This window comes from Sarcophilus harrisii, chromosome 5 (genome assembly GCF_902635505.1).
Source record: "Sarcophilus harrisii chromosome 5, mSarHar1.11, whole genome shotgun sequence".
NCBI lineage: Eukaryota > Metazoa > Chordata > Mammalia > Dasyuromorphia > Dasyuridae > Sarcophilus > Sarcophilus harrisii.
The window spans coordinates 225,096,275-225,168,363 of record NC_045430.1 but is presented as its reverse complement, the minus strand read 5'-3'; the positions used below and the strand labels follow the sequence as shown (position 1 = coordinate 225,168,363).

The 72,089-nt window shown below is 38.3% G+C and overlaps 1 long non-coding RNA gene across 2 annotated transcripts; it reads left to right on the top strand.

Annotated features, from left to right (window-relative positions):
* Positions 1–19,550: 19,550 nt before the first annotated feature.
* LOC116419456 lies at positions 19,551–46,238 on the top strand. 2 transcript variants are annotated; one of them, XR_004229770.1, is made up of 4 exons: positions 19,551–19,817; positions 26,927–27,036; positions 27,977–28,033; positions 43,982–46,238. It is a non-coding gene; the product is annotated as an uncharacterized LOC116419456 (long non-coding RNA). The 2 variants fall into 2 exon arrangements; XR_004229771.1 differs by having other exon boundaries at positions 27,977–28,038.
* Positions 46,239–72,089: the final 25,851 nt, after the last annotated feature.

Below are 72,089 nucleotides of genomic sequence, written 5' to 3'. Positions count from 1 at the left end.
TCCAGATATGGTAGTGCCTTGTCTCTTGTGCCTCACTACTTTTGAGTTCCTAACCACTGACCAAGTAGAGCTTTAAGTAAATTATGAGGACAAAACTTTAGAATTTCTGGCTGATTTTCTCTTAGGAAAGAGAAAAGTGTAAATATGTTTTGGAGGCAGACATTCAATTGAATGCTCTTGATTTCTTAGCCCAGTTAAATAGCTGGTGATAACTTTCTTTATGAGATATTTCTTCCTCACCATGTAGGGAAAGTGGGAAAGCTTTGGATTAAGTTGAAATTATTTAATAGAAATCTTTCTGAATCAACCAAAGGAAAAAGCACCCCAGTCAAAGAAGGCAATAAACCCACAGAGCTCTGGAGGAGGGGGAAGGGGATTAAAGATTTATATAGTACAAATAAATTAAAGCCAGTAGAATTAATGGAAGCAAAGGTATCTGTAAATGGAGATCTACAATCAAAGGGTAAAAATTAATGTTTTCATTTTAGAAGAGGTTTTATCAATAAGAAAAGAAGCTTGAGAAAATGTTACCTAACTGATGAAAAAAATCAAGCCTCCATTGCTACTATCTTAACCATTAAGCAATAGATTAAGGCATAAAATGTTCATAAATGATATATCTTTTTTTTCTTGTAAAAAAACACATTTAGTTTCACTAAGTGCAATCATTGCAGTTGCAAAGAACTCTAGATGCTATTGACCCTGATTATGTGCTAAATTTACTAAGGTAACAATAAAAACTACTAAGTCTGTATCAATGTTGGGAATTCTGCAAGTAGGAATACTCTTCATTGATGCAGATCTCAATCAGTTTTTGACTTAGTAAAGAAATCCTAAGAAGTTGCCTGAGGCATACAGAAGTTATGATCTACCTACAGTCACTTAGAGTAGATAACAAGTGTCAGAGGCAAAAACTTTCAGGCTTAAAAGCTAGCACTTTATTTACTATACTATTTTGGGAAAGAAAAAAGGAAAACTGGAAGTCAATATGAATGGAGGGCAAATAGTATTGAGAGAAGGGAAGGAAGGAAGAATGGATACAGTAAGGAGGGAGAAAGGGAGAGGAAAGGGAAGGGTGAGGAGAGGAAGGAAGAAAGGAAGAAACATGAAACGAAGAAAGAATGGAATCGAAAAAAGAAGAGAAAGAAAGAAATAGAAGAAGGAAAGAAAGGAGGGAGGAGGAAAGAAAAGAGTGAGGAAGAAAAAAGAAAAAGAGAGAATGTGGAAAAGAGTAAGAATGAAGATGATACCAAAACTTTGACCAAAGAATGAGGAAATAGATTGATGAAATAGTTGCTTGAATATGCTTTAATGAGTGTAGATTTAGCCAAAGGTAGGGAAAAGACAAGTCTTCTTGGGCTAGTACCCTGCATTATTGTTTCATTGCTATATTGGAGGAAGAGTGGTCTACTTGGCATCCTTGGCATGGACTAGAGGGCTTAGAGCATTGCTTACAACTGGCTTGGGGTAGAAAAGGGCATTTGGGATGTGCTGATTCAATTTACAATTTGGGGCTCATTTCTTGGGCCTAAAATATAAATGAATAAATGAAAAAGGATTTATTAAGTGCTCACCATAAACTGGGCCTAGTCCTAAACACTGGAAATAAAAATCAAACAAGCAAAATAATCTCTTCCTCATGGAATTTATGTTCTAATAAGAGAATGCAACATGCAGAGGAGAGTGGTGTCTCAGGAAAAAGGTTTTGGATGGGGAGAGTAGAGGAAATAGTGATTGAAGACAGGAGATGAATGACTCAAATGGCAAGTCTGAGAATGGTCATGTTGATCTGAGCACTCTTTGGCAGCTAGAATTGGAACATGAAGGAGGGTGAGAAGAGGTTAGTGGTTGTTCAGAATAGAATAGAAATGGTAGCAAAATGAGGTGGAGTTGGTCCGAGACAAAGCAAGATGAGGCAACTCTTGTCCAGTCAGGAGGAACTTGATCTGCTGAGAGGTGGACTTTGTCTGGTGAGTACACAGCATGGCTTCTGTCCTTACTGAACCTCATTTTATGCTTTCTGACCCAAAATATTATTCTTCATAAATGAAAATGGTCCTATTGGCCCATAGTTTGTAGTGCTTGACAAAACTGCCATTTTCTCACAGATGATAGATGAGAGGTATCACTTAGCCTGATTTAGTTTCCTCCAAAAGAGAGAGAGAAGGAGAGGGAGAGGGAGGGAGAGAAGGAGAGAGAAACAGAGGAAAGGAGAAGCAGAGAGAGAGACAGAGACAGAGAGGGGGAGAGGGAGGGAGGGAGACAGGAAGAGAGGGAGAGAATCAGAGACAGAGACAGAGAGAGGGAGATAGAGAGAAAGAGACAGAAAGAGAGAACTGAGCGAGATAGAAAGACAGAGAGACAAAGACAGGGAAATAGAGACATTGATAGAGAGACAGACAGAGACAGAGACACAGAGAAAGAGAAAGAAAAATTCAGAGACAGAGAAAGAAAAGATACACACACATGTGTGTGTATGTAATGATTGTGAAATGGCTGACTGGGGAGGGGGGTAGTTTGTGGTCATAAACAGTATTTTTCGTCTTGTGGGAACTAAGTTCATTCAATTTCTCCCCAAATCTGCTCCTCCCTCTGACTCAGTGTTTCTGTCAGTAATGTCCCCCTTTATCCAGTCTCCGGGAATTGAGACCTTGGTGTTATCTATGACTCTGCTTTCTCCCTCACCTCTTATATTTAATCAGTTACAAATTCCTGTTGACACCATGTCATCTTTCTCTTCCACATCCATTCTTTCTCCAATTCTTGCTGCTTCTCCTATAGTATAAGGTCTCTGACCTGACACCTGGACTACTTCACTTCTACCTAATGGATCTTCCCACTCATATTCTTCCTTCCTCAGTCACAGAATGGCAAAATCTCAATGTTTAAGCCCAGAACCATTCAGTGCGACCCACATCTGGTGAAGAATCCCTCTAAAATTTTCCCAATCAGGCAGCCTTTGCTTGAAGACTTCCATGGAAGGGAAACTGCCCACTCCCCAAGGTGATCCCTTTTATTGTTCAGACTTCATTTTCCACTTTTCACCCCCTACTCATTGATCTTAGTTCTGTCCTCAGGGGTCAAATAGAACAAACCTAAATCGTTTGAATGTCACAGCCCATCATTTACTTGAAGATGGATATTCCCAGCTGTTTCCCTTCCCCCAAGTCTTCTCTTCTCCAAGCCAAACACCACCAGTTCTTTCACCTGATACTCCTATGGCACAGATCTTAGGGTCTCTGCCATCTTGATGCCCTCCTCTAGAGAGTCTGAATTATTAAGAACCTTCCTAAAATGTGACATCCTATTACTGAACACAACTTCCCAGATGACATAACCAGAGTGGAGGAGAGCAAACCTTTGAACTATTGCTTATTAACTATTCAATTAACTATTGCTTATCATATCATTCCTCTCTTCAAAATCTTTTAGTGCATTTTATTTCCCACTGAGTAAATTTTCAATTCCTTTCTTTGGTCTTCCTGATCCTCCCCAGTGTGGTATATTGAACAGAATATAGGATGGGAAGATCTGATTTCGAATCTTGCCTCTGTCATTTATTACATGTATCCCATTTTCCATGCCATTCTTCTTGGCTTGGAAGCCATAGAAAAGCCTTAACCTCTCCCCCACCCCTCTTAAGATGATCACCTGAAGAATGATTCAGGTTTTGATACCCTGGACTTTCTCAATTCACCCTACATTGCTGCTCACTGATTGGAGGGCTGGAAGGCAGAGAACTAAATTCTCTTCTAAGCCTTCCTTTATCTTCCTGGTAACACCATTTCCCATCAGTCTCTCCTGGCTTGGCTCTTTTTTCAGTTTTCTTTTATGTGTTATTTTCCCCTGTTAGATTGTAAGCTCTCTGAGGACAGGAATTGTCTTTTTCCTATTTGTATCCCTAACATTTAGCATAGTGCATGACCCATATAGAGGACCCCAAATCTTCCTGGTAATGCTATTTCCCATCAGCTTCTCTGCTTAATGCTTTTTTCAATTTTCTTTAATATGTTATCTTTCCTTTTAAATTGTAAGCTCACTGAGGAAGGGTCTGTCTCTTTTCCTATTTGTATCACTAGCACACAGCACAATAGTCAATAAATTATATGTTTGAACTTGGGCAAATAACTTAATCTCTCCAAGTCCCAGGTTCCTCATCTATAAAGCGAGGGAGTTGTACTAGTTAGCTTCTAAAGTCCGTTACTCTAAATGTCTGATTCTACCAGCCTAAGACTTTATGATCCCATGGACTTTGTGATCCTTTGTTAATTCTTTTTTCTCACTTGGGAAGTCTTACCTTCTGCTCCTGACTATTGGATTTCTATCTATTCTTTAATATACAACCAAAATGCCACCTCAATCTGGGAAGTTTTCCTTGATTGTTCTATCCAATAATGACCTCTTCTCCCTTGGCTACTAAAATACACTACGTTTTTTGGCCTAGATTTCAATTTCATCAGGGAAGGGAACTCCTAGTGTGAAAACTCTTATTATCCTTTCATCAAGATGGAGATTGTCTACTTATCTGTAATTTATAGTCTTAAAGTCACTAGGGGCAGTGAAAGATTATTGCTTTGTCCATAGTAACTTGGCTAGTATGGGTCAGAAGTAGGATTTGAATTGAGGTTCTCCTAAGCCAAAGCCATACTTCTCAGCTCTGTGATACATTGGCCCTGTTTGTACAATGTATCATTTTCTATTACAATTACTCAAATATAAATAATATCTCTAAGCCTAGTAAGGGCAGCAGTCATGTGTTAACTAAACTTTGTTATTCCCTGATGTGTCACAGAGCCCTTTTTATACGATAAAGCTTAATAAGTGGTGTTTAATTGAATTAAATCCATGAGCTAGCTGAACCACATAGAGATTGGCCTTATAACTTTTATTGGTACCATGCTGATTACTTTCTCATTTTACCAAGGTTATTTCGAATTTTTAATCTTATACATCACAGAGATTTTCCTTTATCCCTCTGGACTTATCTGAAAATTCAATCAGCATCCTTCCTATTTTTGTTGTCCAGGTCACTGAGAAAGATGTTGAATAACCACAGGGGCAAAGACAGACCTCTAGAAGGTTCAATACTCCTTGGGGCACCTCACTTTAAATTTTACGTATAAGGAGATAGGTTCCCAAATTATATGCTACTCTAAGGAAATCAAGTTTGCCCTCCACCCGCGAGTTAATAAATTGTTCAGGATACCTTTCCATAGTCCCACTGCTACTCTGAGGCAGGATCATTGCAAATTCACTTAGATAATCAATCTCTCACCAAGCATTTATGGAACATCTTATATGAACCAAGCACTGTGTTAGGTGCTATGAATACAAACCCCAAGAATAAACTAATCCCTACTCAAATGGAGAGGGGAGTCAATGAGGATGGACATCAATTAATCCAATAAACATGTATTTAGTAAGTGGTTACTATATTCTAAGGGCTTACATTATAATGAAAAAACAGGCTCTTTAAGCTAAGGATTAGGGAGAGGGGGCAAAGCCAAGATAGTGGAGTGGCCACACACTTCATTCTGAGCTCCCTTCCACCCTCACTACTGAGTACCTAATTCAGCCTCAGAAATAGTGCTAGAATCCATGAATATTGAGAATACGACAAATTACCAGCAGAAGACAATCTGGAAGATCACTAGAAAAGTCAGTCTTGATCAGGCAGGAGGAGGCCAGTGCAGGTGGGAGGAGGCTTAGTGGACAGGGGGTGAGGTGTGATCTCCAAGGGTGGAGAATTTGCAGGAGGACTCTACCACAGGTTGGCTGCTCTGCTTTGGTTGCAAAGCAGTAGATCATCAGAGAAATCATACAAATGCCAAAGGTAGAGTGTACCCCCAAACCCCAGAGCTTAACAAGACCTGGCCACACCCACCCAGCACTGGGAATGACTCAGCACGGACCACAGCACAGCTGTGCAGCTGCAGTCTGCAGTGCGAGGCTCTGCCCAGGCCCATTGTGAAATGGGAAAAAAAATCCATAGAGCAAAGCAACTCATTTAAAAACTCAATTGGACATATACAAAAAGAAGTAAAAAAAAAAGTTAATGAAGAAAATAACTCATTAAAAATCAAAACTGAACAAATGAAAATGAATGATTCATTGAGACATCAAGAATCAGTCAAGCAAAACCAAAAAAATGAAAAAAAATAGAAAAACATGTTAAATATCTACTTGGAAAAACAACAGACCTGGAAAATAGATCTAGGAGAGATAATCTAAGGATTATCTAAGGCTCCCTGAAAACCATGATAAAAAAGTGCCTAGACACTATTTTTCAGGAAATCATCAAAGAGAACTGCCCAGATGTAATAAAATCAGAAGATAAAATAGGCATTGAAAGAATTCATTGAACACCTTCTGAAAGAGACCTTAAAATAGAAACGCCAAGGAATATTGTGGCTAAATTTCAGAACTATCAGACTAAGGAAAAAAATATTACAAGCAGCCAGAAAAAAAATTCATATACTGAGGAGCCACAATAAGGATCACTCAGGATCTAGCAGCTTCCACATTAAAGGATCTAAGGGCCTGGAATATGATGTTCTGTAAGGCAAAAGAACTTGGAATGCAGCCAAGAATAAAGAAGAAACAATTACACCCATAGACCCCTACACATACCCACATATACCCCCCACGACTATACAGAAAGAATAAATACAAATATCTACAATGACCATTCATGTTCCAAAAGTCTTAATGTAGTTCTAAAGTTTTGGGACTCTCTGTGAAAAAAATATAGGGAGGTAAATACAAGATATTTAGGGGTAGAGGCTATGAGCAATTTGGGTGTGATCAGGAAAGGTTTCTAATAGAAGATGGTACTTGAGTTGTCTTTTTAAAATATTTTTTAAATAAATAAATTTTAAATAGTTTTTTATTTTCAAAATACATGCAAAGATAGTTTTTAATATTCACCTTTACAAAACCTTGTGCTCCAAATTTTTCTCCCTCTCATCACCTCCACTAGACAGCAAGTAATGCAATATGTGTCAAACATGTACAATTCTTCTATACATATTTCCAGTTATTATGCTGCACAAGAAAAATCATGAAAAAATGAGAAAGAAAAAAAAGCAAGCAAACAACAACAAAGAGAGTGAAAATACTATGTTGTGATCTACACTCAGTTCCCACAGTCCTCTCTCTGGGTGAAGATGGCTCTCTCCATCACAAGATCAGTGGAACTAGCCTGAATCACCTCATTGTTGGAAAGAGCCATATCCATCACAGTTGATCATCATATAATCTTCTTGTTGCCGGGTACAATGTTCTCTTGGTTCTACTCACTTAACATCAGTTCATGTAAATCTCTCCAGGCCTCTCTGAAATCCTGCTGATCATTTCTTATAGAACAGTAATATTCCATCTAATAATATTCCAATAACATTCTTATGCCATAATTTATTTAACCATTCCCCACTTGATGGGAATGTTGGGTTCTTTGCCATCTCTTAAAAGAAGAGAGGGATTTCATTGGGGGGAAATGAAGAGGGAATGCATCATAACTTGGAATATGGACATTTACTTTAAAAAAAATCTTGACAATGATATGCCAATTTCAGTTCCATTGTACTCCTTTGTATTTTACTTTGGACACTTAGAAATATTATTTCCAGAAGGAATCCATAGCCTTTGCTAGACTGCCAAAAGGATCCATTACACAAAAGGGTTAAGGATCCCTGCTAAGTGTTTGTGATAAGAGTAGAGTACTAACCTGAAGTCAGGAGGACTTGTGTTCAAATGTGATCTCAGACACTTAACACTTCCTGGCTGTATAACTCTGGGCAAATCATTTAACCCCAATTGCCTCAGCAAAAAAACAAATAAATAAATAAATAAAAATGTGACTTTATACACTTACTAGCTGTGTGACCCTGGGCAACCACTTAATCTCTATTGCCTCCCCATCTCCCACCTCTCCCTAAAAGTATTTGTGGCATAATAGTCTAGAATGTAGACTTAAGAGTCATAAAGAACTTAAATCACATCCTACCTCTGACACTAATTGTGTGGCCCTGGTCATTGAGTGACTCTGTTTTTCAAAATGAGGACAATAGAATCCTATTGGGTTGCTGTGACAATCAGAGGAGACATGGGAATGCTTTGCAGAGTTTGCCCATCACTCTCTAAATGTCAGTTTTGTTCATATAACCAGAGATGTCAGCCCTGCTTAGGTGAGGCTCCTTTCACAGCTTAAAAAGGAATAGATGCTCCTGATATTATCCTTGCTGCATTGCAGATGGGATTTCTCACTAGTAAACTCTTGCTGGAGGACAATTCCACTTATAAGAATCATTATCAAGCTCTCTTTTCTGTGGCTATTTTGTATCTATTATCAGAAATTACAGGCATTTCTTTGAGCAGATAAGTCCCAAAACAGCTATAACTTCTGATAGTAAGCCAGCATTCACGACCTTATCAACTCCCACAGTGGATAACTTCCTCCTAAGAGTGGGAATTACTGAGTCAGGGAAATACAGGAAAGTTTATGGAGTAACTGGCTATTTTTAAGGGTGCCAAACTCCTACGAATTGAACAGCACAACCAAACTCAACTGAACTCCATGCCTGGTAAGCAGGCCTGCTTCAGAATTCTTTTTCAGTCAAGGATCAATTCACATCATTTTCCACTAGTGATTACTATTCTGTGCCTTCTCAATTTTCCTTGTATTATTCTTAATTGTGGAGGCAGTTAGTGCAGTAGATAGAATAATGAACCTGGAATCAGGCAGCCTCATCTCTCTAACTTCAAATCTGACTTCAGATACCTCCTCTCTGTATGATTCTGGCCAAGTCACTTCATCCTGTTATCTTAGTTTCTTCATCTGTAAAATGAGCTGGAGAAGGAAATGGCAAAGTATTCTAGTGAATTTGCTAAGAAAACCCCAGATGGGGATATGAAAAGTGGACACGAGAAATGACTCGACAACAACAAAATTCTAAATTATGACTATTTCACCCTCAATCTGTCCCCCCCCCACTCCCCAGTAGAACATATACTCCCTTAAGGCAGACACAGCTTCTCTTTTTGAATTATCATCTCTAGGAGTTACCACAGTGTCTGACATATTTACTTAAGAAACATTTGTGGAAATGAATTAAATCATCTCCACTTTATGTCATCAGATGATAGAATTTTTCCTCTTTGAGTCATTTCATTTGTGTTTGCTCTTCATGACCCCATTTGGGGTTTTCTTGGCAAAAATACTTTAATATTTTGCCATTTCCTTCTCTAGATCATGACTATGCTATTACCACACCACAGCATCAAAGATGAAATGTGGTGATGTATAAATGATCTACATGTAAGCTCATGGGCTAGCTCATAGATAAAGCCTCAGCAGGAAGTAGCATGGCGTGGATGTGTGTGTGTGTATGTGTGTGTGAACTGATTCTGACAGCAGATACTTGACATCCATATCCTCCCTCCACTACTTACTATCCTTATGACCTTGGGCAAAAGATCCCTGACTCTTGGTTTCTTCTTATGTGGAGTGAGCTTTCTGGACTATTTGACCTCCCTTTCTGGGTTTAATATTCTATAATTCACGATAAGCATCCCCAATGAGTCACTATAGCTAGAAAATCTTTGGTTTTAAGCTTCTTGTAGTTTTAATAAGTAAGGGCCATTTTATCCAGATTGTCCTCCATAAGAGTCCTTCTCTAATCTCATCATCTTGTGGAGGTCCTCAGTGGTTCTGCAGAGTCCTTTTGACTATATTTGAGGACCCCACTGAACTAATATTAGAAAGCCCTATCACCAATTGGTTGACTAACAGATGATATCATTGTAGTGGGAAAGATCCAATGAGAAGCCAATTCTTAGGAACATGAGCAATGTTCCATTCCCCCAAATGGATGTTTGATGAATCTTCTTTCAAAAATGCATAATAGAGGGTTCTAGGTTATACTTTGAAGCAAGTCCAGATCTACTATGATAATTTCCTGTCTATTTACCATATAACAAAGAAGGGCCTTCTGAGTGGCTGCTGAGTCAAACATACAAAAGATCCCAGTGACTCTACCTTGCTCTTGTTTGCTTGGTAAGGACTGTTTGGAGCATCTAGATGCAAAATGCCAGAGCCAGTATCAAGGGTTTACTTTGCTTGTTTAGGTTTACATCATGATACCTTTGTTCTTTCCCTCTTTGAATTTGTTCTTTCCTGCTCTTGGATAAAGGGATATTGGAGATGGTCATATTTTATGAACTCTGGAAGTTCAGAAGAGTTCAGAAGAGAACTCTAGAAGACTAGAGTTTCATGAACTGGGATCCCTATTAGAGTTTTCCAGCAGCTGAACTCAATGAGATGATGGTACAGTTATGAAGAGCCAGTAACCCAAGGGGACTGTCAATGCCATGTCCTGTGGCAAAGCAGGGGCTTGGCCAGCAGCTATGCTGCATTTACAAGTGACTTGGTGCAGAGAAGGCCCAATAACAACCACTTAAAAATGAGACTACTGTTCCTGAGACTCTAGTGATTTTGGAGAGAGTATATCCTTTCATTAATGAGAAATATTTTGGAACTTCTGATCTTGATATATCTTTTGTTTTTCCCTTTGTAAAAGCCACTTGATATTAAATGGTTAAATTAAAAGTGAGGTACTAAAAGCTAGATCAATTGATAATATAAAAAAGATAATAATTGCAATTGGCAACTGATACAGTAAACACACCAGAAGGGAGACTCCAGCCAATAGTACATGAAGAAGCTCCCTGTTCCTAAGGGATATCCCTAATTCTCTGAGAACAGAATGCCTTCTGGGTTTCTAACTTGCTAAGGTAAGTGAGAGTTAAGATGAGGATCCAACAATCTATAAAAGGCTATAATGATAACTCAAAAAATAAATAAAAGAGATAATAAAAGACACAGCCTCCTTCTTGTGGATATGTTGGCAGAATGGTATTGTTGTTGTTTATTCTTCATTGTCGAAGAGGACCAAATGATATCACAAGAGTGATGTCTTAATTTGCACATGAATTAGATTTAAGTGAGGCAGAATGGTAGGAAAGCAGGGCAAACAATCTACAGATATTAATTCACTTATTATTGTGATAGTTCTGAGATCTGTCCAACAACCAGCAAGTTGATTGACATACTCAGAGGAAAATTGCCATCATATTGGGTAGATCCTTTATGAAAGATGTATAAAAGGATGTGTGGCCCAAGATGACAAGGAATAATAGGTGACTGCCATCCACCTCACTAGGGAGTATTCATCCTGATGAAATCACATACTCATCTAAAAATCAAATTATATACAAGACCCACAATCCCAGTCATCCTTTGATTGGTTCCAGGGAAGCAAATAACATTTTCTGTATTTCAGGAGAGAGGCAAACTATGCTAAAGGCAAATAAGAAAGGATTTTGTCATTGCTGCATAACTTTTCCGTGTTCAGTAAGACTTTCTGAGTCGTTCCCTGGTGTCGAGATAGGCTGATGTCTTGGAGCATCAAAAACAGAGCTGACAATCTGTCACCATATGCTTAATTAAGCATGTCTACAAGACCAACTACAAATGTCAGTGTAATAATAAGACCTTGAATTCAATATTATCCTAATGTTTAGGGTGAAGGTGGAGAAAAGAAGCCCAGAACAGACACAGTGGAGAGCTTGGTATGATGGGAAAAGAATTGAATTTCAATTTGTGAGACCTGAGTTCAAATCTCAGCTCTGCCACTTCCTAACTGTGTGACTCTGAGTCTCTTTTCCTCCTCCATAAAATGAGGAGTGAGAGTGGACGACCATTAAGGATCTTCCAGCCTTTGAGAGTTGAGGGGAAAGTGAGGAAACTCAAGAGCAGCTGTCTCAGGGCAGAGCTTTTATTTGGGAGCAAAAGACTACTAGTGAAGTGAAGTTGGTCAATCAATTGTAAAGCTTTGGCCTTGTCCTTGGATGAGAGCATCTGGCAACAACCAGTCTGGTTACATGGGGAGAAACTTCAGGAATAGAATTGGAAGTGATTAATGTTCTAGGTGGAACTGGTCTGAGGAGAGTAGCCACAGGTCAGGACAATCATCAAAGAGAAGAAAGGCCTCTGAAGAGTTTTAATGGAGATACACATCTCCATTAAAGTATAAGTATAATTTATATATATATATATATACACACATATAAATTACATATTCTATTAATATTGTGTTAACATGTTATATACAACAGTATTATTATATTATATTATTATTTATACATATGTTCCATGTGCTTCTCTCCCTCTCCTATGGCCTCCCTATTCCCTGAAACACAACAATATTGAAATTAGTACAATTAATAACACTGCAATGGCCTCTAAATATTCAAGTGAAAGGAAGAGTCAATAGATCAGCAAACTTCATTGTTATCTTATCTTAAGAGATTGCCACAGCCCTCCTAACCTTCAGTGACTGCCATGGTCAACAGCCATCAACATGAAGACCAGATCCTCCACCAGCAAATGGATTATGGTTCCCTGAAGGTGCTAATTAGCATTTTTTAGCAATAAGGTATTTTTAAATTAAGGCATGTACATGTTTAAAAAGGTAAAATACTATTGCACATTTAATAGACCATAGTATAGTATAGTATAACTTGTATACGCATCGAAAAACCAAAAAATTAGTGTCTCATTTTATTATGATCTTTGCTTTATTGTGGTAGTTTGGAACTGAACCTGCAAAATCACTGATGTGGGCTTATATCTCAAATCATATATATATATCTATATATGTGTGTGTGTGTACATATATATGTGTATATAGCTTTTAATATACATATATATGTGTGTCTGTATATCTATCTATAGATTTATTTCATGTAGATTTGTGTTCTTATTTATTATATCATAGTTATAGTAATTTATTAAGCTATTTTAATATAGAATAAATATATTGATATATTTGTGTGATATGCACATTTATTATGTAATATATTACATTTCCATATGTTATATTTATTTATATATTTACATCTCTATATAGATTTTGATGCCTGTATATGTGTGGTATGTATATGTGTATTGTGTGTGTGTAATATGTATATATGTGCATATGTAGTTCTATATATGCATATGTATATATGTGTGTCAATGTATATCTAAATATCTATAGATTTATTTCATATAGATTTGTGTTATTTATTATATTATAGATATATTAATATGTCAATATATAATTGATATATTGATATAATCAATAAATATTTGTTATATATTTTTATAAATTACATTTATATATAGATTTTGATCACTTAACTCAATTGCCTCACAAAAGGAAAATATATATATATACATACACATATATTATAGTTCATGTTTTTTTTTTTAGCTAACCTAGTGTTATATACATTTACTAGCATGCCCCTGCTTATATGCATATATTTGTGTATAGATATTCTGGAGGCATTTTATAATGAGCACTAAAGTATACATGCATACACACATGACTTTAGGATTATTTTCTGTGTGGAATAATTTATGCCATTTAAAAAAAAAGTCATTGAGAGTTGACCATGTAACTAGGCCAAATGATTTCACTAATTACTTCCAAAGACCCATGGTTTCAGCCCTCTCTGATGGCCAGAATCCTAACCCATATAAAAAATGGCATTAATGATGACAAACACGAGGGAGAAATTTCTGGGATGCAAGGATAATGTGGGCTCTCTCGGCATTAGAGACACCATTGAGACAGGGTGATTTTTATTGATGGCGGGGAGGGAAGGGGAAGGCAAGTCTGGAGCACGTCATTCATCTGGGGGAAATTCCCAGGATGAGAAGTCCCTTTCCTGGCACAGTTATAGTCTCATAGAGCTGCCTGGGGTCACTGAGAGTTTGTCATTTATGCATGGCCACTCAGATGGGATGTGACAAAGAGGGGACGTCCACTCAAGTTGTCTTGACACCGAGGCTGCCTTCTTTCTTTTATAACAGGCTGCGTTTCATGTCTCCCCCTTATCAATGCAAACCTATATTTTTGACCGAATCTCCTTTGATTCCACTGAGAAGGATCAGCAGAGATGTGAAAGTCATGTCGGCTTCTGGTTTGTCTGAAGATCAGCTCCTAATTTATGCTTTAAATGAACAAAGTGGGGAGGGGATAAAAATGAAACAAAACAAAATTTCACAACTTGAATTCTTGGTTAGTTATGAACAGAAGGCTTCCCTGGAAGAGCTCGGATGAGCGTGTGTGTATGTGTGTGTGTGTGTGTGTGTGTGTGTGTGTGTACATGGGTAGGAACACACGTGTCTCTGTGTGAGCACAATCCTGTGTATGTAAGTATGAGCACACCTGTGTGGGTTTGTCCCCCAGTTCTTGCCACTGTCAGCTACAGGGCCTTCGGGCGGCGAGCAGGAGGAAGTCCAAGGTTTCTGACTGCCTTTCTCTTGTGGGTTTGCACACAGAATGGTAATCACAAGTGACAACAGAGGGGCTCTGGTGTAAGCACCATCACCACTAAATGTCCAAGCCTTCATAGCCTTTAAATGTGGCTTAAACAAATCCTGGAGTCTTCCAGGAGTCCCCTGCAATGTTCCTGACAGCCTGCAGTGCCAGAGGGGAAGAGCTGTTTCCTGACATCTACTCTCCAATCCTCATGGGAGCCCAATGAGGAGGAGGGAGTCCCATGTAAGATTCCCTGCGCACTTTCTTTTTCCATTTACCTCATACCGCCCCTTTCCCCCCAAGGAATTGAAAGTGCTACGTCGACATGATCTAGAAGCCCTGTGAAGTGCTCTGGAAGGGATTATTATTCATTTATTGCTACATGGAGAAGCTGAGAAAAATGGGGAGGGGATAGGGCTACATGGTCCCTCCATTGTTGCCCTGGGTAATTTTTGAGTCGTGCAGAAACTAAAGGACATCTAGTTAGTCTGACAGTATTGCTAATCTGGCTCGGGTCTGGAGTCCTGAGAGAGGCTTGCCAGATATTGCAGAATTTTCTTCTGTCAGCACTGCACTGTGGTGGATGGAATGTTGATCTGGGAACCCCAAGAGCTGGATTCAGATCTCACTCTCGATTCATAGTTGTATGACTTCAGGCAAATCACTTAATTTCTCTAAATCTCAGTTTCCTCATCTTTAAAAAAAAAAAAAAAAAAAAGGCTGAATTTGGTCTCTGACTTCCCTTCCAGGTCTAAATGAATGTATGATGATATGACACATTGATCTTGAACTTGGATTCTGGCCCAGTGTGAGTTTCAACACTGAGCCCCTGGCAAATGGCCTGTGGTGACAGTAGGGTACCAAATGCCAAAAGATGCTATTTGTTGGACAGGATTAGGAATTCCTAAGTGAGCTCTTAGTGGATAAATAGGGAGTTCTTTGTGAAATATGGCTGGTTCTTGAAAAGGATCAAAATGCTGTTGCTATGTCAGAGTCAAGGTATAACTGTGGCTGATCGGATCAATAGGAACTCAAGGCTCTACCCCAGGGTGCTACTGCAGGCTGGGCGCAAATTGTCCAGATGAACATTTGGACATATCCAGGGTCATTCAGCTTCTAAGTGTGAGAGGCAGAATTTGAAGCCAGGTTTTCATCACTGTGTCCTGGTGCTCTCCCCCCCCCCCACCCTTTGAGTATGAATACTCTCTGCCATTATTTGCAGCCAGCCTGGAATATCATTTAACTTGTATATACAGGAAATCTGAGTCTCTAATATTTAGCATATGATGAGTACTCACTGGGGATGGGGAACCTGGGATTATAGGCTTAGAGCAGCATTGAACTCAGATGAAATGAAGCTATTACATCTCACAGAAGGCTCACATCAGAGGTGGGGTCAGCAAACCGCTCAGGGTTACCTGACCTGGGGTCAGCCTATTTTTGTAGGCTCTGTGAGCAAAGGATGGTTTTCATGTTTTTAAACAAAGTCTTAACATAATAAAAATGGGGGAAAAATCCAAACTTAAAGGCCTTACAACAACACAGGCTGGATCTGGCCCTCAGGTCACGGTTTGCTATATTCTGCTGCCACTGTTTCAGAAGGAAGAGAGAGCCAATGAGCCCATGCCATAAACAATCCCTGGATCTTGGGGTTCTCTGTGGCTGCCTCTGGCCTGTTATCCTTTTTCTCTACTAATCTCAGTTTGTACTTGACAAGAGTCTTAACTCTCTGAGATATAGCTTACTGTGCTCCAATGAACTCATATCAAGTGGGATCACCCCTTTTGTCTTTCCAATGTCAACCAAAGCCTTTCAACAACAGACATTTATTTCTTTTCCGTAGGTCAACTCTGATCAAATGCAGTGGAAGGTTTGCAAAATCTGATGGATGTATAAGTTGGAGGTAAAGCAAGAATAAAAATGGTTCGACTTGCATGTGAATCAAATTTAAGTACAGCAGAGTTGCAAAAGTCACCAGCCTTGCTCTGTCTTCCAGAGTCATCAAAGTCTAGTGGCAAGACAAGATAACTGACAGTGGCCCCGTGAAGGAGACACTGAAGGTCCTATTATGTTTCACAGGTAAGAGACCAAGGCCCTCCCAATGGAAGCGGCTTGCACTAGGTTCCGTAGCCAATGTGTGAAAGAACTAGGATAAATACCAGGTCTTCTTTCTCTGAGGCTATGGAGCTGTCCATCACATCACAAAGTACTCTCTCACAACAATTTCTAGGGGCTGCCTATACTTTTTTTGAGGCTCTCTGGGGACTAGGCCGTCTCTTGATGAATTAGAGAGATTATTTGGGAAGGGGGCTGGCTAGAATTTGTAGGATGTAGCAATACACTAACAATTAACACTGTGGGAGGGGGGCTCTGTAGTTCTTGAGCCCCCATTGGTGTACTCTCCTCATTGATTATCAGTTGATACCAATTTGTCAGCCAGATGTAATTACCTCTTAGAAACTCCTAAGTTGGTAAAGTAAAAACAGTTGGTTAAAAAATTTTTTTTGAAGGTACACTCTCCCCTCACTACATATAGAAGCCTGAGAAAAGTGAAGTCAAGCATAGAAAGCATATGCAGAAGAGATAAATCATTGCTTTCAGTAGTTAGGTCATTTTTTTTTGGATTATTCATAAAATAAATCCTAGGAGTAGTAAAGCTTTCTTCTGGACCCCTTATAAAGTTTTGAAGCTACCTTTCTTCAGTGTGACTAATTCATACCCAGTTCCTGATGCTGTCCCGGGGATACCAGCTAGGATGTGGTTGAGAAGTCCAAATTCTCCAACCCTAGTTCACAAGGTCAGGCTGTAGTAGGGAGAAGCACCATCCTCCCAGATGTTCTTCCTCCCTCTCCTCCTCCTCCTTTCCCTCACCATTTTCTTCTTTGGAGCTTAACAAGGTTTGATTTTACAATTTGTTGGCTAGACACTAGAATGCACAGGTTCCAAACTGGCTTTCTATTTTATGGATCATCCAGATATGACTGAATGCTCTTAGCAAATTCCATAGTATCTCCCATGTGGCGTCATATCATATTATTCAATGGCTTTCATGGACTTCTCAGGCCTTGCCTAAATCCTTGTGTGATTGATTCAGTGGATATGTCTGATATGGCTAAAGTCATTGGTTATGGTCACTCCACTTTAGTTTGGGTGATTGATTTAATAGAAATGTCCTGGCCTCAGTCATATCTACTCCTACATCTGATTGAATGATTTAATAGTATCTTGGCTATAGACCTGGAAGAGATCTTAGAGGTTGATTTACAAGTGAAAAAATTGAGTCCTTGTGACTTGCATAAAATCACATAGGTGGAGGTAGAGATAGAATTTGAATTCAGGTTCTCTGATTCTTCAAAGTATCATGCTGCTTTGGTAATAGCTGTGAAGGTGAATAGGACTTTGATATATTAGAAAGGAAAAGAATATGTGGCAGAAAAGGAGAAGACGCAGAAAAATAAATATACATTGGCTTCCAAAAGTCTTCAGAGGCTAAATAAAGTTTCCAATCTAATAAACAAACAAACAAATGAATTATAAATAAACTTTAATAAAAAGTGGGATGGGGATAGGAAGTTGCATTCAAATTTTGCATTTTTCATCAGCTTCCCTCACCCCACACTCCCTATACCCTTAATTTGAACACTTCTGCTAAGAACTGTCCCCTACCCCAGCTGTCTTTTGCTTTACTTGTGCCCTTTTTACCCCACCCATCCCACCTTCACCCCAATCCCCAAGGTGCACATACACAGCACTTGTGCACAACACGCACAAACTCAAGACCTGGAAACTTTTCTCTTCTCCTCTGCCGTTAATCTGATCAAGGAGCTCCCTCCTTCCAAATCTGCCTTCTTGGAACATCGTGCTGTTTTGAAAGATAACCATTGGCTGAGGTGGCAGGACCAGTTAAACCCTCCAAGATTCTGCCAACCCAGAATCTCTAGGTACAAGAACGGATAGGGAACAGGTTTCCGATGGAGGTGGGCTGAGCATGCTCATATAAGCAAAAAGTGCTTGGTCGCCATCTTTATTTCTGTTGCCATCACCATATACATATCTATTTTTTTTTTTAAACAAACACTGCATTCCCCCTTTCCTCAAGGATCTCTCTTGCTGAATCAAGCTGAGTTGACTACAAAACATGGGTACCACTTTGGGTGTTTGAGTAAAGTGGAAGGAAATGGAAGCACAGAGGAGTGGCCAGAACAGAGGGCCGCTCAGAAGCTTCGGCTTCTCACCTTGGTTCTGCCCTTTGGAAGCCTAGAGAATGTGAAGGACCTGCCTGGAAGCAGTTAGGTCGTGTTATGGGGGATACAGCCCCCGGCCTGGACTCAGGAAGACCTGTTCAGTCTGACCTCACACACTTAGCAGCTGAAACAAATCACATACTCCCAGTTGACCTCAATTCCCTCAACTACAAAATGAGGACAAAAAGGAGAATCAGATGAGATAATATTCCGCTTCGCACATCATAAGTGCTTGAAAAACAACTGAACAGCAACGTATACAGGCAGGGTGCTGAGCACCGGGGCTACAGAATCAGGCAGTGCCTGAAGGAGCTTTTTCTTCCTTCTCTGTTCTTTGTTGTTTGGTCATTTCTCAATTGTATCCAACGCTTTGCGACCCCATTTGGGGTTTTCTAAGCAGAGATATCCTAGTGGTGGGTCATTTCCTTCTCCAGCCCATTTTACAGATGAGGAAACTGAGGCAGACAGGGTGAAGTCACACAGCTCTTAAGAGTCTTAGTCTGGATTTGAACTCAGGAACCTGAGTGGTTCTGACTCCAGATCCAGAACTCTGGTGCCCCCTAGTGGGTTCTTTCTACTAGACTTGATTCTTCATATCTGGAAACTCCCTCCTTTTCTTCCCAGCTCCTCCTCCCTTCCCCCAGTGCCCAGTATATGGTACCCAGAATTCATTAGATATTCTGTCCCTTGTGAGCGGTCATGTTTTAGAACACACAGGCAGCTCCGATGCGTTGTAATTTGCTAAACTCAAGGAATAAGAGTATTTGGTTAATTAATAATTAATTTTTTAACTAATAAGAGCATTGACTCACTTCCCCTCCCCAATCTTAGCAAAGCCATTTCCTCCCCAAATTCCGCGTTTCCCTACAAAGATGATGCCCCAGAGAACAAGGGCTCAGGAAGTTACGAGGCAGTCGCTTTGTCCTCCCAGCAGAAAACAAATGCAAGTTTCAGGCTGTGGAGCCCTCCCTGCCCCCGTCAGGAAGCCCTCTTCTCCATGGGCCAGGATGTGCTGTGACAGCCGTGTCCCGGGAGGGCGAAGGCGTTGGGAAAGCGCACAGGCTCCAGCCCGGTCCCTCTAACAAGGGCAGCGCTGCCCCGAGCGGCGATCAGCTGTCTTGGGGAGGCTGGCGGTGACAGATTGCTTCTGAGATGGCACAGGAGCAGGGATGATTAAAGAGAACAGACACCGAAAATGACAGAGGTACGGGCAGGAATCTCATTAAAACAAAACAAAGAAATGAAAACAATCCCTCGCACAGAGTTTTATGGTTTCCATTGGGTTCTCGTGTTCATGAAGACAGTGAAGGCAAACAGTGTCTTTTGTGGAGTGGGGGGTAGGTGATGTGATGTTGTCTTACAGATGAGTAAACTGAGGCACAGAGAAGTTATCTGGGGTCATACGACTGTCTGGTGACAGAGGGCTACCTAGAGATCAGGTGTTCTGATTCTGAGTTGGAAGGAACTTAGAGGCTATCAGATCCAACTAAATCTATCTAAATCTTCTTCTTCCTTTTTTTATTTTTTATTTTTATTTTATTTTTTTATTTTTGCTGAGGCAATTGGCGTTAAGTGACTTGCCCAAGATCACACAGCTAGGAAGTGTTAAGTGTCTGAGATCAGATTTGAACTCAGGTCCTCCTGACTTCAGGGCTGGTGCTTTATTCACTGCACCACCTAGCTGCCCTTATCTAAATCTTCTAGAGGAAAAAAATATGGTAAATGGTTTGGTCAAGGTCACATGGGTAGTTCTCTGGTTCTGGAATCTTTTCTTTCAGGTGCCGTCTTGCTTTCTGTGCCAGTAAGTCACACTCCTTGGGTTCTGAGGTGTGGGAGATAGACAAGGGTTGAGTCTAAAATTTCTCTTTGAGCTACCACACTCCACTTGCTTCCCTGATCGAGATCCACGGATTCACTGGGGACATCCTTCCACCAAAGTGGGTTGGGTTTTCAAGAGTTATAGTGGCCCCCAAATTCACCAAAACCCACTTGCTCTCAGATTGATGACTGCAATTGTGCCTCACCTCGATCCAATTCTAGCACAAGTCAAGATAGCTTCCTGACCCCATTCCAATGGAGCTCACAATGGAGAAAGCCATCTGCCCCCAGAAACAGGGCTGTGGGGACTGAGGGTGGACCACAACATAGCATTTTCATTCTTGCTGTTGTCCTTATTTGCTTACTTTTGTTCTCCCTCTCTTTTTTTCCCTTTTTGATCTGATTTTTCTTGTTCAGCATGATAAATGTGGAAATATGTATAGAAGAATTGCACATGTTTAACCTATACTGGATTCCTTGTCATCTAGGGAAGGGACGGAGGGGAAGGGAGGGAGAAAAAAATTTTGATATACAAGGTTTTGCAAGGATGAATATTGAAAACTGTCCCTGTGTTTTGAAAATAAAAAGGAAAAAAGATATCTCCCTGATATCATTTGTTCTCTTCAAAAATAAAGGATGAACAACAATAAGCCTGAGCTTGTGTTCTCTGGTACAGATTTTGTGAACCCTGAATCTTAGAATCTGCCCTTTGCTGCTTTTCCATTCATCTTAAAGCTCCTCTTATTCTAGTTAGCAACCCTGACCTTTTTGCTGACCTCACACTTTATATTCCATTCCTAACTCTAGCTTTGCACTGCTCTCCATGCCTAGAATGCTCTGAGTCTTTTATCTCTCACTCCTGACTTACTTCGAGACTCATTTCCAATCCCACCTTCTGTAGGATGTCTTTCCTCTTGCCTCATCTGGTGCCTTCTCATCTCAGACTACTTTCCATTTACTCATTACTTTTTTATATCATGGATGTACAAAGCTTTTTACATGTTGTCCTTTCCATTAGAATATGAGCACCATGGGGGCGGGGACCATGTTTTTGTCATCCTTAGCTCAGTACCTGACACATAGCAGGTACTTAACAAATGCTTGTTGACTAACTGAGCTCTAGTGAAGCATCAGAAGAATGCTTTAGTGCGGATGCTGAGCCCTTAGTAGAAAACAACAACAATAATTCACATTTATGTAATATTGTGAGGTTTATTTTGTATTTTTCTCAACACCACCCTTAGAAATAGGTAACATAAGCATTGTTAAACCCTTTTTCTAGATGAGGAAACGACTCTTCAGATGAGTGAGGTGATTTGAATGTCACTTAGCATCTAGTAAGTGTCACAGCTGGAATTCAAATCTAGGTCTCTTGACTCCAAGGGCAGAAAAGTTTTTGGTGCATCAGATGTGAAAGGAATAGGCTTTACCTTCTGTTTTGGCCAAAATGTGTGAGATGCCTTTATTAAAATTTTACAAGCAATTTTAGAGATTCTGGCCAACTGAGCTTCCCAGCTGATCAGAGAGAACTCTGACTCAAGCACTTTCCAACCCTCATTTTATAATGATGGGAAAACAAAAAATAAAGTGATTTGGCTGCAACAAAAGTACTCTATTAATAATAATCACATTTCTAGAACTCTGTACATTTGCCAAATCCAGTGATCTATTATCCATCCTCACCCGGCCTGATCTCTCTGCAGCCTTTGCCACCGTTAATCCCCTCTCTCATCAGTATCCCTTGCTGGATCCATGGCATGCCTACTAACTGTGGGGGTCCCCAAAATTCTATTCTATTCTCCTTCTTCGTTTCACTTCTCATGACCTTGCTCTTACCACTAGTCTTGCATCTCCATCTGCCTAATGGACATCTCAAATTTAATTTTATTTAGACATCTTAAACTTGACATTGTTCAAAAGTGAAGTCACTATCTTTTCCCCAAAACCTGTCTTCTTTCAAACTTCCTTATTACTTTTAAGATACCATCAGTCTCTTAATTGACTGGTTCACAAGCTAGGTACCATCTTCAACTCCACAATCACTCTCATCCTTCACATCTAATTAGTTGTCAAATTGTCATTTATACCTTTGTAATATCCTTCTCCTAGGACACTGCCACCTCCATGGCGCTGGTCCTCATGAAGCTTATTTAGTAGGCACTAGGCAAAGTATTTGGTGATTTTACTGACTTCTTTATTCAATTCAGATCTTTTGTTAATGTGCTGCAGTGTGACCATGGGCGCTTGTTTATTTACCACAGTGATAGGACCCTCCAACTATATCTAAAGCCTCATTGAACTCCTGAACTACGAGGAGGTCTCACAGTTCTTGGTGAATCCAAAAAGTACTATTTTGCAAACTTTCTTAGAAAATTTTTCATTCAATTCCTGGCCCATTGAGTCCTAGAAACTTATTTATCCAGAATGGACAATTATGAGGCAGTTAGGAGAACAGTGGTGAGGGGTGCCTTCCCCCAAGGCAGGAAGATATGAGTTCAAATTCTGCTGTTGCTTTCTACCTCTGTAGCACATCATTAACTTTTGTGGATGTCAGCATCCTTATCAGCAAAATGGAAATGATAATGGTACTTGTCTCTAGCTGTGTTTATTATTTTTGTTCTAGAAAATCCTCCCAGTTGTAACTGGATCACACACTTAATGCATTACAGATCTTGAGAACAGGCAAGGATCATGACCACCACATTTTACAGATCAGGCAACTGAGTCCCAGGTAGATAAAGAACCTCCTTAACTTCAGAGGATTATAGTCATGCAGTCATTTTTCAGTCATGTCTGACTCTTGTGAACCTACTTGGGATTTTCTTGCCAAGATATTAGAGGCATTTGCCATTTCCTCCTTCAACTCATTTTCCAGATTAGGAAACTGAGGCATAGAAGGTTTTCTTGACTCTAGAGCCAGTGCTATTTTGCCAACTAGCTGCCTGTGTGAGCTTATGGAAGAACTAGAACTAGGACTCAGGACTCTAAATACTTACCTGGGTGGTGCAGCAGGTAGAACACAGGATTTGGAATAAAAACGAATTGAGTTTAAATTCACCCTCAGACTTTTATTCTGTGATCTTGGACAACTCACTTACCCTCTGTTTGCCTGAGTTTCTTCAACTTTTAAGAATGGAGATAACAATAGCACCTATATTCCAGGATTGCTTTGAAGATCAAACGAGATATTTGTAAAGCACTTGACACATAGTAGGTACTATATAAATGTTAATTATCATGATTATTATGGTATAACTTTGTGGTACTTCACTGATCTGTGGATTGCCTTTTAGGAAATGGAATACTGTTGAACTGGTCATCAAGGAAGGGTCAAGGGACTATGGCAATTGGATGGTAGTCGACAGAGATGGAGAACCAAATTTGTGAGAGTAACTTGGATTTGTGAAGAAGAAGATCTGAGTTGACTAAATTGACTAAAAAAAAAATGACTGTGAAAAATAAATCACTTTTAACATATCACATGTTTTAAGCCTTAGTAAATCAACAAGTGATCCTAATTGTTAAAATACTTTAAATAGTAGGGGACTAGAAACATCTGGGACTGTGTAGAATATTTCAGTCTGCCACAGTTTCCTTTTGAAGCCTATGATGTCTTTGGATGCTTTTCCAATGGAGGGATTTGGCAATTAACAGTAAGAAGGGCCCTCAGTGATATTTTAGCTTAGAATCTAAATTTAGACAACAGATACAACATTTAATTGTTTAATAAAATGATTGTGCCTGTTTCTGGAATAACCAAAGATCATGTTTGCAGATCCCCAAGGTCCTTAACTGCATGAAATGGATATATTATGAAGAGTCTGGGGGCTCCTAACCAACCATAGCCCAGAGTTTGCATATCTTTTTAATTAAAGTGTATTTTTTTATTTGTAAAAATGAGAATTTTACATTCAAATTTAAATTCAAAAGATGGGAGGGAACACAGTATGGTAGAAAGAAAATTGGAATGGGATTCAGAAAACCTTGGTTCTACTTGGGATAAGTTGGTCACAACCTCTATGAACCTCTGTTTCCTCATATGAAAAAATAGGAGAGTTAGTTAAAATAGATCATTTCTAAATTCCTGCCCAGTTTGGTGGTTCTAAATTGTGCCTGTCCCTGTGTCTGTCTCTGCTGCTGTCAGAGCTTCTCAAAGGAGCAGCATACTTCTTCATATCTTTTGTTCTGAGTTTCCCAAACTCAGCTAGTAGCAGCCAAGCTCATTTTTCCTAGAGAGGATGCCTGCCACTTCATAGTTGGTGATTCGCCAGAGGCTTTCTTGAGAGAAAATCAGAGTTATAACTAGGGCAGAATGACAAGGATTTTGCCCATGGGCATCAAAATTAAGAGGGTGCTGACAGCATTTGAAGTCTTTTAGTAGCTAAAAATAACTAAACTGAGCACAGAGTTGGTAAGAATATTTTGGATAAACAGGAAACTATTAGATAGTGCTTCCTCTCCTTCCGCCTACTCATACCAGCCTCTCCAGCAGTGTTTAAGAGGGTGTTTTTTATTTTCCCTGCCCTAGGCAAAAAATTACTAGGGATAGCCCTGGGAAAGAATCCATAGGATGAACAAGAAAGCAAAGTTCTAAGTTTCCTAGAACAAAATTGAAGATCTGAAAAAGATCTTAAAGAAAGATATGTTCACAGACAAATATAATACAAACTTGAATATTAAAAAAACATGCAAGAACAATGATACGGTACCAGATGAGAGAAAGAGCCCTTTCCATTAAGGGAATGAGAGAAAACTTCATGGAGGAGATGATCTTTGAAGCTGCCTTGGTAAAGAGTTAGAAAGCCAATGGGTGAGACAACTATGGAATCATTTTATGATCATTTACTAAATTGTAAACTCTTTAAGAGCATGAGCTTTTCTTCCTCTGTATTTCCTTCAGAGGCTAACACAGGATAATTCATAATGATAAGTGCTTAATAACTGCTTTTTGAATTAAAAAAAATGAAAAGAAATTTAAGTCCTCGCTAGCCATTGAGCCCCGCTCAGATGGGATAGAAGTGATTTCCCCCTCATCTGATCTCAGCACCTTCTGCTTCTTTGATTTACCTCATAGAATCACAAAATTTAGAGTTGGGAGGGACTGGTCCCTTGCGTTCAACCTATCTATGAAAGGAATACCTTTCAAGAGCTATTTAGTGTAACCCCTTTGTTTACCTATTTATCTATTTTTTATTAAAGCTTTTTATTTACAAAACATATGCATGGGTAATTTTTTTAACATTGACCCTTGCAAAGCCTTCTGTCCCAAATTTTCCCTTCCTTCCTCCTACCCTCTCCCCTCTCTGGGTGTAAATGGCTTTCTTCACTGAACAATTGGAACTGCTAACCCCTTTGTTTAACAGATGAGCAAACTGAGGTCCGGGAAGGGACTTGCCCAAAGTCACAGAGTTAGTAAGTGTCAGAGGCAGCTTCTGAACTCAGGTCTTCCCATTCCAGTCAGTATTCTTCCAACTGTCCTTGCAAGTATGATAGAGAGTAATCTGTATTGCTTCACTTGCCACATCTCAAAACCCAATGAGTCAAAGGGATTCTCCTACTGTCACACAACTGATTAGTAGCAAAGACAGGCCCAGAACCTGGACTTCTTGACTGCATCCATCTCTCTTTACACTAGCTCACTGTGCTTCCTGCCCCAGTTGGACAGATTCCCTTAAGCACTCAGTCTTTCTGTCTTCATCCCCCCCCCTTTTTTTTTTTGGTCATGAGTCATCAAATGGCTGGGTGCCATGATGGGAAGCCTGGGAGATTCAACACTTCCTTCCTTTAGCATCTGAATCTTGGATCATCTTAATTGTGGCTCATTTGTTCCAAGGTGACTTCATAGACATGTGCCATAGTATATCCGATTCAACCCTTTCTCAGGATGTGTGAAGGGATGATGGCCTTTATCATTTAAAATAATGGTAGATATGAATAATCACTACTATCCTGCAGGGACTGGCTAGAACCTAGAATGACCCAGTCTTCTTCAAAGATGACTAGTAGGAGCTCACCACATCTGCTGTTGTTAGTTATAATGGAGTATGGTAAAACTTTTGCTAGTATTGCTAGAAACTTTGATCTAGGAAGTTAAGGGAAGTCCAAAGTACATTGGACCTTAAGTCTGAATGAATAAATGAATGAAAGAAGCACTTATTAAGCATTTATTATATGCAAAAGAATAAGCATTGTGAAAACAGAAAAACAAGACAACAAAGGGAGTTCACATTCTAATGGAGGAGACATACACATGGAAGATTTTAGCTACAAGTCAGTTGGAAAGGCTCCATGGTTCTTAGGGTGCAGTGGCAAAAGCAGGCAGTAATGCCTGTTCTTTAATGCAGTTTTCCTTGATGAAATCACGTTTCTGAACTGAGTCATTGGTCAGTGCCAATGACTTTGGTGGCAAGAACTTTCTTTTTGGGTCTTTGGTAGCTATGATGCACTTTCAGGAGACATTAGTTGGGCTGACTCTCCACAAATGTTGCTTCCTAGGATGATGGCTGCAAGGAGTTGTCCCCTGGGTGGGTCCTGGCCTGTCTCCAGTGGATTCAAAAAGAAGTTTTGGCTCCACGATGTCAACTTGGGCAAATCATGTTGTCTCTGTAAGTCTTATCTTCTTCCATTATTTAGAATAATAATATCCTCATTTTGTATATATATGCTCATTATATTCTTCAAATGAGAGAACATGGGTAAGAGGCATGTAATTTGTGAGACTGTTAAACTCTGGCAAGAATAGGAACTTTGTTTAAGTTAAATTTTGTGACCAGATCCCACTTCAATATTTATTGACTCATTTATTTATTCACTCATTCATTTATCTATCCACTCATTTATTTGTTCGTTATTTCATTTGTGTGTTTTCCATTCATTTATTTGTTCATTCATTTTTTGTTTACTAATTTGTTTATTTGTTTTTAACATTCATTAAAATTTTTTTTGAGTTAAGTTCTCAAATGTTAAAATCTCAAGAACCTCAGTTCTTCTAAGTTGTATATTTGGTCAAGCTGCTTAGATGGATTTTGGTCTCTGGACCTCAAGAGAAAGACTAGAGGAAGAAGGAAAAGATAATCGAGGGGAAAAAAGCCTAGTGGTCATATGAGAGACTCCTTGAAATTCTTCTGTTTTGGGAGATCCCTGGTCGGGGAAATATTAAAAAGAGAAGTCAAGAGGAAGAGTTCCCCTATGGCGGCAGTCTCCTATGTTAACCACTACACCTTTCACTACACTCAGAATTGGAGATTTCTATTTAAATGTTAGCTGTGTGAATACAGGTCTGCCCATTAAGTTTTCCAGCATCCCTCCTCTTTTGTGAGGTAACTAGTCAGCACGTAATCTGTCAGTGTTTGGAGGATAAAAATATACACATAGGTAGGAAAACAACAGGTACAAGATTTAGTTACAGAGTCCAATGTTGTCCAAATTAGCAGCTAAATCTGATTTCTTTTCTTAGCTACACCCTGCCTCATCTTTAGCCATACAATGGAGAGCAGGAAAGGAATGTAGAGATCATCTCATCTAATATGTTCATTTTTTTCACAGGAAAAAGAAGCTAGAGATGGGGATTGGCCCCAAATCCCACTGATGGCAGCTTAAGTGGTAAGGTCAGCAGTCAGTCCCAAATCTTCTCACTCTGATGCTAGTGTCTTGTCCACTACATCACAGCAATACTCACCCTTTGCTTCTTGAGAACACGTTCTTCACACTGGGTACCATCAAGATTGGGCACAGGCTCTCCTAAGCAGCCTCCACTCAACCCTGATTCTTTTTGTACTTTGGTTGTGATTGACTTTTCAGGACCTCATTTGGTTTTTTGTTTTTTTTTTTTGGCAGAAATGACTGAAATGTTTGTCATTTCCTTATACAGCTCATTTTACAAATGAGGAAACTGAGGCTAACAGGGTTAAGTGACTCAACCAGGGTCACACAGCTAGAAATTATCCAGAGCCAGATTCTAACTCATGAAGATGAATACTGATTCCAAACTCAAGTGCTCTGTCCATTGCACTACTTAGCTGTTCCTTGTTTTCCCATGCTTGGAATTTACCTTCCCCCTCTCCCCACCCCAGATATTTGACCAAAGTTAACTTTCACAATCTACTTTCTCCAAACTTTACCTTGATTTACTCAATGATGAACCTTTTTCTGTCCATCCATTATTTTTCTCAATATTGTTTTTCATATTTCCCTTTCTTTTTCCTCCTCTACCTGCCCTTCCTTTCCTATGTGGTATAAAAAACAAAACAATCTCTGCTCTTAAAGAAGATATACTATATCAATCTTTTTGTAAATCATAAGGAACCATATAAATACCTGTTATCTTTATTGTCATCATCATGGTCATCATCTTTAAGATCCCTATGTTCCATTCTTGGAAAACAATATCTATAGAGATAGATAAATTCAGGATAATATGAAGAAGGAAAGAACCTTTATTATTGAGAAGGTCAGAAAAGCCTTCATGAAAGAGGTACCTGTCCTTAAACTGAGTCTCTAATCTTTCATCTAGACTTTATATTCCATGAATAATGGGATGAACAGAGTTTATCAATTCCTTAGTAAGCCAATTGTTATTTACTAACTATTTCCTATGTACCAGATACTTTAGCAGAGAAAAGCAAAAACCACTAGGGAGTTTACATTCTAATGGAGAGATGATATTCAGCCATCTATGTATAGACAAGATGAATAGGGGATAATTTGGAAGCAATCTCAGAAGGAAGGTGTTAGTATTAAGAGAGACTGGGAAAAACTTCATGTAAAGGGTGGGATTTGAACTGGTGCTTGAAGGAAGCCAGAGAAGAAAGTGAAGAAGGAGGAAATTTTGGGTATGGAGTCTGTAAAAGTGCCTGAAGTCAAAAGATGGAGTGTTTTTTTTCGAAGAACAAAAGGGAGACCATTATCACTGGATCCTAGAGTATGTCGGAAGAAGATGTAAAGAATCTGGAAAGATAGGAAAAGTCCAGGTTGTGAAAGACTTTGAAAGCCAAACAGAGGGCTTTACATTTGATTCTGGAGATAATAGGGAGCCACTGGTGTTTACTGAATAAGGGAATGCAGGCCAAACATGTACTTTAGGAAGAGTAATTTGAGACCCGAGTGGAAGATGAACTGGAGTGAGGGCAGATTGTGGCAGGAAGAACAACATCTTACTGCAGTAGTCCAGATGTGAAATAATGAGAGCCTGTACCAATATGGTGGCTATATGGGTGGTGAGAATGCAAAATTTGAAATAAAACTTGATAGCAGATTGGATGTGTGGGATAAGTATGCATGAGGATTTAAGGATGACATCTAGGTTTCAAGCTTAGGTGACTGAGAGGATGGTGGTGCCTTCAATAATAAGAAAGCAATAAAAGGGGGAGAATTTAGGGGGAAATAGAATGAGTTTAGTTTGGGACATATTGAGTTTAAGATATCAATGGGACATCAATTCTAAATGTCCATTAGACAAATGGAAATGCAAATGGAGCTCAAGAAAGAGGGCAGAGCTGGGAATCATCTGCACAGAAATGACAAGTAAATCTAAGGGAACTAAGGAGATCACCAAATGAAGTAGTACAGAGGGAAAAGAAGAGGTGCAATCTGGATGAAGATTCAGTAAAGGATACTGAAAAACGAAAGGTGAAGAAGGTAGGAGAATTAGGATAGAGTATTCTCACAAAAATCTAGAGAGAAGAGTAAAAATTTCAAAAGAAAAAAGGAGAGCAATAGTGTCTTTGGCTGCAGAGAAGTCCATAACAGTAAAAAAGGATGATTAGATTTCTCAAGTAAAAGGTCATTGATAACTTGGAAAGAAACAATATCAGTTGAATGATAAGGTCAGAAAACAAACTGCAGAGAATTAATAAGAGGAGAAAAAAAGAAATAGAGGCATTGATTTTATATCACTTTCTCAAGGGGTTTAGCCATGAAAAACACCAGATATAAAGGATGCTAGCTAATGAGGATGGATGGAGGAAAGCAAGGATTTTTTTATAATAATAGCTTTTTGTTTTTCAAAATATGTGTAAAGATAATTTTTAGTATTCACCCTGAAAAACCTTATGTTCCAAATTTTTCCCTCCTTCCCCACTCCCTCCTCCCCTAGACAGCAAGTAATCCAATATAAATTAAACATGTGCAATTCTTTCTAAACATATTTCCACATTTATCTTACTGCACAAGAAAAATTAGACCAAAAGGGGAAAAATGAGAAAGAAAAAAGAAACAAGCAAGCAAACAACAACAACAACAAGGTGAAAATAATACGTTGTGATCCATATTCAATCCTCAGTCTTTCCTCTGGATGAAGATGGCTTTCTCCATCACAAGTCTATTGGAACTGACTTGAATCACCTCATTGTTGAAAAGAATCAAGTCCATCACAATTGATCATCACATAATCTTATTGTTACTGTATACAATTTTCTCTTGTTTCTACATACTTCACTTAGCATCAATTAGTTCATGTAAGTCTCCTTAGGCCTGTTTGAAATCATCTTGCTGATTATTTCTTATAGAACAATAATATTCCATAACACTCATATATCATAACTTATTCAGACATTCTCCAATTGATGGGCATCCATTCAATTTCTAATTGCTTGCCACCATAAAAAGAGCTGCTACAAACATTTTTGCACATGTGGGTCCTTTTCCCCTTTTTTGCTCTTTTTGGGATACTGACCCAATAGAGACACTACTGGATCAAAGGGTATGCATAGCTTAATAGCTCTTTGGGCATAGTTTCAAATTGCTCTCCAGAATGGTTGGATCATTTCACAAATCCAACAACAATGTATTAGTGTCCTAGTTTTCCCAGATCCCCTTGAACATTTATCATTATCTTTTCCTGTCATCTTAGCTGAACTGAGAAGTATAAAGTGGTATTTCAGAGTTCTTCTGATTGGCATTTCGCTAATCAATAGTGATTTAGGGCAACTTTTTTCATATGATTAAAAATGGCTTGCATTTCTTTATTTGAAAATTGTCAGTTGGGGAATGGCTTATATTCTTATGAATTTGAGTCATTTCTTTCTTTATTTTAGAAATAAGGCCTTTAAGAGCCCTTGGATATAAACATTTTCCCCCAATTTTTTGTTCTCCTTCTAAATCTTGCCTCTATGGTTTTGTTTGCACAAAATCATTTTAATTTATTATAATCAAATTATAAATTTTAAATTCCATAATGTTCTCTAGTTCTTTTTTGGCCTTTAATTCCTTTCTTCCCCACAGATCTGAGAGCTAGACGATCTCTTACTCTCCTATTTTGCTTATAGTATCACCCTTTATGTCTAAATCATTAATCCATTTCAACCTTATCTTGGTATAGAGTATAAGGTGTCAGTCAATTCCTACTTCCTGCTATACTATTTTTCAATTTTCCCAGCAATTTTTGTTAAATAGTGAATTCCTATCCTAGAAGCTGGAGTCTTTGGGTTTATCAAACACTAGATTACTATAGTCATTAACTATTGTGTCTTGTGAACCTAACCTATTCCACTGATCAACTATTCTATTTAGTCAGTACCAGAGAGTTTTGATGACTGCTGCTTTATAATATAGTTTTAGATCTGGTACAGCTAGGTCAATTTCATTTGCATTTTTTCATTAATTCCTTTAAAACTTTTGAGCTTTTGTTCTCCCAGATGAATTTTATTATTATTCTGTTCTGGTTCTATAATTTCTTGGCAGTTTGATTGGTATGGCATTGAATAAGTAGATTAATTTGGTAGAATTGTCATTTTTATTTTATTAGCTCAGCCAACCCATGAGTATCTGATACTCTTCCAATTGTTTACATCTAACTTTGTGTGAAAAGTGTTTTATAGTTGTGTTCATTCAGTTACTAGTTTTGTTTTGGTCAGTAGACTCCCAAATATTTTATATTATCTACAGTTATTTTAAATGGAATTTCTCTTTCTATTTCTTGGTGGAGTTTGTTGGTAACATATAGAAATGCTGATGATTTATGTGGCTTTATTTTATATCCTGCCACTTTGCTAAAGTTATTAATTTTTTCTAGTAGTTTTTTAATAGATTCTTTAAGGTTCTCTAAGTATTCCATCATATCATCTGCAAAATGAAGACTTTGTTTCCTCATTACCTACTCTTAAGTCCTTCAATTTCTTTTCTTCTCTTACTGATAAAGCTAACATTTCTAATTCAATATTGAAGAGTAATGGTGATAATGAACAACCTTGTTTCACCCTTGATCTTATTGGGAATGTTTTTAATTTATCCCAATACTTATGATGCTTGCTGATGGTTTCACATAGATGCTATTTATCATTTTAAGGAAAACTCCATTTATTTCTGTGCTCTCTAGAGTTTTTGATAGGAATGGATAGTGTTTTTGTCAAATGCTTTTTCTGCATCTATTGATATAATCATATGATTTCAGTCAGTTTCCTTATTGATACAGTCAATTATGCTAATAGTTTTTCTGACATTTAACCAGCCCTTCAGAAGGCAAGGTATTTTGATGATGGATAAGATATAGTCATGTTGTTAAGTGACAGGGAAGCAGCCAGTAAAAAGGAGAACTTTGAAAATTAGAGAAAGTATGGGGATGATAGAGAAAAGTCTTTTGGAGATTACAGATCACTTGTTGGGTTAGCCTTGGTGAAAAAAGAACCACTTCATGTGAGACTGGGGTGGAGGACATAATTGGAGAAGGCATCTGAGTGAAATGAGATGAAGAGGAGGGAAAAAATGGACTTTCCACAAATGATCTCAATTATTCTGTTAAAAAATGAGGCAAGATTCTCAGCTGAGAGATGTGGGAAGGTGGTGGAACCAAGCTTGGGGGAGGAGAGGATAAAAAAAGTTCAGAAAAGCCACCATGATGAGTAAGAAAGTGATTGGGGAGGCAAAAGGATTGGCTTGCAAGTAAGGGTGCAGGGAAGAATATGTAACATAAATATGTAATGGATCCAGTTTGTTAAGGTTTTGTGATTTTCTCCAGTTTCACCAGTATGCTTGGGGATAGGAATGAAGACAATGATAGTAGAACTAATGTAAGGTTTGGCAGGACAAAATTGGTGATAAGATAAAGGAGTAAGGGACTCAGGAAAGTGGTCAGTTTGGAGTTGAACCAGATAATGTAGGAGGAGGAATGGAGTTTGTACAATGACAACTCATTGCTTGGAATCCCTAGGATGGGGAAAATATGATGGGGTGGGAGTAAACTCATCATTGAAGAATGAGGTAAGACAGATTATCATCCCCAAGGGGCCAAGCAGCTGGTGTAGAGTTGGATCAGGCCTGAGAATGTACTAAAAGGAAAGGGTACAGTATGACTGGAATTTCTGATGACAGGGTAGCTCCAAAGAGAAGGTTTGATATGAATACTGAAGGACATGTTACAGAATGGTTGGATAATTTGATTTACATTGAACCCAATCACATGGTTCAATAAACTATTTTATTGAGTATTTATTAAGCATCTACTATGGGCGGGCAATATGTTAGGCATTTAGGATATAAGTACAAGAAGTGAAATAATCCCCACTTGCTAGGAGCTTACATTCTAGTGACTTCTTCCACTCATCAGCACTGGAATACAAGTGGAGAATCCTGATCTAGGCCTACTTAGGTCAAGGCAGAAAGGAGTCAAGCACACAGAATGGCAGATTCTTCAACTAGTTCATTCTAGGTTAGCAACATTACCATTTGCAGATCTTTCATTTGTATCCAACGTAAATAAGATAATTCTTGTGTACAGACAAAACAGGCACAACTCCAGTGCACCATTTTCCTTCTTGTCTCTTGTTTTGTTCTCTAACTAATGCATTGTAAGCTGGGAAAATCTCCATGTTAATTTCATAGCCTGCATCCCATGCTTTGCTTCATATTTTGTGAGAAAAAATGGGCTTGAGAACAAGTTCTCAACAAAACATATTTTTGAATCACAGACAATCACTTGAAGAACTTATAAATGAATCTTTACAATTTTTAGTGAAATTATTCCCGTGAAATTGGCTTCCGAAGTGACTCTCTATGTACATCCATGGCAATGAATAGAAGTAGAAAATTGTAGAATTGTAGAGGTGAAAGAAATCTTAGAGGTCATCCATTCCAAGATTTTGTAGAATTTTTCAGAAGAGGATATTGAAATCTATAGAGAGCAAGTCACTTACCCAGAAGTTAAATTATGTTGCATCTTATTTCATGACTTCATTTGTTGTTGGGTTTTTTGTTTGTTTGTTTATTTGTTTTCGCAGGGCAATTGGGGTTAAGTGACTTGCCCTGGATCATACAGGTCATAAAAGTTAAGTGTCTGAGGCTGGATTTTTTTTTTTACTCAGTTCCTCTTGATTCCAGGACTGCTGCTCTATCCACTGTGCCATCTAACTGCCTATCATTAGAGGTTTTCTTGGCAAAGATACTGGAGTGATTTGTCATTTCCTCCTCCATCTCATTTTACAGATGAGAACTCCAAAACTAGAACTTACAATTCCTAATCAGTCATTCAGCCAACAAGCATTTATTGAGAGCTTAATATATATGCCAAATATGTGCTTAGTATGTACCATATACCAGGGATAGATAGAAAAGCAAAGACTTTGTCCCTGCCCTCAAGGAGATCACATTTTAAAAATTTTATTATAGCTTTTTATTTACAAGATATATGCCTGGGTAATTTTACAGCATTGACAATTGCCAAACCTTTTGTTCCAACTTTTCCCCTCCTTCCCCCCCATCCCCTCCCCCAGATGGCAGGTTGACCAATACATGTCATATATGTTAAAGTATAAGTTAAATACAATATAAGTATACATGTCCAAAAGTTATTTTGCTGTCAAAAACAATAGGATTTTAAAAATGTACTATTAGCCTGTGAAAGAAATAAAAAATGCAGGTGGACGAAAATATCGGGATTGGGAATTCTACGTAGTGATTCATAGTCATCTCCCAGAGTTCTTTCACTGGGTGTAGCTGGTTTAATTCATTACTGCTCTATTGGAACTGATTTGGTTCATCTCATTGCTGAAGATGGCCACGTCCATCAGAATTGATCATCATATAGTGTTGTTGTTGAAGTATATAATGATCAAGGAGGTCACATTTTAATAAGGAGATACAAACATCTACATGCAATGTAAATAGAAGATAGCCTCTGAAGAGAGGCTCCTCCCAAACAGGAGAGCCCACTTGCCAAGAGGAGGATTGATGTGCTGTGCTGATGATATATTTCATATTATCTGTAGTATACCCACTTTCCTTCACTAAAAATGTACTGTAAAATCCCTTTAGCCGAGTTGACCTCAGAAGAGACACGAAGGAAGGACAATAATCAGAAAGTTACTACAGAATTCTGGATTTTGAGGTTCTAGATTAGCATGATGAATATGTGAGTGGAATGAAAGGGTTATTGTTGCCGTTGTTTGTCCTTTGTTTGTGAAGAAGACAATGACATCAAGAGGCAATGCAATGACATGCAAGTGAGTTGGATTTGAGTGAGGGAGTGCTGGCAAAGTCACCCGCCTCACCTTCTCCTCCAGAACCATCTGGGTCCAGTGTCAGATACAGATCAAGATGGCTGGAGAGGGCCCTGGAGGCAGTGGGAGACCATGGCCTTTGTCAGCTCGCAGTGTAACTGAGGCAACGACCATCTGGTGAATAAAGCTGTTCTTGTTGTTGGGGCTTCATTCTCAGAGGATGTAACATGAGGGAGGTGATACCATGATATGCAAGTGAATTGGATTCAAGTGAGGCTGGACTGAAAGTCTCATATACAAAAAAGGCTGTGATGGTCAAAAAAGCAAAGTTTTGGAATAGAATGGCAAAAGATTGGGTATGGGGGATGAGTGAGAGTGAAAAGTCAGTCAGTTAGCCAGCATTTATTAAGTATGCACTCTGTGCCAGGTCCCAATTTGACTGAGGTCACACTCATTCAGTGATTAAGGTAAGGTAGGTTCAGAACCAGGACTACAAAAAAGGCAATAGAGAGTTCCTGACCTCAAAAAGCTCACGTCTGCCTGAAGTCCAATCAGGGAGACAACATTCCAACAACAAACAAGATGTAGAAGGGATAAATTGAAGGTAATCACTCAACAGAAGGAAGGCACTGACACTGAGAAGGACCATAAAAAGTTTCTTGCAGAAGATGAGATTTGCCCTGGATTTATTTATTTATTTGCTGAGGCAATTGGGGTTCAGTGACTTGCCCAAGGTCATACAGCTAGGAAGTGTCAAGTGTCTGAGATCAGATTTGAACTCAGGTCTTCCTGACTCTAGGACTGATGCTCTATCCACTGTGCCATCTAACTGCCCATCATTTGAGGTTTTCTTGGGAAAGATAATGGAGTGGTCTGCCATTTCCTTCTCTAGCTCATTTTACAGATGAGAAAATTGAAGCAAAAGGGGTAAGTGATTTGCCTAAGGTAACACAGCTAGTAAGTATCTGAGGCTGGATTTCAACTCAGGTCTTTCCAACTCCAGGTCTGGCACTCTATTCATTGCACCACCTATATGCTCCCTAGGAAAATGAGGGATTAAATTACCCTTAAAAGTAATAGGAAAATTGAGACAAGTAGAGTTTGAAATTCCATTTTCAGATTTCGGAGTTAGGTCTACAGAGCATCCTTTTCTATATCTTCAACCAGTGATTGGAGATATGGGATAAGAGCTCAGAACGAATTTTAGGCTGGGTTTATAGCCCTTAGAAGCATAATAAAAATGATAATCAAATCAGTGGGAACCTATAGGATGACCAATCAAGTTAGTATTGAGGGAAAAGAAAAGAGGTTCCAGGAAGGAGCCTTGGGGACACCCATAGGTAAATGTGAAAAGATTGAAAATCCAGCAGAAGAGAATGAGGAGCAGTCAACTAGATAATCAGACACAGAAGGGTTGTTGTTTGTCTTTCTTTTTCAAGGAGATCCATGACATTAGGGAGATGTGACATGCAAGTGAATTGGATTTAAGTGAAGGAGGGCTGTGCAAAGCCACCTGCCTCACTTTCTCCACCAAAGCCATCTAGGTCCAGTGGTCAGATATAGGTCAGGAAGACTGGACCTGGCCTTGGATGCAATGGAAGACCTTAGCCTTTTTAAGCTAAAGTCTTCAACACATCTGTTTAACTGAGGCTGCACCCATTCAGTGATTTAAGTTTAGGTAGCAATTGAGGCAAAGGACCTCTTTTACCTAGTCCCTCCAAAAATCTAAATAAATCAGGATTTCTGGTCAATCAGAAATGATTGCTGTTTATATTCAATCTGAGTCAGTCAGGAACCAAACAATGACCAAATGGGAGTTGTCTTAGGACCTATTGGTGGCCAAGTAGGATCAGATTGGGTAGAGCATCCAGTAGAAAGAGATAATCAGTGGTATTTCAACTGTGAAAAGGTCATTCAGTTGGGCAATTAAGCAATTATGAATAATTTTGAAGATAATGGTTCAGTTGATCAATGGAGTTGACAGCCAAATTTCAGTGAGTTAGAAGAGGGAGAAAAGAGAAAATGAAACCATAAAGTATAAATGAATTTTTCAAGCTCCTTGGCAAAAAGGGATAAAAAACAATTGCTGTATGGGATGCTAGAATCCAGTGAAAATTTTTAGAAGATAAAGGAGACTTGGGCATCAAAGAAAGATGAAGCCAATAAATAGGAAAGCATTTTTAGTCTCTTTTGTAATATTCTGCCATTCTGCTATGACTCCATTTGCCATTTTGGTCTCCTGTTTCAATGCAGATGAGCAGGTGGAAGAGGCTGATATCAGGACTGTGTGTTGACTTTGAAAGTGAAAGATAATAGCCTCCAAGAGACATGGTAGAGCTGGGAGAAGTCCATTTCCCCGTCTATGATTTGAGAGTCAGGTGGTATCACATGAGTGTTAGTCTCTGTAGATTGATCTGTGACCTATGTTGTGGGGATGGAGAGGGACATAAGAAATATATATTCCTATGTGAACTGATGCTGAGTGAAACGAGCAGGGCCAGGAAATCATTATATACTTCAACAACAATACTATATGATGACCAGTTCTGATGGACCTGGCCATCCTCAGCAATGAGATCAACCAAATCATTTCCAACGGAGCAGTAATGAACTGAACCAGCTACGCCCAGAGAAAGAACTCTGGGAGATGACTAAAAACCATTACATTGAATTCCCAATCCCTATATTTTTGTCCACCTGCATCTTTGATTTCCTTTACAAGCTGTTTGGTCATGTATACTTATTGTGTATCTAATTTATATTTTAATATATTTAACATCTAGTGGTCATCCTGCCATCTGGGGGAGGGGGTGAGGGGGATAAGAGAGGAAAAATTGGAACAAGAGGTTTGGCAATTGTCAATGCTATAAAGTTACCCATACATATAACCTGTAAATAAAAGGCTATTAAATAAAAAAAAAAAGAAAAGAAAAGAAATATATATTCCAGGACCCTGGAAGACGAGTGGTTTGCCTGGGTAGCTATAACCATGAGAATCAGCAAAGTTTCTACAGGGCTCTGTAATCCAGTAATGAATTAATTGTCAGTGTACATTTCATGGGGAGATGGAAGGTCTATGATAAGATACTAAAGTTCTCTACTACTGCCATGATGTGATGGGAAGAGTGATTTTTAGCTTAAAAGTAATTTCTGTCCTGGGAAAAGCTTCTGAAGAGAATATACCTTCCATGTTGTAAGCAACTAAGGTTTTATTTTTACTATGTCTTTATTAATCTGATTAAACTGTGTTTTAATTTATGGACTTTTAGTGAAGGTAGATAAATGAAGCAACTGGAAGAGGAGGTTTGAGCATATGGTTAAGTAGGTGCCTGAAGAGCCAGAGTTGGGATGAGTCATCCACCTAGATTAAAAATCTGTGGGATAATAGTGACTTGGCAGTGGCAAATAAAGTGCTGGTTGAAAGCTCCATGCCTCCAGGGTGCTGCCAGCTGATAGGAGCCAGACCCTCCCACCTTGTTCCACTTGTTACCCAATATAGCCAGAGGGTACCCTTGAGGTTATCTAACCCAACCTTTCATTTTACAAGTGAATGAACTGAGGGTAGAGATGAAACAATTTGCCTAAGGTTATAGATCTAGTTAATGGCAAAATGGGAGGCCAGTCTCTGTAATCAAAATCTGGGACTAGGATGTTTAAGTTTGTAGACACTGGAAGTGTAATACATATGGGAAGAAGAATACCAAGAGGTTCATTGTTTAGCATGATTTAATATTCTCTTACAAAATTTTTATATTCATGTAAATATTTATTTTGTTCTATTTGTGAGGAGCAACGAGGACTCAAAACTTCCTACACATAGTAACATACACTACAGGAGTACAATTTTCAAACCTTACCTGTGCTGTGCCCAATGCCCCATTTGGGCTCTGCCTGATTCCCACATCATACTCGAGTTAAAAGGATAGAAAATCCTTGGTGCCTGATGCCCATTTATAATATTTTCCCAACTCATTGTTGTTTTTTGTTCAGTTGTTTTCAGTCATGTCTGACTCTTTATGATCCCTTTTGGGTTTTTCTTGGCAAAGATACTGGCGTGGTTGCCATTTTTTTTCTCTAGCTCATTTTACAGATGAGGAAACTGAGCTACACCAGGTTAAATGATTTGCCCAGAGTCAGCTAGTAAGTGTCTGACTCTGGATCTGAACTCAGGAAGATGTTTCCCTGATTTCAGACCCAGTATTCTAACCACTGCCACTTGGCTGCCCCTTCCCAACTCTAAGCTATTTCTGCTATGTGTCTTCATAAGACATAGATCCAGCATGTCCTTTCTCTGCTCACCTTTTGGGGTTTCCTTTGCCTTTCCTCTTGGCATTCCGTTTTCTCCCCAAGCAGATGGTGCCCGATTATCTTTCCAGTATTATTTAACATCATTCCCTTCCATACAATCTGTGTTTCAACTAAGCTAGATTACTCACCTATTCCACACACGCCTCATTTCCTCCTCCTCCATCCAGATTTCATGACTTTTGTCAGTGCTATTCCCTGCTTTTCACTGACAATTGAATTCTTACTCAAAGTCCAACCCAAATGACATTTCTTCCATTTCCTTGATTTTCTCAGTTGGTCAAGACTGCTCATCCTTAGAATATTACATACCACTCCTTTCCTCTAATCCCCAAGGCTAATTCTTTGAATCATACTTATTTGCCTATAATGTTCTGATCATTAGATTATAAACCTCAAGAAAGTTTATCTGAACTCTGTATGGCTTTCATCACCTAGCACAATTATTACTTAATAAACAATTATGAATTGAACTGAATTATGTCTTCTATAATAGGAGGCAAAGGGGCCTTTATCCATACTAGAGCTGAGTCTAAAATTGTGAAAACCTCTTGAGGGCTGGGGGATATCACTGTTCTGATGCCATCAGAGTAGGTGTGAGTTGGTGAACTAGCCCATAATTTAGCCCAGACTTTTGGCTAATCTTTGTGAGCTGAGGTAAAACGATCACTAAAGGAAAATAAGAAAGTTCAAATAACAAGATATTGTCCTCTTAGATGCAGACTGGATCTGAAAACAGTGAAGTTCGTATTGCTTCAACTGAGAAGAGGTTGGGACTTGATTTGGTACTTTGTGGGATTTATTATCCCCTCTCTTGAAATCTCCTCTCCCCTCATTCATGATTCTTATCAATGTTCTTGTAGAAATGTTCTGTGGAAGATGGACTCAAAGCACAGGAGGCTTTTTTTGATTCTTTTAAGATTTTTAGGGGACCATTGTATCACAGGGGATTGTTCACATAGTTTCTTGTTCTTACTGCATGGTTGGGCCACTTTTTTCTGTTCATACATATTCTTCATATATCCTAAAGCTTTTTAAAATGCCAAAGTAATGCTTGGCAAAAGGAAGCTGTCTCCCTGAATCCATCTTGCATCTTCCCATTGTCCTTTGGGTCATTGATAGCCCCATTGTTAATGCTTACCCTACTGTACCACCATGCTCCCTCCCATGATTAAAGGGGAGAATGATCTGGTGAAGAACACTTTCCAGCTGGCCCACTAATCAAGCATGCCCCATTGTGGGCAAGCATTAGGCAGGTTTTATTCCTCCCCTTCCTATCACAGCTTGAAAAGTCTTCTAGAACCATTAGCCTCCCTTTCTGGAAAGAACTTACCGCTTTCACTTTTGATACATGGCCAATTTTAAATCTGGGGTCAGGAACGAAGGGGATAGAAACCAACCAAGCATTGGCAAAACATATGCAGCCAGTTTTCCTGGATGTGTTAAGTAGGTCAGCCTTCTCTATGATGGATCAGTAGCAAAATGGCAGATATTCTGGTCCAGGTGATGTTTTAACAGTATGTTTTCAAGGGGGATTGATGCAATTAGTACAAAGGAGGAAATGGGAAAACCAATCCAAGTGCTTTAGGGAAGATTTCTCCCCTGGAACCCCACAGAGCTCATTGTTTCTCTCTCAAGGCAGGAAGGCACCTCTGGGAGTATCTTTATCCAGTTCTCTTAATGACTTGACTCCCTGTCTCATTCTCCATGTAAACAATGCCCAAATCTTTCTTTCCTGATGCTATCAACCACCCCCAGATTCACAATTGTAACCTCGAATTTGGATTCCTGTTTTGCTAAGATCCTATGTATAAGATCATATTAATGCCGACCAGGAAGAGAAATTGATAAAATGTTTAAGTACTTACTACATGCCAGACTCTGTGCTAAGCACTAGAGATATAAATTCAAGGAAAAACAATGATTCCTATCTTCAAGAAGCTTTCATACTAATGGGAGAAGATACCTAATTGGAGGAGGAAAGAAGGTGGAAAAATCTGCAGAAAGAAGGTGGTGACCTTGCCACTTAGTGAGTAGTCTGCCCTTTCTCTCCCTCCTTTATAAGTCCTTGTTCTCTTCTCAGCCTCTTAAGGTAAAATGTTTCATAAGTTTTATCCTTATCCCTTTTTCCTTTTCTCCTTAAACTTTCTTTGACATCTCATCCATTTTCATGGTTTCCACTATCATCTCTGTGTAGAAAATGATTATCTCTTGTTGAGATCAGCATTAGTAATTGTCTTTGAAGTAGATGTCTCTATCACCTGATGGCTCTTCAAACCAAAATATTCTACACTGAATTCATTATCTTTCCTCTAAAATGGTCAACTTCACCTTTATTAGTGGTACTGCTGTTTATATAGTCTCCTGGGAATGAATAAATAAGTGGATGGATGAGTGAATGAAAACCATTGATTAATCAGTGTGAGATATCAGTAGAATCGTATTTCTATGTGACAAAAGACTTAGAAAGAGGTCACTTCAGCTGAGTTTTACAAAACAAGATATTGAGCTGCAGTACTGATAAACTGATTGAAAATTACCCTTAAACAAGAAATGGGTGAAAGGTAACTGCAAGCACTGAGTGCCAGTGCTTAATAAGTTAATTAGTATTAACTTCTCCAACACTGAGTGCCAGTGCTTAATAAGTTAATTAGTATTAACTTCTCCTCCCCAAAGGTAGAGTTTTCTGTCATTTCTGAGCATGAGTTGTATGATGAAGGAGTGGGAACCTATCAAGAAAGAACATGCAATGGCAGGACCAAGAAGTTTCTTAACATCATCCCCAGCCAACTGGGGCAATGAGAGAGGGACCTTGCACTTCAGGATGGGAAATAAAAGGTTCATTCCTGGGTCTGCAGGGGTGGATTGCCCAAGGACTGCCTCTGGATAGATCACCTTTTTCTTGCAAGAACCATGCTTCATACACTCCCGAGTCTTTTTTATCTTTGTAGCAAATTTCCAACAATCAAGTATATCAATATATTTATTTTTTCTAATTACATATAAAGATAGTTTCATTGTTCACTTTTGTAAGATTTTGAGTTCCACTTTTTTTTCTCCTTTACTTCGTTCCTTCCTACCTTCCCCAAGACAGCAAGTAATCTGATATAGGTTATATGCATACAATTATTTTAAACACAAGTGGGTGGTCAGTCATCTATTATTCTTTGTTCCCTCTGCTACATTCCTATTATAGGCTCTTATTACTACCTGCCCCACCATTAGTCTTCCTACTTTTGACCTCTTTCCCTCTTCTAACACATCCTTTATACTGCTATTGCTTTGTGTCCAGATCTGGTCGTTACTCCTGTTCCAAAGTCTTCAATGGCTCCCACTTGTCTACTGGAAAAAGTTCAGAAGCTTTCGCTTGGCTTTCAAGGGCCTATTTAATGTGGATCCATGCACCATTAGGTGCTTAAGAAATGTTTCTGATGTTGGATTGAATCTATATTCACTTGGGAATAGCAAAAAAAAAAAGAGCTTCTTATTTTTGATATAACTCTGAAAAAAAAGAAAGTCTCCCACTCATTTGGAAAGTAGAGTATAAGAACATAAATGTTTTTTCCATAAGAACACCCTTCCTTAAATAATTCAGTTTGATATTCCTAGGATCACAGATTTAGAATAAAATGGAACTTTTGAGGTCATCTATTCTAGGGCTTCTTCCCTTTTGTCTGAGAAATTTTTATGAGACGCTGGTATATTGGTATAAAATTAGGTATACAAATCAAATATTTATTGATAATAAATCATAATTTCACAACCCCCACATTCAGTTTAAAGAAGCTTTGGTAAGTCTATCTCTCTTGTATTGCAGAGGAAGGATGGAGGTCCAGTGAAATGTTTGCTCAAGATTCCAGATGTAGTAAATACCTGATATGAAGCAGGATTCTCTGGTTATCTTAAATGACCCCAGAGATATGCTATTACTAACGATGAAGCATTCTCCTCACCTGCTGGAGCAGAGGTGATGGATTCAAGACCCATCAAAGGAAGGATTTGAAACTGGGTCCTCAGACTCTTGGGACACAGAGACCCTGATGGGTACATTGGAACACATGACTGATGACAGAGAAAAAGGAGATGACCCTTTTGGCTGTTTACCTTTCATCAACCCACAGCCATGTATAATACCACCAGAGGACATTCAGGAATGTTTCCTGGGGAGGAAGACTCAAAGAATAATGAACTCCACTGCCTTCCCACAGCATGTAATTCTACTATTTTTTTCTTTGGAAGTTGATACATGTACACTGGACTCTGATTATGAGGTGATTTTTTTCCTCTCTCCTTACACTTCCCAGAGATTTCCAAATAATCATGAATATGGGATTAGAAAAAATGGTTTGCCCATGTGGAGCAATCTCTAATTGGCTTTTTTCTCCTTCCCATTGAAGGACTGTGAGGGCCCTTGATTGATTAGATCAATTTTCCATCCAGACACAAATGGAGGTAAAATAGGAAGAGGCCTCGGAAGAGGGGGAATTTGGCACCGATCTCCCTAGAGCAAGGGGGCACACCCTTCCACTTGGCATCCTTGGCCTTTCTAATATTTCCAGACCCAATCTCGACTTCTCCGGCAGCCAATGCCGCTTACCAGCAGCTCTCATCCACATGTGGTTGTATTTAGCTCCAGAGAACTCTGAACTAAACCCAGGCAGGGGCCAGTGGGGGAGATCAAAGGTAATAAAGTCTCCCTATTTCATAAATGGTGAACTTTTGTAAAGAAACAAAATGTATTTAAAGCCAATGCCAAGGGGAGTGTTATGTTTTGACTGATGTGTAAAACAAAGAGGGAGAGCTGGAGGTTTTTCCCCTTGTGTTATTTGTTTTTTTTTTTTAAGACTGTTTATTAAAGTCCAGGCTTTAAAATAAACACACCGAATTCTCGTGTTCTTTGTATAAACACTCTTGAATCCTTTGAAGCTAAGGGTAATGAGTGTGATAACAGAGGACTGTTTATCCTCTCCTGGGCTTGTTGTTTGGTTAGCTGGGGTCCCAAAGACTTTAAAACTCTTTCACTGCTCAGAGGGATTTTTTTTTAATTGACTGGCAAAGCAGAGGAAGAAGGAACAGACATGATGGGTAAGGATTCTGTAGTCTAACCTTTTCTGGGTAAAGGCTTTTTTCCTATGGGCCATATGCCCCGGACATCTTGGGCGCTCTAATCAGAGTCAAAACATAAATGACATGACCTAGTCCCCACAGGGAAAGGCTCAATTTCCTAGGGAAACCCTTGTTTCTCCCCCCAATCCATGCCCTCAACCATAAACTGGTCTTTCCTGGGGTTGGAAGAGATCAAACAACTATATGGCAATAAAAGTTTATAAACTTTGCTCACAGAAATTTCACCCCGACCATGGGTCACCTCCCAACCCCCTCCCCCGGTTTGCCCCCAACTCCTTCTCCCGAGATCTCAGCTTCTGTTCTCTTGATTCCTCAAACATAAGCGACAAGTTTTTGAGTTATTTTGGTCACTTCCTTTAGATAGTTCCTTGAATTGTTTTTGGGGGAGCATTGTATGATTCACATTTCCTCCTTACTCCAGTGCAGCTGGGGGGGAAAAAACCTTCCTTGCCGTCCATTTTCCTTTGTTAACTGATGCATCCTGCAACCACTCAATGCCTCACCTAAATTGCAAGGACTGTGCCTCGCCTGGGACTCCTCCAGATGTCAGAACATCTGACCAAGTTCTTGGATGAGATGGAAATCAGACTGGGACAGAAGGGAATGCCCAAGGCACTGGCAGAGCTGAGCTCCATTCAAGTTTCATGCTTAGGGGATGAAGTGCAGAAGGGGCAGACTCCTGTCAAGAAGCTGTGGGCAGACCTTCACGTCTCTGGGAGCTTTGCCCAAACGTGCAAACATGGGCTCTGGCTTAAAAAAAGATGGCGCTTTCAACACTGCTCTCCAAAGCGCTGGGCACATAGAAATGGAGTTCCTTCCAATTAGCTTCACTAAAATTGTCACAACCAGAGGCTCGGTGAGGTCTGGAGACAAGAAGATCTGAGTTCCAATCTCAGACCTTAGACCCATCTTTTAGGGTTCAAATGAGATGAGAAGAAGGGAATATCCTCCAGACATGCTAATGACATGTTTGCAACTATTATCTCATTTGATCTTTATAACAATCATAGAAGGTGGGTGCTATGATTATCCCCATTTTACAGATGAGGAAACAAGACAAGTTAAGTGAGTTGCTCAGGATCATACAGCCAGTTAGTGTCTGAGATTAGAACTTGGGTCTTCTGAATGTTTACTACCAGATGTCTCTCCATAATAATACTTGGAAATGCTTTGTACATCCTAAAGTGCTATAACAAATGAGCTGTGATTCGTTGTTGTTGTTGTTGAAAGGGGAAAAGCAAGATTGGAAGTGGAAATTGGAGCTAAATCACGTGGGGTTTCCACATTGTCATGGGGATCCTTGCATTTTAAGCCAGACCTCTGATCCTGACTTGTCTGTGGACCATCCTTAGCCTTTCATTGAGGGCAAAACATTTTCAACTTGGTGGAGAAAAGAAGGAAACTGAGATACAGAGAAAATGGAACATCTGGAGCGGGAAGAGAGAGATCCAAACTCCCAACGTCCCAGCCCAGCTGTCACACCATTCCATCACGTAGCCAACTGTGGACCCAAAAGTTCTCAGCTCCAGAGCTTGTAAAGCAGCCTCCTGTCAGGTGCCACCATCTGCTTCCTCCAACGTGAGCCACCCAGTCACCAGCCTGGAAAGGAATGCTCCGTGTGCCCTGCCCCAGCAGATGCTTCCCAGAAGCTTATCAGTCAGTTGTGGAAGAGAGTTTCTGGGGTTCTCTGTATATTTGTATGTGTGTGTGCATCTGTCTCAGCGTCTACTTGGTGACTTCAATCTTGGAGGGGGAAAAAGACACCTTCAAGGCCTGAAACATCGACTTAATTTTTACCAGATTGAGGGAGGGCTCAGATAGTTGTGGTAGATGTTGCTCATTTTCCTTTACCACAGAGTCTGAGGCATTTCATCTTCCCAATGGGCGGGATATTTATTTATTTAGTTAGTTCCCTGTTTAGCTCCACAACAGCTCCACAACACATCAAATGAGGAGGGGGCTTGAGTAAACCAGAGAATGGCAGCTCAGGTGGGCCACACGTGCCTGGACTACTGGCACCTGTCCCACCCCACCCCCAGTTCCTTCCTGAACTCAGTGGAGAGAGCTTCGGATGTGAGCATCATGGGAGGAGGGTCCTGACACATCTTCCCGGGCTTCTTCTGGCAGGCCAAAGAGGGGATCCCATGCAGGAAGAGCAGAGGAAAACAGTACTCACAGAAAGAAGGTTCTGGGCTTAAAGTGGTATCACCAGTCTTGGCCAAGACAATGAAAATGAAAATGTTTTATATTTCTACCATAATTTAACATGTAATGGATTACTTTCCATCTAGGAGAGAGTGTGAGGGAAGGGGAGGAAAACTGGAACACAGGGTTTTGCAAGGGCTAATGTTGGAAGAATTGTTCATGAATATGTTTTGAAAAATACAAAGCTTTAATTAAAAAAAGAAAATAAAGGAAAAGGAAAATGTTTTTGTCAACCGATCAAATGTTTTTGAGCTGACTGGGTTGTTTCTGCCTTTGGTTTCTAAGTTGTTTCATATGAGCTCCTCCTTCCTACATACATCTACATACATATATACATACATACATACATACATATACATTCAGGTTCACCTATTATGGACCAGGCATTGTACTAAATGCTGGGAATTTAAATACAACAACAACAACAACAACAAAAAAAAAACAGACAGTCCTTGTACTCAAAGAGCTTTCAGTCTAAGGCGAAAAGAAAATACAACAAAAAAAGCTGAAAAAAGGAGTGTGGGGGGAAAATATTTGGCAGGAGTGTAATGGACAAATCCAAAGAAATAAAACCAGCAAAGATGGCTGGCTTGAGAGCCCTTCTTATATGGAGGTTTGGGGAGAAGCTCTCTGCATTACTTTCCACTCACAGGTATCAGGGCACAGATGATGAAATGTGAGTGCCCAGCTGGTTTAATCTTGAAGATGATCAAGTTCTTGTGGGCATGATGTGGACAAGTTCAAAAAACTGAAGGAGTGGGAAATGGAGAAGGAGAATAAAATTCTAGGAAGATAACAAGGAACTAAAATAGGCAGGGTCAGTTCCATGGCCCATTGCTCAAGGTTACCTCCTCCCAGACCTCCAGGATTAAATGTAGCTCAACTGAGAGGAGCTTCAGGCAAGGGGAAGAAAGGGGGTGATGATTTGGCAATGGGCAAATGCTGAAATCTTGAAACTTAGAATATGGGACTATCTTTTAACTTTAGATCCAAGATGTCTTGGACAGGGTCCAAAATGAACCATTTCCCCAGCATTGGAGTAACAAGGATTCAAGGGCTTCAAAGTTCTGTTCCATCAATTTGGTCTGTGAAAGAAGTTAGCATCTGCAAACAGCCTTGCCAGATCATCTCCTATCCTCAAATTCAATGAAAGCACTGAACTCTCCATAGTTTGCTGACATTTCTTGCCATCTCTCTTTCCATTCATTTCCAGTTTTGTCATTATTCCTTTCAAAATATTCCACCTGAGGGACTTCACTATATAGTCACAAGGAGCCGCCTGAACCCGGCAGTTCCCTCTTCCTAGGGTGAGAGTTGTTCTGGTCCCAGTATTGTGGGAATGTTGCAGTTCTCTGGAGAGGAAATCCAGACATCCACATATGTATGCATACACATATGTATTTTTACAGATATATGAATACACATAAGTATTTATGCATTTTTATATGCATTCACACAAACACATGTTATCTCTTGTCTGGAGAAATATTGTGAGTAGGAGGCCCCAGAGGGAAGGAACTATTTCTTCACTCTTTAAATGTCCCACAGTGCCCAGTACATAGCTGTTTACTTAGCAGAGCTTCTATATTAACTTGTCTGTTGAACAAATTACTAACTATGAATTGTGATTCATCCAGAAGTTACCCAGTATATCGATTACAAATGTACATAACAGATTCAGGTCCTTTTGTCCCTTTCGCTAAGGATTTTATGTATTGTTAAACCCTGTTCTCCAGACACTAAAATCTATTCTGGAAGATTTGGCACCTTTAAAACCCTGATTTATTCACGCAGGCCAAAGGGCATTCCTTGGAGATGCTAAGCCTGAACTAAACAGACAATCAAATGCTTTCAGAGGAATTTGAATCAATGCCAAGCTATTGATTAAATTATCATATAGTTTATCCAATATGATTGCTAATGTGGCACCAATATTAAATTTGTTTCTTTTGGTGAGTGTTTGCAGTAGGCATTTAATAAATGCTTCCTGATTTTAGCCATATTAAGGACCACATCAAACCAACCACTTGGGATTGGACTGAGTGCTGGATGATCACCATTCATAACACATTTACAAAGAGGACCTAGTCTGAAAATAGTCACTTAGAGACCATATATAGATAGAAAAAAGCATTTATTAAGCACCTACTATTTGCCAGGCACTGTGCCAAGGGCTAGGGATACAAAGAAAGGCAAGGACAATCTCTATCTCAAGGAGTTCATTGTCTAATGGATGATAGAACATACAAACAACAATGTATGAACAGAACAGATACAGGATAAATAGGAAATCATCAACAGAGGGAAAGCACTAATGTTAATGTGAATCAAGAAGGATTTTTCACAGAAAATGGGATTTTAGCTGAGACCAAGAGGAAGTCAAAGAAGCCAGGAAGTAGAAATGAGGAGAGAATTCTAGATATGGGAGATAGTCACTGTAAACACTTTGTCAGGAGATAGTCTACTTCATTCCTTTCTGTGCCATGTAATTCAATACCATTTAAATTAATTAGCATTTATTAAACACCTCTGATGTCCCATGTACAATGCTCTTTTTTGAGGACAAAAGGCAAAATGAAAAGGTTCTCACCCCCATTGAGTTTACAGGCTCATCCCATTCATTCCAAAACTGATGTTTCCCCCCTCCTCCCCACCAGCTATACAACTTTGAAAGCAGCAGCTAGCTGGAATACTTCTTGTGGAGGTAAAATTATACTTACTACTGGGGGAAGATATTATTTAAATGAAAATTGTTTAAAATGCAATAGTCTTCTGAAAGAGTTTTTTCTTCATTATAGCCTTAAATTTTTCTGAAGTCTACATTTCACCCAGGGCAGATGATAAGGGAGAGTATTGACACTTTCACTAGAGAAAGTATATTTTGGATAGTGTCGCTGTGGAAATGGAGAGGCAGTGTTTTTCCAAATGAATAGTCCAAGGCACAGAAAATATATCAGCTGAAGCATAACAAGTTCAACTATAGCCCCTCATTTTTACTCTGTGTTTTTCTGATTTTAAAATGCATTTCTTCTAGACAACATATTGTTGGGTTCTAGTTTTTGATCTATTCTGTCATCCATTTCAGTTTTATGGGTGAGTTCATCCCTTTTGCATTCAGTTAGAATTGTTAGTGTGTATTTCACTCTATTCTATTTTTCTTCACTATTTCTCTCTCTCTCTCTCTCTCTCTCTCTCTCTCTCTCTCTCTCTCTCTCTCTCTCTCTTTCTCTCCCCTCCCTCCTCTTTCTCTCACTACTGTCTTTGTCTCTGTCTCCCTCCTTTCCTCCCTTCTGTCTCTCCTCAGAAATATAATTTACTTTTGACTAACATCTTCCTAATCTTCACACCCTTCTAAAAGTTCTTCCCTTTATTATCTATCTTCTTGACCTATTTCTCTGTAAGTTAAGAAGACTTTTAGACCTTACTAAATGCATGTGTTATTCCCTTAACCCAGTTCTAATGAGAATAATGGTCTTCCACTACCATCCTCCACCCCATCCTCATCTCCATTGTAACAGTTTTTACATTCATGCCCCTTTTGTATGAAATAATTTGCTTCATTTTACTTCTTCCTAACCAATTTTATTTTTTGTATTTTGTTGAATCATTCCATTATAATCAACCCACTCCCAAGCCTTATATCTGTGTGTATCTTTTAAACTCCCATACTAATGATAATATTTTTTATTAAAGCTTTTTATTTTCAAGACATATGCATGAAAATAACTGTTTGGATATGTATAACAACAAAAAAAGAGTGAAAATACTATTTTGTGATCCACACTAAATTCCTACAGTCCTCTCTCTGGGTATAAATAGTTCTCTTCATCACAAGACGACTGGCCTGAAATGAAAACATTCTTAAGAGTTACAAATATCTGTTCTATAAGAAACTATCAGTAGGATTATTTCAGAAAGGCCTGGAGAGACTTACATGAACTAATGCTAAGGGAAGTGAGTAGAACCAAGAACATCCTACACAACTAGATTATGTGATGATCAAATGTGAAGGACTTGGCTCTTTTCAACAATGAGATGATTCAGGCTAATTCCAAAAGACTTGTGATGGAGAGAGCCATCTACATCTAGAAAAAGGACTATGGGGACTGAATGTGGATCACAACACAGAATTTTCACCTTCTTTGTTGTGGTTTGCTTGCTTTGTTTCTTTCCTATTTCCCCTTTTTTGATCTGATTTTTCATGTATAACATGATAAATGTGGAAATATGTTTAGAATAATTGCATATGTTTAAACTATTTTGGATTACTTGCTATCTAAGGAAGGGGAGATAGTGGGAGGGAGAACAGAAGGGGGAAAAAAAGGTGAAAATTTTGGAACACAAGGTTTTGCAAGGGTGAATGTTGAAAACTATCTTTACATGTATTTTGAAATAAAAAGCTATTATTGATTTTTTAAATTTAAAGTTGCAAATATCATTTTTGCATATAAGAAATAAATAATTTCATCTTATTAAACCCCTCATAATTAGCCTTTGATATTCACCTTATTATATTTCTCCTGATTCTTATAAGTCAAATTTTCTTTTCCTTAAGAATATCTGAAAGTTCTTTAGTTGATTAAATATCCATTTTTTTTCCTTGCAGGATTATGCTCACCTTTGCTAGATAGGTTATTTTTGGTTGCAAATATGATTCCTTTGCTTTTTGGAATATTATATTTCATGTGCTTCAATCTTTTAACATAGAAGCCATTAAATCTTGTGTTAACTTTACTGTAACACCACAATATTAAAAAAAAATTTCTTCATGGTTGCTTGTAATATTTTCTCCTTGACCTGGGAACTTTGAAACTTAGCTATAATATTCCTGTGGTTTTCCTTTTGTGATATCTTTCAGGTGGTAATTGGCAGGGTTTTTTTTCGATTTCTATTTTACCCTCTAGTTTTAGAACTTCAAGGCAATTTTCCTTAATAATTTCTTAAATATAGTGTAAAAATCCCTTTTTGATCACAACTTTCAGGATTTTTTCTAAGCAATTCTTATATTAGCTTAATTAATATTATTCTAATAATAATTATTATATTATTATATAATAATTATATTATAATTATATCTAATTAATCTAATTATATCTAATTAATCTTATATTATCTCCTCTCAATCTATTTTCCCCATTATTTTTCTAATGAGAACATTTATATTCTCTTTTATTTTTACATTTTTAAAAAATTTTGTTTTACTATTTCTTTGTATTTTATGAACTCATTAATTTCTCTTTGCCCAATTCTAATTTTAAAGAATTATTTTCTTCTGTAAGTTTTTGTATCTCTTTTTGCAATTGGTTGACTTTTGTTTCATAATTTTCTTGCATTACTCATTTTTTCCCCAATTTTTTCTCATACCCTTTTATTTGATTTTTAAAATCCCTTTTAAGATTTTCCAAGAACTCTTTTGCAGCTTGTAACCATTTTACACTTTTCTTTTGGACCTTTATAAAAAGTTATTTTGTCTTTTGATTTTGATCCTGATCTTTTCTATCACTATAATGGTTATCTGTGGTTGGGTTCTTTCTGTTTGTTTGTTTGTTGTTGTTGTTTTAATTCATTTTTAATGTCCTATTTCTTAATTGTTAATTTTTTGTTGGAATCAGGCTCTACTGAGGGGGTGTGGGGTATGATATCTCAGCTTCAGGTTTTTTTATGCTAATATTTTCTGAGCTCTGTCGGGGGTCGGGGTGGGGATGAGGGGCTTTTATGCCTTGTTTCTTTCAATATTCTATAATCCAAGGCTAGGTGTGAATCATTACTCCTCAGGCTCACACCTGAGTGATCTCAGGTATTCCTCTCTGCCTGAGCCGCAATCAGGACCTCCAACATATCTACCACAAAAAATTCTTTTGCTCTCCCAAGTCTCTCAGGCAGCTGCTAGTGTCAGTCCAGTCCAAATCAGAGACTCAGTTTTCCCAGAGACCACAACCAGCAAGCCCCACCCCTCTGTCACCACACTCACTAGTTTGTGCTTGCTCTGCCTCATTGGCAACCTGAGATCCCTCTGGTCGGCACACTGGGGACCCTTGCTCAGCACCAATGCAGGACCCCTTACAATTTTACAGTGATCAGGTGCCCAACCCCCACACCCATAGTGGATGACAGCTCCTGAAGGAAGGTTGGATCTACCAGCTGCCCCCCAGGACTTACTGTTTATTGACTATAGGTGGTCTGTAGAAATATCCATACTTAAACCACTCCAAACTCAGAGTTTTCCTAAATCTTTTCATGTTGTCTTAGGCTGGACTACGGCTTTACCCCAATTTAAAAATTATTTCTGTCACTCTAAAATTTATTTTGAGACATTTTGGGGGGAATTTGGGACAGACAAATAGTCTCCAGTTTACTCTACCATCTTCCCACAATTTCTCCCAAGGAAAAGAAAATAAAAGAGTTAATTATAACTTATAGCAGACATTAATTCTTTCATTTATTTAGTATTTATTTATTTTTAAGGTTATACATGTACATTCTTTTTTTTTTAAACATATTTCCATATGAGTCATGTTAAGAGAGAAAAATCAGAACAAAAGAGAAAAACCACGAGGAAAAAAACAGAAGGGGGAAAAAAGGTGAAAATTGCATGCTTTGATCTGCATTTGGTCTCCACAGTTCTCTCTTTGAATGTGGATGGCATTTTCAATTTAAAGTTTATTGGAATTGCCTTGGATCACTTAATTGCTGAGAAGAGCCAAGTGTATCATAGTTGGTCATCATACCATCTTGCCGATGCTCTATACAATATTTTCTGCTTCTGTTGCTTTGTTCAGCATCAGTTCATGTAAATCTTTCTAGGCTTTTCTAAAATCAGTCTATTCATCATTTTTTATAGAACAATAATAATCCATTATTTTTATACACTATAACTTAGTATTCAGTTATTCTATCACTCATTTACCAATTCTTTGCCACAAAAAAAGAGCTGCTATAAATATTTTTGTACATGTGGGTCCTTTTCTCTTCTTTATGATCTCTTTGGGATACAATTCCAGCAGTGACACTACTGGATCATAGTTTGATAATCCTTTGGGCATCGTTGCATATTGCTCTCAGAATGGTTGGATCAGTTCACAACTCCTCTAACAATGCATTAGTGTCCCAGTTCTCCCACATCCCCTCCAACATTTGTCATTATGTTTTCTTGTCATCTTAGCCAATCAAATAGATTTGAGGTGGTACCTCAGAGTTGTTTTTAATTTCATAGCAGATTTCTTTAAAGAATTTTCCTCACACACCTCTCATATTAGCTAAGATGACAGGAAAGGATAATGATGAATGTTGGAGGGGATGCGGGAAAACTGGGACACTGATGCATTGTTGGTGGAGTTGTAAACTGATTCAACCACTGTGGAGAGCAATTCAGAACTATGTCCAAAGGGCTATCAAACTGTACATACCCTTTGATCCAGCAGTGTTTTCTACTAGGCTTGTATCCCAAAGAGATCTTAAAGGAGGGAAAGGGACCCATATGTGCAAAAATGTTTTAACAGCCCTTTTTGTAGCAGTCAGAAACTGGAAACTGAGTGGATACCCATCAGTTGGAGAATGGCTGAATAAATTGTGGTATATGAATATTATGGAATATTATTCTTTTGTAAGAAACAATCAGCAGGATGATTTCAGAGAGGTCTGGAGAGACTTACATGAACTGATGCTGAGTGAAACAAGCAGGGCCAGGAGATCATTATATACAGCAACAGCAAGATTATACCATGATCAGTTCTGATGGATGTGGCTCTCTTCAACAATGAAATGATTCAGGTCATCGCCAATGGTCTTGTGATGAAGAGAGCCATCTATCCCGAGAGAGAGAGAACTGTGGGAACTGAGTGTGGATCACAACATAGCATTTTCACTCTTTTTGTTGTTGTTTACTTGAATTTTGCTTTCTTTCTCACTTTTTTCCTTTTTGATTTGATTTTTCTTGTGCAGTACATAATTGTGGAAATATATATATATACATATATATATATATAGAAGAATTGCACATATTTAACATATATTGGATTACTTGCCATCTAGGGGAAGGGGGAAGGGGAAGGAAGGGAGAAAAATTTGGAAACAAGGTTTTATGTTGAAAATTATCCATGCATATGTTTTGAAAACAAAACACTTTAATAAAAAAAGAATTTTCCTCAGAACAACCTAGGAGGGAAGATTTAAATATATTATTATCCCCATTTTATAGATAAGGAAACCAAGGCTCAAAAAAGTGATTTTCTTGTTCATAGTGACAGGGCAAAGTATCAGGACTGGACTGTCTCAAACACTTACTAGCTGTGTGACCCTGGGCAAATCATAACCTCTCAGGGATATTGTATGCTTCATTTCCTCATCTATAAAGGCTCTAAGGTCCGTTCTAGGTCCAAATCCAGGATTTTATGACTTCTCGTCTTGTTCTCTTTCCACTATTCTGGTTCATTGTTTGGTCAGGACTTTAGATTTCATTAGTTAAGGGAACTCCTCTTGTGGATCTCTCAATGCAGACTGACAACTTGACTTAGAATCCTAGACACTTTTTTTAAGACAATTGAGATCTTAGGCGACTCCCCTATGGCTCCACAACCAGTATGAACCAGCCAGAGCTTAAATTCATACTTCTCTGTGCCTTTCTCTGTCTACTTCACCTCATTTCTCATGTGAGCCACAAATAGCAAGGTAAAAAAAATTCAAGTGTGTGTATACACACATGTATGTATATGCATGTAAAACATATTTGCATGAGCATACACTCTAGCAACACATGCACAATATAGCAAATACCAACACAGGTGCACACAGATGCACATAATACACATGTACAAGCATGTAAGGCAACATGTACACATGTACCTCACAGAAATAAATATGTTTGCATGTGTACATATCTAATACATGCCCACATTGCATGCATGTGTATATACACGCAATATATATATCAGAGAAAATAAGTTGGAGGAGAGGATTGCCAAAGAGAGGAAGAGAGATAAAGAAAAAGAAAAGATAAATGGGGGGAAATTTGGCAGAAAGAAATGAGAGCTGTGATGAGGAACTTTCAGCTGTCTCATTAGCATGTTGTAAGTTTCCCAATTTCTAAAATGCTCAGAAAATAATCAGAGCAGAGAACTGATCCCAAAACCTTCAAAAGAGAGACCGGAGGATGACCCTCATGTTGCTCTGCCTCTGTGTAATGTAATGGAAAACATATTTATGAAGAAATCCTTCCCTAAGAGCATAAACCTGCTTTCACTGTCTCCTAAAAAGGAGAAGAGAAAGCCTCTGTTGCCCCTAGCTTCAAATGCTGTCCAGAAAGCAGCTCAAAATGTTGAATGTTGGGAGGAATGAGAGTAAGCAGGGAGAAGTCTCGCCATCCTACCTTCTTGCTGTCCTGCTGGGCAGCTTTACAGACATGGAGCAAATTTCATTTATTTATTTATTTTTATTTATTTTTTAAATTTAATAGCCTTTTATTTACATATGTATGGGTAACTTTACAGCACTGACAATTGTCAAAGCTCTTGTTCCAATTTTTCCCCTCCTTCCTCCCACCCCCTCCCCTAGATGGCAGGATGACCAGTAGACGTTAAATATATTAAAATATAAATTAGATAAACAATAAGTATACATGACCAAACCATTATTTTGCTGTACAAAAAGAATCAGACTCTGAAATATTGTACAATTAGCTTGTGAAGGAAATCAAAAATGCAGGTGGGCATAAATATAGGGATTGGGAATTCAATGTAATGGTTTTTAGTCATCTCCCAGAGTTCTTTCGCTGGGCATAGCTGGTTCAGTTCATTACTGCTGGAGCAAATTTTAAACCTAACATTGTGGTGGACAGACAGTTGGATTTGATCTAGCTCTGAGGCTTATGACTTATGTGACTTACGGGCCTTCATTTCCTCTACTCTATAGCATGGCAAAAATGCATAAGGCTTTGGACTTAAGTCAAAAAGACCTAGACAATTATTAGCTGTGTGATCCTAGGCAAGTCACTCACTCTCTTTGTATGTAGTTTCTTCATTTGTGAAATAAAAATGTTCAATTCATTAATGCCTTGATGTATGAACCTATTAGGATAAGATGGCTAATGTGTTGATTGGCTTTACTTTCTTGTATGTGGTTTGTTTCATTGAGGTTTTTTTTTTGGGGGGGCAGACAGAGAGACAGAGACAGAAGTCAGAGAAACAAATAGAGAAATTCAGAGAGACAGACGTAAAGACAGAGAGACACACACAGAGTAGGAGAGGGAAGGAAGGAAGGAAGGAAGGAAGGAAAGAAGGAAGGAAGGAAGGAAGGAAGGAAGGAAGGAAGGAAGGAAGGAAGGAAGGAAGGAAGGAAGGAAAGAAGGAAGGAAAGAAGGAAGGAAAATAGCTGAATGACAGAGAGAAGTAAGGAGAGAGGAATGGAGGGAAAGAAGGAGGGGGGAAGGAAGGAAGAAAGATAAAGGAAGAAAAAAGGGAAGAAAGAAAGGAAGGAAGGAATAAAGGATGAAAAAAGAAAGAACACAGTAATTCTATCTTCTCCAGACAAGATAGTTTGAACTGTTGTCTGTTCTCAGAGAGTAAATTAGAACAGCAGTGTAAAGTGTGTGTGTGTTGTATATGTTTTATACACACACAACACACACAGCATTCCTTTCCTTCCAGCACAGAAGTTTTCAGTTTCCAGACCATCTTGGATAGTATTCTTATACCAAAATTAAAAAAAAAAATAAATCAACCTCTACCACATTAAATAATGTTAGGAATCTGGTTTAATCATCCCCACATCAGGAAATCCAGTCTGAGAACTGAAACTCCATCCTTCAGGGGGTCTTGGAATCACTGAGAAGCCTGATATCAATACATACTTAGCTCCTGTGGGGCTTATATGGGCTGAGGCTCCTGAAGAAGTCTGAGCTGTTAGTGTTAACAAGGTTGGATTGGGGATACAGAAAGATTCCTGTAGAAGAGTGGACTGAGGACCCCAAACTTACCCAGTCTCTCCAAATCAAGAGCAGCATTGGGGGTTCTTGAAGTCAAGCCTTTCTTAGGGCTGGGTTATGGGTCTCAAAACCATCACAGTCTTGTGCTCACAGAGATATCTTCCTTTTTTTTTTTTTTTTTGCACTACTTCACTAATTGTCTATACCTGGATCAATTAATAATCACTTATCACATTCATCTTATTTTCCTGTAAGACATGTGCCCTGTCTTTCCAACTTTTTCTTTGAGGATAAGGACCATATCTTAGATGTCTTTGTTTTTCATCACCTAGCACAACCTTTGCACTTAATTTATTATTAATTATTATTAATATTAATAAATAATTATTGATTGAGAAATCACATTTATGCCTTTAGATTAATTAAATGGATCCAACTGGGAACACATTATAGGAGAGACAATGGTCTCATCTTCTTGTCATCAAGTCCTTTGGATTTTTGGAGAATTGAAATCAAACCCCCACAATGGTCCCTTCTCCAAACCCAATGGGGAGGGTTTTTTCCAGAAGGCTTTTTTTTAAATAGCTTTTTATTTACAAGTTATATGCATGGGTAATTTTACAGCATTGATAATTGCCAAACCTTTTGTTCCAATTTTTCTCCTCCTTCTCCCCACTCCCTCCCCCAAATGGCAGGTTGACCAATGCATATTAAATATGTTAAAGTATAAATTAAACACAAAATAAGTATACATATCCAAACAGTTATTTTGCTCTACAAAAAAGAATCGTACAGAGTGGCTTTTAAAAAGAATCTTGGAACACGTTTAACTATGGAGTATTTTCTCACATCATGGCCCAAGGCAGCCTTGACTGAGAAAAGTCCATCAGTCACTAAGCATTTATTAAGCACTTACTTTGTACAAGGTATACTGTGTTAAGAACTAGTATAAAAGGGGAAAAAACACAATCTTTGCCTTCAAAGAGCTCACATTTTAACTGGACATTACATGTAAATAATTATATATGTACAAGAGATATATTAATGGAAGATAATATCAGAGGGAGGAAGAGAGAAGGGGACTAGGGATTCAGGTTTAGCTGAATCTTGTAGGAAGCTAAGGAAGACAGCAGGCAGAAGAGAGGAGGGAAGGAACACTAGAAATAGTGGGGAGGGGGGAGTTGTATAAAAGCAAAAAACAGACCTGAGAGATAAAATGTGGGCCAGGGAAGCTGGATCGCAGAATCTGTGGAGGAGAGGAAAGTGTAAAAAGTTTGGAAATGTAAGAAGCAGCCAAAATGTGAAGGGCTTCTGAGTGTTTGTAAGGTCTTAGATTTCAGCTTGAAACCTTGAGTATATTCCAGAATATTTTATTACTTCTTCCTAGGTCCTCTGAAGCTGCATCTCATCATGCATGCTAATGTGGAGGCCCTGTTTAAAGTGACTAATTGAGGAAACTCTGTGGGGTTTGGAGTGTGTCCTGATCTGGTCCATCCCTTTTGCTCTGGCCCCGTGCCCAAGAAAGCCTGTTAGGTTCACAATCAAAGATATTCAAACTTCTGGAGTGAAAGCTTTCCCCAATGGCACCAGAGACTGACTCAGAAGTTATGAGACAGACAACTATGGCTCCTCAGACAAATGCAGTTGGATCCCTGGAATGTGTGAAGTCTCCAGAATATTTTACCCCCTCTATTCTTCTATTAAAGAACATGTGTAAGCCTAAATTTATTAAAAACATTTGCTGAAATTTGTACTGAGATCTTGGATAGGAAAGTGATAGTGGGCACAAAGTTGATCTCGGTGTTGAGCTATTTAAGTTAATAGGAAGCACTTAAAATGGAATTAGATTCTTTTCCATCCATTGTTTTTTCAGGGAATCTTTTCCAATTTGACATTCATTATGTGAAGTTTTCATTAATGTACCAGAAGTAGAGAGGACCCATCCTAAGCACATATTGTGTGCGGGTTGGGGTTGATGGCAGAGAGTAATAAAGAAAGTGCTTCAAGTATTTGGATGAGAGGGAAAATGTAGTGTGTGGGGGGGTATTGTATAATATGTATGTGACATGTGTGTACATATATGATATGTGTGTGGGGGTCCATGTGTCTTGGAGTTCAGGCAGCCTTGGACAGTACACAGATCCTGTCAGACTTCTGTGTTCCAATATGAGAATGAGAAATACTTTTATTTCTCCTGTTTTTATACATTCTATTTGCTGTGTCTGTCTTTTTGTGACTTCTGCATATGGTTTTCTTGGCAAAGATACTGGAGTTGTTTGTCATTTCCGTCTCCAAAGGAAACTGAGGCAAAGAGTCAAATGACTTGACCAGCGATCACACATGTAATAAATGTTTGAGGCCAGAACTGAATACAGGGTTCTCTCCCTCCCTGCCCAGTACTCTATCCACTGAGCCACTAGCTGCCTCCTCTGTTTCTCTATCCATTCCTGAAATCAGGCTTTTCTACTCATTGCTCAACTATTCCCTCCTAATTCATTAATTGCCTTTCTCTTATCAAACACAGAAATCTCTCCCCCAATTCTAGTTCCTCTTGTATTTCTTTGTAAATATTTTATAAATATTCATAATGTTCCCCAATAAAATGTAAGCTTGTTGAGGACAGGAACTGTTTACTTTTTGTCTTTGTATCTCCAGCATATAAATCAGTGCCTGACATATAATAGATACTTAATATACGTTTGGCTGGATAGTGAAACATGGTATAATTTAGAAATGCTATCTGGGGAGAAGATTATGAATTGAGTGGGGGAATACTTTTGAGAAGCAAACACTAGCCTTTTTTTTAATTATTTCTAACTGTAATATCTCATAATCACAGAATTTGAGTCGGAAAGGAATTCAATAGCCATTTAGTTTAACCCCTCACCTCAAAAGAGTCTCTACTATAAAATACTCAATGACTTTTCATGAAGACTGCTGGTGAGAGAGGAACCTGCTATTTCCTGAGGTACTCAAGTCCACTTTGGATTAATTCTCATTGTTAGGTTTTCCTTACATTTCCACCTAAATGGGCCACTTTTGCTACTTTCACTAATTGCTCCTAATGCTATCCTTTTGTGTCTCAAAATAAGCAAACAAAAATCATTTTCCACCCTGAATCATCTATTCCCCTTCTCTTCTTTATTTCCTTCTACTTCAGTGTTTAGCATAGTGCCTAGTACATAGTAAGTGCTTAATAAATGTTTATTTAATGTAATTGGACTGCTCCTTGTATAACATGTATACCAAACCTTTAGCCAGTGCTCTCACCTGGACATTTTCCATCTTATCATTGTCTTTTCTAAAGTAAAATGCCTAGAATTGAGCACAAAATTCTAGATATGATCTGATGAGCAAAAAGTAAAATGGTACAATTCATTGCTTATTTCCAAAAGTTATGTCCCTCTTAATGCAGCCCAAGTTTACATGATCATTTTTGGCTACCACTTTACACCATCAATTCATACTGAGCTTGCAGAGCACTAAATTGCTCAACTATTTTTCAGGAAGCTCTTTTCTAATTATACTCTCTCTTCCCTCCTTCATGTACTTGTGAAACTTCTTGTATCCAAAGGTAAACTTTATATTTATCACTATCATCTTAATCATTACTGACAGAGGGAAAACTAGAATTTGCATCCTTGCAAACAAATGCCAAGTGAAGTCAAACTGTAACTTACTTCATTTGCCCAAATAATAATTTCATTTCTCCTTATCTCTGTCTGATTTGAGGCAGGCAAAAAAGAATCCTGGTCTTGGAACTGAGAGATTTGGGTTCATGTCTCAGCTCCACCACTTCTTATTTAATCCCGGACAAGTCTTGTAGTCTCTCTGGGTTTCAGTCTCCTCACTAAAATAAAGGGATTAAACTAGATTCTCTTGAGAATTTTTTTCAGTTCTAACTTGGATGAATGTGACTTTTTGTTTCTATGAATTTCTGTGGTAAAAACCTTCTTCTACTTGTGCAACCTTGAGTAAGATTGGTTTCCTTACAATGGAGTGAGAAGATGGGGAATAAGAAACAGATAATTTCTAAGATCTCTTCCTACTCCTATATAAAAAAATATCCTATATTCCTATGATAGGTACAAGAGTCTCCTGTATTCTACTTGCTGACAGAGGATAAATTAACTTAGTTTACATTCTCGGGAACAATAATTAGCATATGATTCATGCAGAAAAAAATGTTCCTATCATTTATTCTTTCTAAGGGTTTATTTTAGTTTCTTCATTGTTTATGTCAAAAGTTCCAAAGTCTGTTTGGCTTTCTCAGATCAGAAAAAAAAGAAAAAAAAAGTCCACTTTCTAAACAAATACCACCTTTCCCTGAGCTTTCAAGATAGGAGCTATTTATTTTTCCATGAAACTGACCAGTTTATGCATCTCTTCCAGATGTTGCATCCAAAAAGCTAGGCGATCTGATGGGCAATGAAATCAAATTGGTTTCTAGAGTATAAAAGTTGAAGTCATCACTCCAGTGAAGAACAAGCCGGAAAACAAGTTTTGTTTTACTTTTGTCTAGCTTTGCCACGGGGTAAAGCCTTGGAGGCCAGTGGGCTCTATGACTGGAGATGGTTTGTTGGTTGTATTTTGCTGGATACTTGAAGAATTAATTGCAGGACGTTGGCTGTCTCAATTTCTGGAGTGAGCCCTTCTTCCCCAACTCACTAAGATTGATGTGCTTTATAATGAAAACACTGGGATAGATGTCTGCCATATTTATGTGTGTAAGTATGGGATGAGACATCAACTTGAAAATAATTCTGTTCTTTAGATCAATGGAAATGGGCTTGAAGTTGTTTCTTTACATATAGGAAAATACATTGAGAATTGAGGGGAGGCCTTGCAGTCAAGAAGACTTGAATTTAATTCTTACTCCTGACATACACAGGGATTATATGACTTGGACCAAGTCACTTAATCTTGAAGTTCACTAAGAAACTCTTTTAAATATATGTGTTTCAGAGTAGGCTCTGATCTGTAGTGATAGTTGGGGTTTCCATATACCTTATACTAAGGTCTAGTCCCTATCTAAGCTCTAGCTCAATATTACGAGAGGTCTTCACAGTAGACCTGTCTCTGTCTCTAACCAAAACTCAAGAATGCATAGAGAATGATCTTTCATTTTACAAAACAGTACACCATTGGATTTCTCTTTGAAATTTCTTTTGCTGTTGTTAAGTCATTTAACAACTTTTTGTGACCCCACTTGGAGTTTTCTTGGCAAAGATACAGGAATGATTTGCCATTTCCTCCTCCAGTTCATTTTACAGGTGAGGAAATGGAGGTAAACAGGATTAAGTGATTTATCCAAGATCACATAGCTATTACGTGTCTGAGGACTGATTTGAACTCAGAAAGATGACTGAGTCTTCCTAATTCCAGACCCAGTGTTCTATCTACCATGCTTCCAGCTACCTCGTGAACCTTCTTATCATATTTAAATGTGACAATTTACAAAATTTGCTTTTTGAGCTCAGATCTATGTACTGAGGCATACCTAAACCTATTTCTTAGTTCTTATCCCCTAAAACCTGAGTAAGACAACAAATAATTGAGATATTTAAATTTTATATTATCCCTCTAATTTAATGTTTATAAAATTCAAATCAGCAAATGTCTACTAAGAACCTACAAGACATTGGGTTAAGTCTGTCATTTAATTATCTGATTATCTGTCAGAAATCAAAAAAGGTCTGGAATGTATTTTGCTTATTTTTTTTTTTTAGGTAAGCCTTCATCTGCCTTGATTAAAGAATAATATAAACTTAATCAGAAATGTCTTATCTTCTCTTCTAGGTTGCCCCTAAAGATTTCTACTCCAGAAGTAGATTTATTTTTATTACTTTATCCACTAATTTCTTTTTTCCATAATCACAGAAACTGAGATCTAAAAAGGACCTAAATAGTCACTTCTAATTCAACTTGTATCCAAAAGAAACTTGCAGTATAATATTTTAGATAAGTGATCATCTGGCCTTTGCCTGCAGGGGAACCTACCATCTCTAATACATCCCCCCTTCTTTTTAGACACCAATAATTACTAGGAATTTTTTGCTGACATTGAACCAAAATTAATTTCTTTGTGACTTTCACCCATTGCTTCTGGTTCTTCCCTTTAAAGCCAAGAAGAACAAATCTCATCATTCCTCCATGTGACAGCCCTTCAAATTCCTGATGATATCTCTCATGTCTTTACTGAGTGTTATCCTCTATAAGCAGAATATCCTTAGCTCCTTCAAATGATCCTCATATAATATAGATCCAAGGACCTTCTCCATTCTGATTATTTTTCTACAAACACATTCATTAACATCCTTCTTAAACTCATGGTTGTTTTCCAATTGCCTCTTATAATATATGTTTGAATATTCTAAGCCTTCTTTTCCTTAGTGAGTGACTTAGGTTGTTGGGAAAGATGACTTCTTAGAGAATTTCATTTTGGTGAGAAGAATCCCAAATTAAACCCTTTGATGCCAATTGTCACAAATCTGATGTCCTCATTATTCATTCAACAAATAACCATTTATTGAGCACCTATATTGTGGTTTTTTAAATTTCTCTTTTGATGTTTAAGTTTTTAAATGTGTTGGCTTTCTAGTATTTTTTCTTATTTTGTTGAAGAAACATGTTCAGAGGCATAAATGTTCCCCCATAGGTTACTGTCTGACTACTTCTCCAAATTTTTTGCTATGTATCACAACGCTTTCACTATCTTTAATGAAATTACTTGTTTTTTGACCTGTCAATTCTTTAGGATTAGGTCATTTGGTCTCTATTAATTTAAATCATTTCTTCAATGTCCCTTTATTGAATGTAATTTCTTTTTATTATGGTCAGTAAAGGGTATGTTTAATGTCTGCATTTGTTTATGAGATTTTTTTAATGCCTTACACATGGTCAATCTTTGCAAAAGGAAAAGTTATGTTGTGTAGGAAATGTCCTCAAAGCCTCATGATCACGTCAGTCACCCTCTCTGCTCTCTTTGCCATTGTGTTTAATTTCTTTTTGCACAGTACACATTTCCATATAAAGTAACTGGGAAATAGGAGAAAGAACCCTACACTTCAGAGATGCACAAGTCCCTGAACAGTATGCAAAAATCCTGAATTCCGTCATTACTCAGAGTATGTTTTTCTTTTTAGTCTTGATTATTGGCTCCCTATCTCATGGGGGGATGAGGCAGATATGTGCTAGTGATTAGGGTTAGCCAATAAGCCTGGAGGGAGATAAAACACCAGGGGCAAAAACGACATGGTTCAGGCCATAAACTCTAAAAGTAATGGTCTTTCCATGTCAGGGCAGTGGCAAGATTTCACCAGAATAAACAAATCCCCAGGGTTAGGCAGTAGTCATGAAAAGGGGGCCTGAGTCTGAAGCCACAAGGCTTGAAGTGGTTAGGAATTTGGGGAATTGGGGGGGTATCAACACAGAAGAAGGTCAGGAAAACACCAAGAAAGTTGTATAAGGCGTCAGTAAGGGGCAGTCTGTCTCCTACAAAGTCCCCTTGTGAGATAGCATCCTTTTATGGTTGTGGCTCGTTGCCCCTAGCAGCCCATCTTCATCTGCGCCATTGGGCATCTGGGCCATGAGATATGGGGGAGAACTCGCCAGCATTTGAGGAGGTTCTTGGGAAGTCTTGCTATAAATTGCCACTGATCAGCATCTCAACCTGCTTCTCTCAGATATATTCTAAAATGACATGCCCGTGGCTCAACAGCGAGCTAAGAAACATGAGGACCAAGGACATTGAATTAATGTGAGTCATAAATGTTTCACCTCCAGGAGATTTGCTCTTCAGATAATAAAAGTGTAGTCAATGAAACACAGCAATTGAATGTAGGCATGGGGTAAATAAATTATCCTCTAGATTTTGCTGTAATAAGGTTTGCACTGCAGGCCATCATGTTTTCTTTGTGGAAGACTTTGGGTTTATAAATAAAAATGACCCTGGAAGTGAACATTCCATGCAGTTCTGCTCTTTGAATGGGAAGGCAGGGAACGCATTGGCTTTTAGTGGTTTTATCTGGCTAACAGCTTCATGGCAATCGAGGAGGTGAAGGGAGACAATGTGGTCTAGCGATTAGGGTGGGGACCTGGGCCTCTGAGGGGATCCATTACTGAGGGTCTTTAAAGCCGATAGAAATGTTGACTGCCAGGTGCTCAGAATGAGTTTGGAAGGTTGATTTAACAGAAATTCCATGTCCTGGGCTTATCATTTTTCAGCTGCATTGCTAACTGGCTGGCTGAGCTTGGATAAATGTAGTGAATTACTTCTCTAAAATGGGAGGAAAACAGCTTAATCCTCTACCTCCTACTTTATGTCTGCTATTTATTCCCTCTACCCTCCCCCAATCTTCTCCACGCACAGCCCCCATCCCTATAGAAATTGGTCCAAAAAGGAAGGGGGGGAGGCCCTTAGGTCCTTGTGGGACTAATATAGAAAGGAGGGGGAATCATCAGTGGTGGAAATGATTCATTCTAACAGATCCTTAACAGGAGCATACTGATCATGGTTTAACAACTAACTCACCAGAAAAAGAAAATGTGCATGATACCTAGTTTTTAAAAGCCTTAATCTACATTATTAACATTTGCTTTAGTTGAGACAATTAACAACACCATAAATCAAACCCTGATTTGTAGTCGTGGTCAATTACAGAAATATAATGCGTGTACTAAATATTTAACAATCCAGCACACCCCCTGATCCTTCACCATAAGATCAATTGACATTTTATCTATCATTCCGAGATTCCATCCTGTATTCGAGGAGGATTTTGGAGAGCCTCTCAGAAGTGTAACTAGATAGGTGTAACCAGGGTTTTGTCCTAGGACTCTGAAATTTAGAGCACACAAATAACATGTACTTTCCCTTTGGGTAGATAAAACAATTGAGCTTGGCTTGTAGTTAGTAAGAATAATTAAACTAGGAAGTTATCAGAAGTTGTTCAAAATCATTTGGGAACTACTCTAGTAACTAATTCCCTCTCCCATTCAACCAAATTCATCTGAATTTACTTCTATCATGAATTATCAAGTTGGTTTGTTGGGCCTTGAAGTTTAAAGTTGTCTCTACAGCTTAAAACCTCTTAAGATCATCAATCTTGAACTGGAAAGGGTCTGAGAGGTAATCTAGTCTAGCCTTCTCTACACTTCCACTTCTTATTTTCCTGAGACTGAGGCCTTTCTCGGGAATTATAATAAAGCATCCCAATCAAATGAAATTCTTGACTCCCAACATGGCCAGAGGAAGAATAAGGCTGCTTGATGGGAACTTTTAGGTTTTGCCAGATATCCATCATCAAAGACTTTCTTGTTATCTGTAGCTTCCTTCTGCAGAATAAATCTAAACTTGAGGACATTGGTTTTCCTGAGCTGCTTCTCAATTTGGAAATCAAAACCAATCTAGTGTTCCTGAGCTATTTAAATAAAAGGTATTTTAGGGGGATTTTAAATGTTTTTGAATAAGCTCAATTCATAATCATTGAATTTACTTTCTCTGAGTGATTATTGATTGAACCCCTTAAACTTCTACAGAGCTTAGAAAACATTTTCTTTTTCTTTTTTTAATACTCTAATCTTTTTTTCTTTTAAATAATATTTTATTTTTTCCAGTTACATGTATAAATAATTTGAAACATTAATTTTTTATAAAATTTTGAGTTCCAAATTTTCTCTATCTCTTCTTCCCATCTCTTCTTCTTAGGATGATAAGTAATTTGATATAGGTTATGTATGTGCAATCATGTAAAACATTTCCATATTAGTTGTTACAAAAGAAGAAACAGAACAAAAAGAAAAACTATGATAAAAAAATGAAATTATGAAGACTGAATGTAAGTCAACACCTGCTATATTCACCTTTTTTGTTTTTCTCCTGTTTTTTTTTCCTTGTGGTTTTCTCTTTGGTTGTAATTTTTCTCTCCTAACATGAATAAAGAAATACATATTTTTAAAAAATTAATGTACATGTATAATCAGAAAAAAAACAATAGAAACAAACACCAAAAAAGTGCAAGTAGTAGGCTTGGATCTTCATTTAGACTCCATAGTTCTTTCTCTGGTGGTAGAAAGCATTTTACATGATGACTCTTTTGGAATTGTTTTGGATCATTTTATTGCTGAGAAGAGCTAAGTCAACCATAGTTGATCATCACACAATGTTACTGTTACTGTGTACAGTATTCTTCTGGTTCTGCTCACTTTCCTCAGACTCAGTTTATGTAAGTCTCTCCAAGCTTTCCTGAAATCCTCTTTTCATCATTTCTTATAGCACAATAATATTCCATTAAAATAATACAAAGCTTATTCAGCTTTTCTCCTCTCAATTTCCACTTCTTTTCCAAAACAAAAAGAGCTCCTAAAAATGTAATTATTTTCGTAGGTCCTTCTCCCCCTCCCCCTTTTTATGGTTTCTTTGGGGTATAAACTAATAGTAGTATTACTGGATCAAAGGGTATGCACAGCTTGATTAGCCTTTGGACATAGTTCCTGAAGTATTTTTCTAGCACCAAATAATATGGTTGAAAAAAGGACAGAAGACCTAATTCTTTCAAACCATTCAACCTTTCTTATAACATATCTGCCTACCAGGATTTAGGAAGGAAAAAAAAAAGATCCCAAACCCTCTTCAAATTGTTTTTACTTTTTGGATAATCACTTGAGAGAGTTTGGATCAGCATTTTCCCCCTTTCTGTAGGATTTTTTAGTACCTGGGTGATATAATTGGTCATCCTTTTTACCAGGCCTTGAGTTTATAGAGATAAGATAATCCTTTACTTATCTGTTTCTAAAGGAGATTAAGTTTAGCTGAGTGTCAGCTCAAATCTCAAACTTTTACAAGAGAAAAAGTGTACCTTTTTAATGTGACCAGCATAAGGAAGGCCAAAGAGCAAGTATAAATATAGTTATCACCCCCAAAGAGCTAGCTGAAGAAATCTATTCAATCTGTCAACACACATTAACTAAGCATTTATTATGTACAAGACCAGATACCATTCTCACTCTTGCTCTCGCTCTGTCTCTTTTTCTCTTAGGAATTCTCTATATCATTGAATTATAGGTATAGTAGCATCCCTATGTTGGAGAATAAAGTGGTCATCAAGAGAACATTGTACACAATAACAGCAAATTGTGTGATGATCAACTATGACAGATTTAGCTCTTCTTATCCATATAGTGACTCAAGACAATTCCAATAGACTTGAGATGGAAAATGCCATCCCATCTAGAGAGAGAACTATGAAGATTGAATGTTGATTGAAGCATACTATTTTCACTTTTTTTCTTTCTCACGATTTTTCCCTTTTGTTATAATTTTTTTCCACAACCTGACTGTTATACAAATATGCTCAAAATGATTGTACATATATAATCTATATCAGATTGCTGCCTTGGAAGGTGTGTGTGTGGGGCGGGGGGAGAAATGCAAGAGATTGGAAAAGGGGGAAAAAAAACCTGAAACTCAAAATCTTACAAAAAATGTATGTTGAGAACTAGTTTTATGTGTAATAGGAAAACAATACTATTAAGTAAAAAAAAAAAGAAGAAATAAAATGCTTATACATAGGATACACATATATAATGTATACAAGTCAGCAAGATGACACAGTAGTTTAAAACACAAGACCTAGAGACTGGAAAGCCTGAGTCAAATCTAATCTCAATCACTTACTAGTATGGGACCTTACGTAAAATTCTGTACTTGCCTCAGTTTTCTCGCCCTACAAATGGGAATAATACTACCTATTTCCCTGGATTGCTATAAGGATAAAGAGCAATATTTGTAAAGTATTTTGTAAACTTTTAAGGGCAATACAAATGCTAGGTACTTTTATTACACAAGCATTCTGTGCTTTTTCTTCTCACACTCTTTTTAAAATTCAAAAGTTATTGGGAGGGAGGGAGAGCAAAGACTTTGATCACTTAATGAACCGTAATCAAGATGAACTGAACCAAGTTTAGAGAAAGTGCTTTCAGTGACAGATTCCCTGCTGCTTCTCTGTGTTATCCATCAGGCCTCTTGCTGGGCCTCCTTGGCTTAGAAAGAGCTCTGGGAAATGGAGAGGGGTTGAGGATTTTTCAGTTTGGTAGCTTTCTTCTTGTTTTCCCTTCCCGCTCGTTGGATGAGCTCATTGATGATGGAGGGCTGATTAGCAAGAAGATCCAATGAACTAGCGGTGGGAACCTAGCTATACACATCCAGGGTACCAGGGGCTTCCTGCAGACCTTGTCATCTTTGGAACGGTTGCAAGGGAAAGAAAATTGTTCCTTATCTAGTTATCACCCCCATGGCAGCAGAAATCCCAAACGGCGTTCTTTGGAGGCCTTTTGTTGTTACAGCTGTCTAGAAGAGATGCCTTCCTCCTCATTTAGTCCCCATTTCAATACAAATCCCTTGGTCCCTTGCCTAGGATTTGCAGACTCCCACCAAGTAGGGTAACAAGACACTCTGCTTGTGTGGACAGAGACTAGCTAGCTACATTTTAACAAATGAGTGCTTTTTGCTTCAAGGTTTTATAACCTTGTCTTATTTTTTAATTTCTATCCACATAAGAATAGAAACTATGTTCTTGGATTTGACTACTATTATATATAATTATGGGCAGCTACATGGCTCAGTGCATAGAGTACCAATCCTGGAATCAGGGAGCCTGAGTTCAAATCTGGTCTCATACACTTACTAGCTGTGTGATCTTGGATGAATTTGCCTCAGTTGCCTCATCTGTGAAATGAGCTGGAGAAGAAAATAGAAACCACTCCATGATCTTTGCCAAGAAAACCCCAAATGCGGTAATCAAATATTGGACATGACTGAACAACATCAATAAATAAATATATAAAATTTATTAATCAAATATTATCAAAATATAGCAAGTTTATTAAACTTTGTTTTACTAAATGTGGAAATATGCTCAGGAAAATTGCACATTTAATCTATATTGAATTACTTGTTCTCAAAGTGGGAGTGGGGAGAGGGAGGGAGAAAAACTAGGAACACAAGGTTTTGCAAGGGTGAATGGAAAAAGCTGTCTTTTGAAAAAAAGTCTATTATTATTTTAAAAAATTGATTTATTAGATGTGAACTACTTGAAGACAAATTATTGTTGTCTTTCTTCCAATCCTAAGTTTTTTGGCACAGTGCTTAGAATTGTGGTAGAGGCTTCATGTATGTGTGTGTGTGTGTGTGTGTGTGTGTGTGTATACATATATATTTTTGCTGAAGCAATTGAGATTAAATGACTTGCCTAGGTCACACAGCTAAGAAGTGTTAAGTGTCTGAGGCCACATTTGAACTCAGATCCTCCTGACTCAGAGTTGGTAATCTATCCACTGCACCATCTAACTGCCCCTTTGCTTCATATATATTTATTGACCTGACTTGATTAGGACTCAAATCAAATCACAAGACAAAGAAAAGTTATTCTAGATTTGGAATCTAGGGCCCACATAATGCTTATGTGACCTTAGGCAAATTATTTATGACTTCTGTTTACTCATCTCCAAGATGAAATTTGAGTATAAGATCCCTTCCAGTCCCAAATCTATGAAGGTTTAATTTATGTTTTCTATTTGCCCAGTGTTGGTACAGAAAGGAAGTTCCTTATTTCTTTCTGGAAGATACACAGTAGCTACCTACCTACAATTAGCAAAGGGTTTGATAAATGCTCTT